Genomic DNA, 72,089 nt, shown 5'->3' with positions numbered 1-72,089 from the left:
ACCATCTGCACGAAAAATTCGACGACGTTTGCAGCAGCATGGACTATCAGCTCGGAGACAATAGCTAGTGTTACCCTTGACGCTGCATCACAGACAGGAGCGCCTGCGATGGTGTACTCAACGACGAACCTGGGTGCACGAATGGCAAAACGTCAGTTTTTCCGGTGAATCCAGGTTCTGTTTACAGCATCGTGATGGTAGCATCCGCATTTGGCGATATCGCGCTGAACGCTCATTGGAAGCGTGTATTCGTCTCGCCATACTGGCGTATCACCCGGCGTGATGGTATGGGATGCTATTGGTTACACGTCTCGGTCGCATTGACGGCAGTTTGAGCATTGGACGTTACATTTCAGATGTGTTACGACCCGTGGCTCTACCCTTCATTCGATACCTGCGAAATCTTACATTTCAGCAGGATAATGCACGACCGCATGTTGCAGGTCCTGTACGGGCCTTTCTGGATACAAAAAATGTTCGACTGCTGCCCTGGCCAGCACATTCTCCAGATCTCTCAACAATTGAAAAGTCTGGCCGAGCAACTGGCTCATCACAATACGCCAGTCACTATTCTTGATGAACTGTGGTATCGTGTTGAAGCTGCGTGGGTAGCTGTACCTGTACACGCCATCCAAGCTCTGTTTGACTCAATGCCCAGGCGTATCAAGGCCGTTATTACGGCCAGAGGTGGTTATTCTGGTTACTGATTTCTCAGGATCTATGCACCCAAATTGCGTGAAAATGTAATCAGATGTCAGGCCCCAAAAACTGCGCATATGTCATTGCAAAATTGCATAATGAAAACATGTGCATTGCATATTATGTCATATATTAGAATTTATCTCCTACTATTGTAACAACTAATTAGTAACACACAGTAATTCTGTACTACATATAATGTTTGTAATCTTATTTGTATGTAATTTTATTTATTCCGTTTTAGATTAATTTCATACAACAGCAAAGAGATATTTTACTGTACCCATATCGACTATACAGCATCTGTAAGTGGACATCGTTATGACTGTAAGCTCTTTACAAATATTGTTCTCGTTTGTAATGTGAAGCTGGGCCACGTTTTTTAAACGTTATTCGTGTGTGCTGCGTGTGTAATTAAGATGATGAGGTTGGAAGTGACGTCCATTGACTGGAATAGCACTCACATAGTGCATATTGAAAAGTGTATTAAGCTTGCGTTCGAAAACATAAACGCACGAATATTTCGTCAGGCAGAACAACACAGCTCGTAAGTACACTAACCTGCAAGTTTACTAATGTTTATAAAAACCATCTCATGAGCAATTAGATTTTGTAAAAGAAGTAAATCTTTCGTAAAAATACCATTACCGATATGACAACAAAAATATTTCTTTTCTTTCCCAGTGCAGCAAACGAATAACACAAACAAAACTAGGTCCAACTAAGAATGCTTGTAATCTGCCATCTGAAGATGGATTTGTAAAGAAAAATCCGAAACCGGTCATGGTCTGAAGATAATAAACCTTTTTTAAACCATACATGTGGCTGGTAGCTGTTTTTTATATAAATTATAAACCTTAAGTACAACAGCCACGTTTCTCAACATGTCGACTTTCGACAAAATAGCGAGAATCAGATGTCAGTTCTAGTATAATATATTTGTCCAATGAATACCCGTTTATCATCTGCGTTTCTTCTTGGTGTAGCAATTTTAATGGCCAGTAGTGTATTTACTTACAGGACTAGGCGCGTGCGCTACTTTGTACACGAGCAATGATCTTCCAACAGAGTCACGGAAGCATAGGCACATAGAAAACGAGAGAGCGAAAGTAAATATAACAGTTGGTAGCCGAGACGACAATAGAGGAATAGGTAGTGTGCCAGTTATCTCTGACAAAAAGCAGTGTTGCCACTAGCAAAAAACTAAACGTGGCGTACTATATACCCCAGCTCGCCTGGCATAAGAGTTATGGATAGTCCGGCAGCGTCGAACCTCGGACCCCAAGAAATGAGGCGGGCAATTGTCTAGGGCGCGCTGGATGACCCGGTACACAGTCTGCTGAGCTCCGTCGCTGAATTCCTTCCTGCCGTTAGGTCACTGGGTGTGCCTATATTTAGCTTCTCCCTCGCCGAGTTCTTTTGTCGGCTGGCGGCGGCAGGCGTGCACTGGCTATTGGTGCAATGCTGCAACAGTGTCTGGTTACTGGAATCACGACACACTTTGGCGTAACGCCACGAACAGTTAACAGGCAGCATGTGTCGTCAACTCCGTGCCTCCGGGTACAGTTTGTGTACCGCTGTGCCCCCACATTCCTCTGCTTGGCTCTACATCGTCTGAGCCACGACAATGTCCTCCCCTTCGTAGACTTCACACAGTTCTGTTTCCGTCTTGATGCTGAGAAATTCTCAACATTAAAGAATTTTGATGTTTCCAGTCTAACAATATAGTTAAAGCATTACTGACAAGGATAACACGGAAGTGCCATAAGCCGATTTTCCAGAAAAAAAACGGTGTCTCTCGTTACCCGTAGATACTCTACCGTTTCTGAGAAAACGACTGTCAAAGTTTTCGAGATAATTTGGATGGCTTTTAGTGCGCGGTCTGCTCACACCTGCTGGTGGCATAGCGACTAGCTTCTCGTATTTTTCATTTTTGCGTCGAGCCTTTGAACCCCGATTTTTGGTAAATTTTTTAATTAGTTTTTTTTTATTTATCTGCCAATGTCCGCAGAAGGTTACTACTCGATGGTTTCTCTATTTAACTTTACTGTTGTTTCATCCCCACCGCTCTTATGGACAGGTTTTGGGCTGCCAGTGGTACAGATCTCCTCTCTCCAGCGACAAAATTTTGTGCTGATTTCTACTTTAAATTAAAAATCAAGGACAGACTTGAAAAACAGCAATAGACGTATCAAAAAAGGTTTTGCATCACCTCAGTTCCCAGAACTGCTGAAGATAGACGTCGCATGTGCATGTTGTATCACAGACACACTGCCTTTGACTGTTCAGAGACGTCACTAAACCAGCCCAAAGATGTAAACGACCATGCATGAGCATCGCCTATTAGACGGATGGGGTCCGACAACCGATCAGTTCCAATCATTCCACCAGGAAGGAGGTACACGGCTCCTGTTGTCTGTCGTTCAACCATGCCTAGATGGTTAATACCGCGTTTCGATCGCGTCGGCATTGTTACTTTGTACCAGGAAGGACTCTCAACAAGAGAAGTGTCCAAAGCGATGTTGTTCGGACATGGATGAGCTACAGAGAGACAGGAACTCTCGATGACATGCCTCTCTCAGGCCGCCTAAGGGCTACTACTGCAATGGATGATCGCTACCTACGGATTACGGCTCGGAGGAACCGTGACAGCAACGCCACCATGTTGAATAATGCGTTTCGTGCAGCCACAGGAGGGTCTATTACGACTCAAACTGTGAGCAATAGACTGCATGATGCACAATATCACTTCCGACGTGCATGGCGAGGTCCGTTTTTGGAACCACGACTCCATGCAGCGCGGTAGAGATGGGCCCAACGACACGCCGAATGGACTTCTCAGGCTTGGCATCACGCTATCTTCAACGATGAGCGTCTCATATACCACACAATCGTCGGAGACGTGTTTGGAGGCAATCCGGTCAGGCTGAATGCCTTAGACACACTGTCCAGCGAGTGCAGCAAGGTGGAGGTTCCCTGCTTGCTGGCATTTGGTGCAGCCGACGTACGCCGCTGGTGGTCATGGGAAGCGCCGTAACGGCTGTACGATACGTGAGTGCCATCCTCCGACCGATAGTGCAACAATTTTTTTTTTTTTGGTCATCAGTCTACTGACTGGTTTGATGCGGCCCGCCACGAATTCCTTTCCTGTGCTAACCTCTTCATCTCAGAGTAGCACTTGCAACCTACGTCCTCAATTATTTGCTTGACGTATTCCAATCTCTGTCTCCCTCTACAGTTTTTGCTCTCTACAGCTCCCTCTAGTACCATGGAAGTCATTCCCTCATTTCTTAGCAGATGTCCTATCATCCTGTCCCTTCTCCTTATCAGTGTTTTCCATATATTCCTTTCCTCTCCGATTCTGCGTAGAACCTCCTCATTCCTTACCTTATCAGTCCACCTAATTTTCAACATTCGTCTATAGCACCACATCTCAAATGCTTCGATTCTCTTCTGTTGCAGTTTTCCCACAGTCCATGTTTCACTACCATACATATTGTATATGACCCGTCTCTCCCTATAGCTTACCCCTACTTTTTTCGGAATCTCCAGACGTACATCCTCAAAAATTTCTTCCTCAAATTAAGGCCGGTATTTGATATTAGTAGACTTCGCTTGGCCAGAAATGCCTTTTTTGCCATAGCGAGTCTGCTTTTGATGTCCTCCTTGCTCCGTCCGTCATTGGTTATTTTACTGCCTAGCTAGCAGAATTCCTTAACTTCATTGACTTCGTGACCATCAATCCTCATGTTTAAGTTTCTCGTTGTTCTCATTTCTACTACTTCTCATTACCTTCGTCTTTCTCCGATTTACTCTCAAACCGTACTGTGTACTCATTAGACTGTTCATTCCGTTCAGCAGATCATTTAATTCTTCTTCACTTTCACTCAGGATAGCAATGTCATCAACGAAACGTATCATTGATATCGTTTCACCTTGTATTTTAATTCCACTCCCGAACCTTTGTTTTATTTCCATCATTGCTTCCTCGATGTACAGATTGAAGAGTAGGGGCGAAAGGCTACAGCCTTGTCTTACACCCTTCTTAATACGAGCACTTCGTTCTTGATCGTCCACTCTTATTATTCCCTCTTGGTTGTTGTACATATTGTATATGACCCGTCTCTCCCTATAGCTTACCCCTACTTTTTTCGGAATCTCGAACAGCTTGCGCCATTTTATATTGTCGAACGCTTTTTCCAGGTCGACAAATCCTATGAAAGTGTCTTGATTTTTCTTTAGCCTTGCTTCCATTATTAGCCGTAACGTCAGAATTGCCTCTCTCGTCCCTTTACTTTTCCTAATGCCAAACTGATCGTCACCTAGCGCGTTCTCAATTTTCTTTTCCATTCTTCTGTATATTATTCTTGTAAGGAGCTTCGATGCATGAGCTGTTAAGCTGATTGTGCGATAATTCTCGCACTTGTCAGCTCTTGCCGTCTTCGGAATTGTGTGGATGATGCTTTTCCGAAAGTCAGATGGTATATCGCCAGACTCATATATTCTACACACCAACGTGAATAGTCGTTTTTTGCCACTTCCCCCAATGATTTTAGAAATTCTGATGGAATGTTATCTATCCCTTCTGCCTTGTTTGACCGTAAGTCCTCCAAAGCTCTTTTAAATTCCGATTCTAATACTGGATCCCCTATCTCTTCTAAATCGACTCCTGTTTCTTCTTCTACCACATCAGACAAATCTTCACCCTCATAGAGGCTTTCAATGTTTTCTTTCCACCTATCTGCTCTCTCCTCTGCATTTAACAGTGGAATTCCCGTTGCACTGTTAATGTTACCACCGTTGCTTTTAATGTTACCAAAGGTTGTTTTGACTTTCCTGTATGCTGAGTCTGTCCTTCCGACAATCATATCTTTTTCGATGTCTTCACATTTTTCCTGCAGCCATTTCGTCTTAGCTTCGCTGCACTTCCTATTTACTTCATTCCTCAGCGACTTGTATTTCTGTATTCCTGATTTTCCCGGAACATGTTTGTACTTCCTTCTTTCATCAATCAACTGAAGTATTTCTTCTGTTACCCATGGTTTCTTCGCAGCTACCTTCTATGTACCTATGTTTTCCTTCCCAACTTCTGTGATGGCCCTTTTTAGAGATGTCCATTCTTCTTCAACTGTACTGCCTACTGTGCTATTCCTTATTGCTGTATCTATAGCGTTAGAGAACTTCAAACGTATCTCGTCATTCCTTAGTACTTCCGTATCCCACTTCTTTGCGTATTGATTCTTCCTGACTAATGTCTTGAACTTCAGCCTACACTTCATCACTACTATATTGTGATCTGAGTCTATATCTGCTCCTGGGTACGCCTTACAATCCAGTATCTGATTTCGGAATCTCTGTCTGACCATGATGTAATCTAATTGAAATCTTCCCGTATCTCCCGGCCTTTTCCAAGTATACCTCCTCCTCTTGTGATTCTTGAACAGGGTGTTCGCTATTACTAGCTGAAACTTGTTACAGAACTCAATTAGTCTTTCTCCTCTTTCATTCCTAGTCCCAAGACCATATTCTCCTGTAACCTTTTCTTCAACTCCTTCCCCTACAACTGTATTCCAGTCGCCCATGACTATTAGATTTTCGTCCCCCTTTACATACTGCATTACCCTTTCAATATCCTCATACACTTTCTCTATCTGTTCACCTTCAGCTTGCAACGTCGTCATGTATACCTGAACTATCGTTGTCGGTGTTGGTCTGCTGTCGATTCTGATTAGAACAACCCTGTCACTGAACTGTTCACAGTAACACACCCTCTGCCCTACCTTCCTATTCATAACGAATCCTACACTTGTTATACCATTTTCTGCTTCTGTTGATGTTACCCGATACTCATCTGACCAGAAATCCTTGTCTTACTTCCACTTCACTTCACTGACCCCTACTATATCTAGATTGAGGCTTTGCATTTCCCTTTTCAGATTTTCTAGTTTCCCTACCACGTTCAAGCTTCTGACATTCCACGCCCCGACTCGTAGAACGTTATCTTTTCGTTGATTATTCAATCTTTTTCTCATGGTAACCTCCCCCTTGGCAGTCCCCTCCCGGAGATCCGAATGGGGGACTATTCCGGAATCTTTAGCCAATGGAGAGATCATCATGACACTTCTTCAATTACAGGCCACATGTCCTGTGGATACACGTTACGTGTCTTTAATGCAGTGGTCTCCATTGCCTTCTGCATCCTCATGTCGTTGATCATTGCTGATTCTTCCGCCTTTAGGGGCAATTTCCCACCCCTAGGACAAGAGAGTGCCTTGAACCTCTATCCGCTCCTCCGCCCTCTTTGACAAGGCCGTTGGCAGAACGAGGCTGACTTCTTATGCCGGAAGTCTGCGGCCGCCAATGCTGATTATTTATCAAAATTTAGGCAGCATATTGCCCATGCATTCGCCTTCATGGACGACAATTTGCGCCCCCATCGTGTTCATCTTATGGATAACTTCCTCCAAGTTAATGATATCAAATGGTTCAAATGGCTCTAAGCACTGTGGGGCTTAACATCTGAGGTCATCAGTCCCCTAGACTTAAAACTACTCAAACCTAACATCATACACATCCGCGCCCGAGACAGGATACGTACCTGCGACCGTATCAGCCGCGTGGTTCCGGACTGAAGTGCCTAGAACCGCTCGGCCACAGCGCCCGGCGATGTTGATATCGCTCGAGTAGAGTGGCCAGCGTGTCCTCCAGACATGTACCCTATCGAACATGTCTAGGACAGATTGAAAAGGGCTTTTTATAGACGACGTTACCCATCAACCACTCTGAGGGATCTACGCCGAGTGGGACAATTTGGACCAACAGTACCTTGATGAACTTGTGAATAGTGTGCCACGACGAATACCAGCATGCATCAATGCAGAAGGACGTCCTACTGGGTACTAGAGGTACAGGTGCGTACAGCAATCTGGACCACCACCACTGAAGGTCTCGTTGTATGGTGGTACAACATGCAATGTGTGGTTTTCATGAGCAATAAAAAGGGCAGAAATGATATTTATGTTAATCTCTATTCCAGTTTTCTGTACAGGTTCCGGAACTCTCGGAACCAAGGCGATGCAAATTTTTTTTTTTGATGTAAGTATATACATTTTAAAAGCAAATTCCGGGAAGGTGAAATTCTTCTGATAAAAAACACCGAAACACTACACTTTCAGTTAAAATTTGAAGGACCTGCACTAGGATGAGAGGTATTGCCAGTGGTCTGTTAGACAGTAAAAACTACAGAGATGAGAGATAGGAACTGAGGTGGATAGTGGGAAAATCAGTAGGTGGGAAAGACAGAGGGCGAGGGATGGTGTGTTCTCTGAGTAGGGCATTGGTTGCGAGAGGAAAGGGATAGGGATGAATGGAGAGGGAGAGAGGAGCCCTGAGTGTAGTGGGATTGCTGCGGAAAAGGTAAAGTTTGTAGGAGGGATAAATATAGGGGAGGGAGGATCTCATTGTTTCGGAGAGGGCGTTGGTTGATGTTGCATTGTAACAGGATACGGAGTGTGCGTAGGTGTATGGACAGAGGTATGTGTTTGTGAAGGTGCGGCAGTGTACCAGGGTTGGTTATCAGTGGCTACACAATGGGGTGACTGGAAACTAGTTTGCTGGCGGTATAGGAGATGCGGAGGCTTTCGATGTGAGTAAGGAGAGGTGGAAATTTGATGAGATGGTGGAGGATTCAGTTGGGGGAAGGTAAACGGATGCGGAAAGTGGGACGAGGTGCACGGCGTTTGAGGATTTAGTGGGACTTACAGAACTTTGGTCGGGCGAAGATCCATACAGCTTATGCATAGCAGAGAATTGGTCGGATCACCGTTCTGTAGGTGTGGAGAATGCCTAAGTTCGACCTGTTAGTAGTTTTAGTCTATTGTTAGCTTTCTGCTGGATGGTTAGTAGGCGAGGTTTCCAAGTTAGTTGCCAGTCGAGGGCTAAAGTTTCTTATCAAGTCAAGGGGTACAAGAGCGTTATATTAATTGTAAATATTTTTTCCTTATGTTTATTCCTTCAGGAAGATTTGGTACATTGCCTTGAGGGATACTAATCGTAGAAACATCCGAGACATAGAAATTCCGAACACCACGAGCATTGCGCGAAGGCAGGTATTTCTTCCCGGTGGTGGCGCTATGTGCGCATACATTGGGAGGTGCGCTTTCATGACGACCGTGGATGGGCTAGACCGCCACATGGTTCACTGCCAACCTCAGGATACGTTCTGCCTGGTGTGGTACCGAAGCTGTACGACAGCACAATGTAACAGGTGCAGTTAAATTAAAGCACTTAGGCTAGTGGGCTACAAAGGATAACATTATTACATGATTTACTGTGAGCCTGCCAGAGCTCTCATTTTGGCTTATTGTGTGAAGTGGAACATAAAATTAGTAAAGAACGTGAATATACTATTATGTGCAGAAAATGTATCACATTTTTTGGCGTCGCATACAAGATTTACAAATTCATAAATTACAATAATTAAAAACCCCACAAAAGTGTATTATATATACAACATGAAGATTTACGTATGCAAACATTTAAGTAAAAATAATAAAAGGTGCCATACACAGTCATACAATAAAAAGTAGTCCCAAAGTCAGAATGTTATCAGTAATACTTTAATATTCATTAAATGCCACTGATGAAAATACATAAAGAAAAATGTAGAGAAAGAGGCAGATAGGGAGTAAAGACGTAAAACACAGATGCTATATCACGACCTTGAGTTTCCCTGTGGACACTAAAGGACGCTGACCGCAGGTCGCTCCTCTATGTTTCTGTGAAACAGAGTGGTGTTTACTCTGAGCGTTGAGGTTGTGGCTACGGCTGCTCAAATAAACAGTTTCTAAGAATAACTGGTTTGTGATAACAGGCATTTAATTAACGATATCATCGTAAATGTTGCAATATGCATCACGGGAGAACTCATTTTGTCCTTTGAGAATCTTAACTGCTCCTTTAGTTTTCATCAAGTGCAAGGAAGAAATGATTCATTTTCCCACTGAAGCTAAAGTCTAGAACTTTTTGATTGTGCTCAAGGAAATGTGTACCTAATCCGGTTTTATTGTGTCCGTAGGAGTGTTCACATACCTTTTCTTGAATCAGTTTTCCCTATATTCACTCGTGAAGAAGCAGTGCACATAATTTGATAAACGCCTGATTCCCAGTATTTGTTCTTACTTTACAGAACATCATGCTTTACTCGATATTACAAAGCGGCGTTAGTTTTGAAGGCAGTACGTTTACTTTGCTACGACAGTGTTCAATTTCGTCCGAGGCGATAACTAAATGTGTCAAGTTCACATATATTTTATTGCTTTGTATTTTCCTTTTACCGTTGTTCTGTTTAAATTTATTAGTTGTGCTACACGACTCAATGCTATGCCCACTTCTTTCATCTACTTGTTCCAAAATTTTAAGTTGTCAAATAGAGGTTCCATACATTTGTGTCACATGGAGATATAATATTGTATTGTCATCAATTTAATACTTTTATAATACAAGACTAGTACATACTGATGAGAAATGTTGGAGCTACAATCCCACTTGCAAACAATAGTCATTAATAAAACATTGTCAAGTAAAAGAAAACTAGAGGTTGCTATTAGAAAATTTCGTGTGCATATGTAACGTGTGCATAAGCAACGTTGCGAGAAAATGCTGTATGTATAGGAAACATCGATAAAGTACGTAGGGAATCTGATAAGGTCTGTGACCTGGTGAGATGCGATGAGATGTAAACACTTAGTTCCCCAGACCATCTTTAAAGCAAGCATCAGTAATGCAGCCCCCCCATGAACCATGGACCTTGCCGTTGGTGGGGAGGCTTGCATGCCTCAGCGATAGAGATGGCCGTACCGTAGGTGCAACCACAACGGAGGGGTATCTGTTGAGAGGCCAGACAAACATGTGGTTCCTGAAGAGGGGCAGCAGCCTTTTTCAGTAGTTGCAGGGCCAACAGTCTGGATGATTGACTGATCTAGCCTTGTAACATTAACCAAAACGGCCTTGCTGTGCTGGTACTGCGAACGGCTGAAAGCAAGGGGAAACTACAGCCGTAGTTTTTCCCGAGGACATGCAGCTTTACTGTATGATTAAATGATGATGGCGTCCTCTTGGGTAAAATATTCCGGAGGTAAAATAGTCCCCCATTCGGATCTCCGGGCGGGGACTACTCAAGAGGACGTTGTTATCAGGAGAGAGAAAACTGGCGTTCTACAGATCGTGGCGTGGAATGTCAGATCCCTTAATCGGGTAGGTAGGTTAGAAAATTTAAAAAGGGAAATGGATAGGTTAAAGTTAGATATAGTGGGAATTAGTGAAGTTCGGTGGCAGGAGGAACAAGACTTTTGGTCAGGTGATTACAGGGTTATAAATACAAAATCAAATAGGGTAATGCAGGAGTAGGTTTAATAACGAATAAACAAAAGGAGTGCGGGTTAGCTACTACAAACAGCATAGTGAACGCATTATTGTGGCCAAGATAGACACAAAGCCCATGCCTACTACAGTAGTACAAGTTTATATGCCAACTAGCTCTGCAGATGATGAAGAGATAGATGAAATGTATGACGAGATAAAAGAAATTATTCAGGTAGTGAAAGGAGACGAAAATTTAGTAGTCATGGGTGACTGGAATTCGTCAGTAGGAAAAGGGAGAGAAGGGAACATAGTAGGTGAATATGGATTGGGGGCAAGAAATGAAAGAGGAAACCGCCTTGTAGAATTTTGCACAGAGCATAACTTAATCATAGCTAACACTTGGTTCAAGAATCATAAAAGAAGGTTGTATACCTGGAAGAATCCTGGAGATACTAAAAGGTATCAGATAGATTATATAATGGTAAGACAGAGATTTAGGAACCAGGTTTTAAATTTCCAGGGGCAGATGTGGATTCTGACCACAATCTATTGGTTATGAACTGCAGATTGAAACTGAAGAAACTGCAAAAAGATGGGAATTTAAGGAGATGGGACCTGGATAAACTGAAAGAACCAAGGGTTGTAGAGAGTTTCAGGGAGAGCATAAGGGAACAATTGACAGGAATGTGGGAAAGAAATACAGTAGAAGAAGAATGGGTAGCTCTGAGGGATGAAGTAGTAAAGGCAGCGGACGATCGAGTAGGTAAAAAGACAAGGGCTAATAGAAATCCTTGGGTAACAGAAGAAGTATTGAATTTAATTGATGAAAGGAGAAAATATAAAAATGCAGTAAATGAAGCAGACAAAAAGGAATACAAACGTCTCAGAAATGAGATCGACAGGAAGTGCAAAAGGGCTAAGCAGAGATGGCTAGAGGACAAATGTAAGGATGTAGAGGCTTGTCTCACTAGGGGTAAGATAGATACTGCCAACAGAGAAATTAAAGAGACCTTTGGAGAGAAGAGAACCACTTTTATGAATATCAAGAGCTCAGATGGCAACCCAGTTCTAAGCAAAGAAGGGAAGGCAGAAAGGTGGAAGGAGTATATAGAGGGTTTATACATGGGCGATGTACTTGAGGACAATATTATGGAAATGGAATAGGATGTAGATGAAGACGAAATGGGAGATAAGATACTGCGTGAAGAGTTTGGCAGAGCACGGAAGGACCTGAGTCGAAACAAGGCCCCCGGAGTGGACAACATTCCATTAGAACTACTGACAGCCTTGGGAGAGCCAGTCCTGACAAAACTCTACCATCTGGTGAGCAAGATGTATGAGACAGGCGAAATACCCTCAGACTTCAAGAAGAATATAATAATTCCAATCCCAAAGAAAGCAGGTGTTGACAGATGTGAAAATTACCAAACTATCAGTTTAATAAGTCACAGCTGCAAAATACTAACGCGAATTCTTTACAGACGAATGGAAAAACTGATAGAAGCCGACCTCAGGGAAGATCAGTTTGGATTCCGTAGAAATGTTGGAACACGTGAGGCAATACTGAGCCTACGACTTATCTTAGAGGAAAGATTAAGGAAAGGCAAAACTACGTTTCTAGCATTTGTAGACTTAGAGAAAGCTTTTGACAATGTTGATTGGAATACCCTCTTTCAAATTCTAAAGGTGGCAGGGGTAAAATACAGGGAGCGAAAGGCTATTTACAATTACTACAGAAACCAGATGGCAGTTATAAGAGTCGAGGAGCATGAACGGGAAGCAGTGGTTGGGAATGGAGTGAGACAGGGTTGTAGCCTCTCCCCGATGTTATTCAATCTGTATATTGAGCAAGCAGTAAAGGAAACAAAAGAAAAATTCGGAGTAGGTATTAAAATTCATGGAGAAGAAGTAAAAACTTTGAGGTTCGCCGATGGCATTGTAATTCTGTCAGAGACAGCAAAGGACTTGGAAGAGCAATTGAACGGAATGGACAGTGTTTTGAAAGGAGGATATAAGATGAACATCAACAAAAACAAAACGAGGATAATGGAATGTAGTCAAATTAAATCTGGTGATGCTGAGGGAATCAGATTACGAAATGAGACACTTAAAGTAATAAAGGAGTTTTGCTATTTAGGGAGTAAATTAACTGATGATGGTCGAAGTAGAGAGGATATAAAATGTAGACTGGCAATGGCAAGGAAATCGTTTCTGAAGAAGAGAAATTTGTTAATATCGAGTATAGATTTAAGTGTCAGGAAGTCGTTTCTGAAAGTATTTGTATGGAGTGTAGCCATGTATGGAAGTGAAACATGGACGATAACTAGTTTGGACAAGAAGAGAATAGAAGCTTTCGAAATGTGGTGCTACAGAAGAATGCTGAAGATAATGTGGGTAGGTCACGTAACTAATGAGGAGGTATTGAATAGGATTGGGGAGAAGAGAAGTTTGTGGCACAACTTGACTAGAAGAAGGGATCGGTTGGTAGGACATGTTTTGAGGCATCAAGGGATCACAAATTTAGCGTTGGAGGGCAGCGTGGAGGGTAAAAATCGTAGAGGGAGACCAAGATATGAATACACTAAGCAGATTCAGAAGGATGTAGGTTGCAGTAGGTACTGGGCGATGAAGAAGCTTGCACGGGATAGAGTAGCATGGAGAGCTGCGTCAAACCAGTCTCAGGACTGAAAACCACAACATCAACAACAACAGTAATGCAGTGACTTGGTCAAGCACGTAACCACGTGGCGAAGCCACAGTATCTATCTAGGCCAGTCCCCACCGCAACGGAAGTGAGGGTAATAAAATTAAACATTTCTGATGACAGACTCGAACTACCAGTAATATTCCGAGTAAATTGATGCCTTCTCAGACCGGCCAGTTAATTAACTGACAAGTCGTCAATCTTGATTACACATTTAATGCTATTAAATTAATTTTCTCAACTCCACATACACTACCGAGGTATTGTCTACCTAGAGGATCAACTGTTGGAGGGAGAGGGAAAATTTTGCCACTTCGTGTTTATTTACTGTAGAAAACGCTCAAGATGGCTAAATGAAGCTTGGTTTCCTGGCCGCTATTTCGATCCGTCGTTGAAGCCCCGCGGTGGCGGAGATAAACAAAGTCTCCCTCATTCTGGGAATCCGCATCAGTTCGGCCCAAACAACTTTGAGGATCCTGGACGCTCCAGTCGGCCAGAAGAGCGGTAACGGCTACATCTCCATCGTCTGTCACGTTGGCTGCAAGTACCTTTTCGTATACCGCGGATGTGCACTGTAGTTCATCCACCGAGTCTTTAAGTAGTCCGGAGAGCTGTTCGCCAGTCATTGTGTTGCACTTACTAAATGGGTCGCCATCGGGAGATTCATGACGTAGCAGTTACCGCCTTCTTGTGGCATGTGCTGCTATCCATACCTTGGAAGCAGCCTTGTGGTAGCCATCTGCGAGTTGCTCGTGATGTCTAGAATTACGAAACCCACCGCAACTACGATGGTTGCTTCGGTGCTGTCGCTACGTCTGCGCTGCGAGATACTGGCGCTACAAGCCGACATGTCACGTGGTAAGCTCTGCTGTTCGTTATTTAGTTAGCTAGTTACGTGTTCCATTGATCAATAGCTTGGAAAAACCATTATGATGTGTAACGTGTGAATTGAACAAGAAATGCGCACAGGAAACAAGTTTTTTTTACATTATTGTGTTATACCTAAATATTTCTACTATCTATCTCATTCCCTTAAATGGCACAAAATGCATATATTATATCTCCAGATTTATTTACTCATATTCAAGAATTCATCTATGGTATAGAAGGAGTTGTCAAGGTGGTATGATTTCAATTTGTTTTTGAAACTATTACTGCTGCCTGTCAAACATTTTATTTCATCTGGTAATTTACCAAAAAGTTTTATAGCAGCGTATTTTACCCCTTTCTGTTCTAAAGATAGGTTAAGTAAAGTATAGTGTAGGTCTTTCTTTTTTCTGGTATTGTAATCGTGAATGTCGATGTTGATTTTAAACTGGTCCATGTTGTTGAGAAAAAATTTCATTACTGACTACATGTACTGTGAAGCAGTTGTAAGAATTCCTAACCTTTTAAACAACTGCCTACAAGATATGCGACAATGAACCCCACACATTATTCTAACTACTTTCTTTTGAGCAGTGAATACCTTTTGCCAAAGTGTTGAGTTGCCCCAGAATATTATTCTGTATGACATCAGAGAGTGGAAGTATGCAAAGTATGTTAGCTTTCTAATTTCTACATCCTCAAATTTGGTAATTATTCTGATTGCAAAAGTTGCTGAACCTAGTCGCTTTAGGAGATCCAAAATATGACTTTTCCAATTGAGATTCTCATCTATATGTACACCAAAAAACTTAGTATGCTCTACCATGTCTACTGACTTCTTTTGATGTGTTATATTTATTGAAGGAATTATACTTTTTGAGGCAGAAAATTGGATCTACTGTGTTTTTTCAAAGTTCAGAGCAAACCCATTTGCAGAAAACCAATTAATAACTTTTCCAAAGATCTTATTTGTATCATTTTCTATCGGACTTTCTTTTAGTGGATTAATAATTATGCTTGTATCATCAGCAAACAGTGTCAGTCCAGCATCTTGATTCACATAAGATGGGAGGTCATTCACATATATCAAGAACAGGAGGGCACCCATGATCGAACATTGTGGAACACCTAATGTAATTTCACCCCTTACAGCTACCGTATTCGTGACCCGTGGCTAGCCTCTTTCGTTACAGTAATTCATGTTAATTCATTTCTGCGCTACCTCTAGGGACTGGTCCTTATTCGGAAGACGTTATTGTTTGTGTGGTCTTTTGTGCTTTTGTCTTGCCTACACCAACTGCAACTGCATCGCTCGCCCAGCGGTTGCGCTAATGTGAGTGATAGCTTAGGAAACTTGTGGCTGGGCTATTTTTCATTTACGTATCCATATGTATTGCAATATTATTCTGACTTTCATTAGTCTGTAGCTACAGAAGATCAGCATGTGAGTGATCCGATAGGGAACAATGGTAGCTGGTACATCTCCAGAGTCCATTTCTTCCATGTTTCGGTAATATGTATCAATTCAAACTCTTAGCAGGGAGATGACACCCCAGCCATAGCTGCAGCTATGCACCCAACAACCAACGCAGTCTACACGCCGACGTATTTATGTGAATCCAGGTTGCGGAATACCTTAACGTCTTTGGTACGTCGTGGTTAGTAATTTACTAATCCCGTTTATAGTCTGTTCCAGAATACAATGTGGAATAGTAACACTATCGCAGTGTTTTCCAATTAACGAATCCAATTAACTTTGTGGCTTTCGGACTCACCACAGTACTACCATTAGCGGTTATTGACTGCGCGGCGGATAAATACGACGCCGGTTACTAGAATGTTATTTTCAACAAATAACCACGAATGTATTTAATTTCACCACGTGATTCACCAAATCTACGTGGTAGCTGGCGGAATTAATTACGCAGCGCATACTCAGCTCATAATCTGCAACCGGTACTGCCTTGCGTCACTGTCGTAAGCGTTTTTACCCTAAAAGCTACGCACAGAATAAATCATACTGAATATCGTAGAAAACCTATCCATCAAAATATCTGCCGGCCGGAGTGGCCGTGCTGTTATGGACGCTACAGTCTGGAGCCGAGCGACCGCTACGGTTGCGGGTTCGAATCCTGCCTCGGGCATGGATGTGTGTGATGTCCTTAGGTTAGTTAGGTTTAATTAGTTCTAAGTTCTAGGCAACTGATGACCTCAGAAGTTAAGTCGCATAGTGCTCAGAGCCATTTGAACCATCAAAATATCTTGTATTAACAAACACTGCCGCTACGCGAGTGATGTAATTGATAAGTCGCATGCATTTCAGTATCAAATAAAAAACTAAATTTAAGACTAAACAGGTCTTGAAGGCCCAGCGGCACCAACCGACCACCGTGTCATCCTGCGGCCACAGGCGTGACTGGATGCGGACATGGAGGAGCATGTGGTCGGCACATCGCTCATACGGCAGTTGTCAGTTTTCGAAACCGGAGCCGCTACTCCTCAATGAATTAGCTCCTCAAGCGGCCTCACAAGGTCTGAGTTTACTTTGTTTGCCAACGCGTTCGGCAGATCCGAACGGTTGCCCATCCAAGTGCTAGTCAAGCCCGACAGCGCTTAACTTCGGTAATCTGACGGGAACTGTTGTTACCACTGCGACATAGCCGTTGTAAAAATATTCAATAACCTATAAAAAAATTTTGGCCTTAAAAATGTTTAGGTGCCTAGTAACATATTTGTCATTTAGTATATGCAGCAACACAATCTGGCAAAGTTACGTAATAAGGTTTTTTCATTTAAGTAATCACGTATTTAGTATAACAGCTACTTAAGTTATTACTTTGAAGTGTTCAACTTTGAATAATCACTTGAAGCAGAAACGTAGGTACCTGTTCAAAGATAATCACAGAGTTTCTCCTCTTACTAGGCTAACAACACGACAAAACGTTCAGAACACATCACTAGCATGTTAGTCAAACATTAATTTTTTTGCATCATAGATTCCATCGTCGCATTTCAAAATACTTGAGGTTTCATTTAATATGAGTAGTTTAATGAGCTTTGCGAATCATATTTTTACTAGCCGAAGCGATTCTAGGTAAATCCAGTGCCGCCAGAAAAACATACAGATGCAGTATAATTTCCTTGCATAACACTATTTACTGTGAACTAACTGCACCAATGAAATGAAACGGAGATCATATACATTAATACGAACATAATGTTTGTCCCGTTATTCAAATGGGCACATAACAAAATTGCAGTTGCCAGCGCAAGTTATATTTGCGGTAATAGGAATAACCACGTTACGATACCCACAGTTGTCCATCTGTAGTTCATATACGAAATATAAATTTTACGATATGCAACTTACTTTGAATAGTACTGATGATTATTTAGATCAATCCAGGTGCTACGTTGGTCATTAAATAACACTGCAAGAATAAATCATATGATCTTAATTACTACTATGTCTTTGCCTACTGCTGTGCATCTGCAGACGTCCAAGGTATGCATCAGTTCAAGATTTCTCTCTGCCTGTGATACAGGCCCGTAGCTAGTCATTCCAGGATCTTTCAAGAAAACTACTCGATGTACTAAAAAATGGCTCTGAGCACTGTGGGACTTAAATTCTGAGGTCATCAGTCCCCTAGAACTTAGGACAACTGGAACCTAACTTACCTAAGGACATCACACACATCCATGCCAGACGCAGGATTCGAACCTGCGACCGCAGTGGTTGCGCGGTTCCAGACTGTAGCACCTAGAACCGCTCGGCCACCCCGGCCGGCACTCGATGAGCGTTATCACTCCTACTCCACTGTCTTTAGTAAGCATATATCCTTTTCTTCAGTTAGAGCTTTTGTGGATTTGATACGTGGTGTTCAAGAGTGCTAGTTCGTGACATCTTATGCATTATCCTGGCTGCTATATCATCTACATGTAACAATGAAATTGTAGACCAGATGCGACTTGAATTCAAAGAAGTAGTATCAACAGCAATTGAGAGATTTATATCAAATAAATTAACAAACGACGCAGCTTTTCTCCCGTGGTATACAAAACAGGTCCTAACACTGTTGCAGAAACAAATGCCAAATTCAAACGAACGCAAAATCCCCAAGATTGGCATTCTTCCTTGTCTCGAAACCTGACAGAAAATCTAAAGAGACTCTGGTCGTGTGCAAATTATGCTAGCGGCAAGGCACAATCAGTACCTTCTCTGCACGATAACAATTGAAATACTATCGGTGACAGTGCTACTAAAGCAGAGTTACTAAACATAGCCTCCCGAAATTCTTTCACCAAAGAAGACGAAGTAAATATTCCAGAATTCGACTCACGAACAGCTTCCAACACCTATAACTTAGAAGTAGATGTTCTAGGAGTAATGAAGCAACTTAAATCACTTAATAAAAGCAAATCTTCTGGTCGAGAATGTATACAAATTAGGTTCCTTTCAGAGTATGTGGTGATGCAACAGCTTCATACTTCAAAATTCTATATAACCGCTCGATCGACGAAAGATCCGTATTGGTAAGTTGCACAGGACACACCAATATTCAAGGAAGAAAATAGGAAAAGTAAACAAGAACACACTGAAGAAGGTCGCTTGCAACAGAGACCGAAACGTCGGTAGTTTTATATATATATTGACAATGCGGTCACAAACCCAGAAAAATTTTATTGGATGTGACAATGGCGGCGGAAGCCTACGTTTATATATAGGAAGAATACACTAAGAGGCCTACCAGCGAGGTTAGCCGAGAGTCTTAATGGGCTACTTCCTGGAATCGGGTAGGCGCACCAGCCCCGGATTACCGACTTCGGCCGGTGTGTCGGCCAGCCTGGATGTGGTTTTTAGGCGATTTTCCACATCCCACTAGGTGAATACCGGGCTGGTCCCCACGTTACGCCTCATTTACACGATTCGCAGACATCTGATCACGTTCGCACTATTCCATGGATTACACTAGACGCAGACAGTTGGGGTACACTGATTCTGTCCCGGGGGGGTACGGGGTGGCGGTAGGAAGGGTATCCGGCCACCCCTTAAAACTAACCTCGCCAACTCCGTTCCTAACCGTACCGACCCTGCGTAACTGCGGGACAAGGCACCAGCAAAAGAAAGAAAGAAAGAACACTAAGTTAGAGGCCTATATAATTAACATCGGTATGCAGCAGGATTTTGGAACATATATTCTGTTCGAACATTATAAATTATCTCGAAGCGAACGGTATATTAACACAAAGTCAACACGGATTTAGAAAACATCGTTCGTATGAAACACAACTAGTTCTTTACTCACATGAAGTGTTGAGTGGTATTGACTAGGGATTTAAAATTGATTCTGTATTTCTAGATGTCCAGAAAGCTTCTGATACCGTACCTCACAAGCGACTAATAAAAAAATTTCGTGCTTATGGAATACCATTTCAGTTATGCGACTGGATTTGTGATTTACTGTCAGAGAGGTCACAGTTCGTAGTGAATGACGGAAAGTCATCGAGTAAAAAAGTGATCTCTGTTATTCCCCACAGTAGTGTTATAGGTTATCTATATAAACGATTTTGGAGACAATCTGAGCAGCCGTCTTGGGTTGTTTGCGCTGGCGTTTATAGACTAATAAAGTCATCAGAATATACAAAGAAATTGCAAAACGATTTAGAAAAGATATCTGTATTGTGCGAAAATTGACAGTTGACCCTCCATAATAAAAAATGTGAGGTCATCCACAGGAGTGGTAAAGAGAATCCGTTAAACTTCGGTTACACGTTAAATCAATCAAATGTAAAGGCCATAAATTCGACTAAATACTCAGGAATTAGCATCACCATAAACTTAAACGCCAAAGAACATACAGAAAACGTTGTGGGGGAGGCAAACCAAAGACTGCGTTTTATTGGTAGAACACGTAAAAAACGCAACAGGTCTACTAAAGAGCCTATCCACATTACACTTGTCCGAGGTCTCTTGGGGCACTGCTGCGTGATGTGGGATCCTTACCAGATACGATTAACGGAGTTCATCGAAAAACTTCAGAGAAGGGCAGCACGTTTTGTATTATAGATAAATCGGAGAGAGAATGTCACGGACATGATATAGGATTTGGAGTGGACATAATTAAATTAAAGGCGTCTCTCGTTACGGCGAGATCTTCTCACGAAATTTGTCACCGACTTTTTCCTCCTAATGCGAAAATATCTTGTTGATGCCGACCTACGTAGTGAGAGACGATCGTAGGTAATAAGGGAAATCAAAGATCGCGCGGAAAGACTTAGGTGTCCGTTTTTCCCCGCGCTGTTCCAGAGAGGAATGATAGAGAATTATTGTGAAGGTTGTTCTATGAACCCTCTGCGAGGCACTTTAACATGATTTGCAGAGTAGCAATGTAGAGGTACATGACTGAAGAAGCTAAGGTTGTTGTTCTGACACAAACAGATGACTTCTAGTTTATTTCTTTACTACAAATTCTATTCGCAAGACGATATGAAGAAGTCTCCACATATAGCAACTCATTGTACCTGCAGTATCGCCCCATAATTTGGACGGTCAATGCAGTTGTTAAGCCTGAATACTGATAAGGAGAAGGGACACGATGGTAGGACATCTGTTCAGACCTCAGGGAATGACATCCATGGTACTAGAGGGAGTTTGGAATACATAGTGCAAATACTTGACGACTTAGGTTGCAAGTGCTACTCTGAAGTGGAGAGGTTGGCACAGGTGAGGAATTCGTGGCGGGCCGGCCGGAGCTGCCGAGCGGTTCTAGGCGGTACAGTCTGCGATTGCTACGGTCACTGGTTCGAATACTGCCTCGGGCACGGATGTGTGTGATGTCCTTAGGTTAGTTAGGTTTAAGTAGTTCTAAGTTCTAGGGGACTGATGACCTCAGAAGTTAAGTCCCATAGTGCTCAGAGCCAGCCAATTCGTGACGGGCCGCATCAAACGAGTCAGAAGACTGACGACTCACAAAAAGAGGCACCACATCTTCTATAAAATGAGGACTGTTATGCAGAAGAGGCTAAATGCTATAAACAAGCTGTTATACCATTAATGTCGAGAGTTCATTTTAAATAATGTTGTACGACTAGTAATCAGTAAGACTTCGTAATAGCAGATTTCGGTAGCAGATGCAGTTCCCGTTAGTACGTACACACTTAGTTGGGGATTTCGTGGCGAGCCGCATTAAACCGTGATAAGAGTGAGGACCTAAAAAAAACTTCCACGCAACATTATGCCTCCAATCATCACTTGGACCACCAAAAACGTCATGTTCGACAATGTTCCTAGGTCTGTTCCTATATTTTGCCATACGAGGGTACGGGCAGAATCATTACTCCGAATTTGTTCATCTGAAAAAAAAAATTGAAAAAAAAAAATATCAACAGCCGTAATTTTTTTTAATTATTTTTTTTTGACTGCAAGTTTCGGCGCCTTATTGGCGTCATCTGCACACCCCTACAGACGAACCTGGATATATTATCTAAACGTCTGTACTATTAAAGGGTGACTAATTTCAACTGACTACACCAGATTTCTGAAACCTCTCTGTAGACATGAACACTTCACACCCTAACGGCAAAATCGAACTAAAGAGACCGCTCTCATCCGAGAAGTGCACACGGTCCCACTCCTCGTCGGACAGTCCCTCGGCTTTTGGCACCATCCCAAAGGGTGCCGCCGATGTACGGGTGTCAACGGAACAAAACGTACTGGTCATCGGGCAAGGACACCACGCACAAGTAGTCTCCACGCCACTGTGCAGCGTGACGTTGCGAGCCTTGCCATTCTGTCACGTGGGCTCGCAATTCCATCGGCTGTTTAACGTGGGTCCCTTGTCATCTGTTGCACAATGTAGCAATCACGTGCTGATGCAGTTGACCATGATCGACCACTTCACCTTCTTCGGGTAACGGTGCATGTGGCCAGAATGAGATTTTCAGTCTGCAGCGGAGTGTGCGCTGATATGAAACTTCCTGGCAGATTAAAACTGTGTGCCGGACCGAGACTCGAACTCGGGACCTTTGCCCTTCGCGGGCAAGTGCTCTACCAAGCTGTGAGGACTGGGCGTGAGTCGTGCTTGGGTAGCTCAGATGGTAGATCACTTCCCCCAGGCTGTGGATAAGCCATGTCTCCGCCATATCCTTTCTTCCAGGAGTGCTAGTTCTGCTAGGTTCGCAAGGGAGCTTCTGTAAAGTTTGGAAGGTAGGAGACGAGGTACTGGCAGAAGTAAAGCTGTGAGGACGGGGAGTGAGTCGTTCTTGGGTAGCGAAAGGCAAAGGCCCCGAGTTCGAGTCTCGGTCCGGCACACAGTTTTAATCTGCCAGCAAGCTTCAACACTGCATATGGTTCCGAAAGCTCCCCATGCCCATGAAAGAACGCTGTGAGAAATACCAAACAACTGCGCTACATTCGTCATATTTCCGTCCTTCTTCTACAAGTGGCGTTCAATAAGTAATGCAACACATTTTTTCCGAAAGCAGCTCTTCATTTTACATTGGACCTTACGCCAAGTTGTCACGCTGATGAAGACCGGCACGTTATAAAAGGTTTGTCATAATTTGTTGCTTTTAATCCACATGACAACATGGCGTGAGATCCAACGGAAAATGAGCACGTTTGATAACAAAAAGATTTTTTGAGACGTGAAGATAACAGCGAGGTCTGTCGAAACCGGCTGTTTCAAATAAAGAGCTATTGTGTGATCTCGGCTCTTGAAATTTTTTGGTAAGTACGAAGGTCACTCCAAAAGAAATGCACACTATTTTTTTTAAATCCATCTTTTATTCTACATGTTTGAAAGTCTGACGGTGTGTAGATACATCCTTTAGGAACAATATTTTCACTTCTCCACATAATTTCCATCCCTATCAACTGCCTTACACCATCTTGGAACCAGCGTCTGTATATCCACACGGTAAAATTCTGGGCCAACCTGTTGGAGCCACTGTTTGGCAGCGTGCACAAGGGAGTCATCATCTTCAAACCTTGTTCCACAGTCTTTCCGCTTCCCAAGGAGATGATAGGCACATGGAGCCAGGTCAGGACTGTAAGGCGGGTGTTTCAGTGTTGTCCATCCGAGTTTTGTGATCGCTTCCATGGTTTTTTGACTGACATGTGGACGTGCGTTGTCGTGCAACAGCAAAACAGCCTGCTTTTCCCGATTTGGTCGAACACGACTCAGTCGAGCTTGAAGTTTCTTCCGTGTCGTCACATATGCATCAGAATTTGTCTTGGTACTACTTGGCATGATGTCCACAAGAAAGAGTCCATCGGAATCGAAAAACACCATAGCCATAACTTTTCCAGCAGAAGATGTGGTTTTGAATTTTTTTCCTTGAGTGAATTTGCATGATGCTACTCCATTGACTGCCTCTTCGTCTCTGGTGAAAAATGATGGAGCCATGTTTCATCACCTGTCACAATTCCACCAAGAAATTCATCTCCACCATTCTTGTACTGTTCCAAAAGTTCGCTGCATACCATTTTTCTCGTTTCTTTGTGAGTCGTTGTCAACATCCTGGGAACCTACCTGCCCGAAACCTTTTTTAACGCCAACACTTTCAATATTCTGCAAACACTTCTTTTTCCTATCCCAACGTAGCGCGACAATTCGTTGACTGTGATGCGTCTGTCAGCAGTCACCAATTCGTTAACTCTCTGCACACTGTCTGGAGTGTGTGCAGTTCGAGGCCTGCCGCAGCCAGAACAATCCTCAATATTGCCGTGCCCGCTTTCATCACGTAACCTGCTTGCCCACCGCCTGACTGTACTGCGCTCGACAGCAGCATCTCCATACACCTTTTCCAACCTCTTGTGGATGTTTCCCACTGTCTCGTTTACACAGCACAGGAATTTTATGACAGCACGTTGCATCTTGAAGACATGCTGTGACGGCGCCACTAACGGGATCAGGCTGAAGCGGGAAGGATGTATCTACACACTGTAAAACGTTCACACTTGCAAAATAAAAACTGTATTTTTACAAAAATAGTGTGCATTTCTTTTGGAGTGACCCTCGTTGAACAGATCGCTCATACGGTCTGCCCAAAATGGGTAAATTCGGCCAGGTCGATTTATTCAGGGTTTACTACACTGTATTATTCCCCATTCTTTGGCTAAAAAAACCTCATTTTTTTGCATAATCTCTGTACAATGCGACGGCCTTAGGCCACCTTACAGGGAGGGCGGGCATGCCCGTATGGTACCACTCTTCTGGTCGACGGAAGAGCAGTTGCCTTGCTGCATCAATAACCTCATCATCATCCACGCACCGCTTCCTGGGGTGTTCATCCTTCATTGTACCAAACAGAAGAACGCCGCAATGTGCGGGATGCAGGTTCTATGGCGGATGAGGAAGAACAGTCCAACGAAATTTTTTGAGCTCCTCTTGGGTGCACAGACTTGTGTGAGGTATTGCGTTGTCATGGAGAAAGAGAAGTTCGTTTGCATTCTTGTGGCGACGAACACGCTGAAATCATTTCTTCAATTTCCCGGGGGTAGCACAATAAACCTCCTAGATGATCGTTGCACTATGACGGGGGACATCAAACAGAGTAAGCTCTTCAAAGTCCTACGAGACCGTCGCCAGGAGTTTACCGGCTGAAGGTGACACTTTGGAGGAGCGCAGGCGTGGACACACTCGATGGTTTGCCGTTTTGTTTCCAGTTCGAACAATGGACCCACATTTCATAGCCTGTGACGGTGTTAGACAAAAGATTGTTACGATCAGCCTCGTAACACGCAATTAATTCCGTTGCTGTTTATGGTCTTTCGATAGGCGGACACACATCTTTGAGCACACGACCTGTTGGACGAGTACGTCTAGTTGAGCAGCGAGGTGTTTGATTGGGATCTGTCCATCACCTCGAATGGGAGTGTCGACGCGTTCCAACGTCTCAGGAGCCACGGCTGCGTGCGTGATGTTCTTGCAGTCGTGACAGTCGTTCCGCCGAAGGACTCGCCGTGCCTTTGTTCACTGCCTTGTCTCCGCAGACATTCTGCAAGCGCCTATGAAGATCTGTGATGGTCTGGTTTTCCGCCAAAAGAGACTCAATGACAACTCTCTGCTAGGGCCGCACCTGTGTTACAGATGCCGTTTTGAAGATACACAAACATGGCTCTGAGCACTATGGGACTTAACATCTGAGGTCATCAGTCCCCTAGAACTACTTAAACCTAACCAACCTAAGGGCATCACACACATCTATGCCCGAGGCAGGATTCGAACCTGCGATCGTAGCGGTCGCGCGGTTCCAGACTGTAGCGCCTAGAACCGCTCGGCCATTGAAGATACACTATGTTATCAAAAGTATCCGGACACCTGGGTTAAAGTAACTTACAAGTTACATCGAAGATATTCACGCGCCGTTTTGTTAACCTTCGTGGCAAACTATCCTGGGCACACATTTAAACAAGATAATGCCCGCTCGCATACGGTAACAGTTTCTGCTATTTGCCTTCACGCTTGCCAAATCCTACCTTGGCCAGCGAAGTCGCCGGATATCCCTCCAACTGAGAACGTCTAGAGCATTATTATCAGGGCCTTCCGCCTAGCACGGGATTTTGACGATCTAACGCGCCAAGTGGATAGAATTTGGCATGATACCCCTCAGGGGGAATCCTACAGCTCCGTCAGTCAGAGCGAAGCCGAATAACTTTTTGCGTAGGAAGCTACTGGTGGACCAAAGCATTACTTAATTGCTCAATTTGTGATGTTCTTTCGCTTGAATAAGTCATCCGATTTTTCTGAAATTGTAATTAGTTGTTTGTATGTACATGTACATCACATCTAACTATTTCTTTCCCATTCGGATAGCTGCTACGTGTTGAGTCGTTTTTTGTCTTAGGATGTACGTAAGATAGCTTCAGAGGGTGTTCTTTACTTTATCATGATAGTTTTTCATATGACATAAAAATATAGTCGGGCAGTGTTCTCATATCGAGCTTTGCAAGATTAGTTGATCGATGGCAGCTACCCCACACAAATCTATTATGTCACTGCGAGTAGGAGTTAGTTGTGGCATGCAGTAGGCCTACCTGGTAATAAAATTAGGATAGTTTCTGGAAAACAAACCAAACAATAAAACTTGACCCACACAATAAAACCTAATTAAGGGACAAATAATTTCAAGCAGTTTCATGTAGTGGTCGGAAGTCTGTTATGTTACATCAGATCCAACATCCAACTATTATTAGATGTAATTTAAGTTGTAAAGAACAAAGCATTCATCTAAAGCAATCTTTTTGGAATAGGTATATTGTTCACAATCTGTCTCGGATTTCTGAAAAGCGTGGCGAGTTGAATTATGTCAGAATAGTTCCCATACATTCTGCAAATCTTCCAGCCTGTTCTCTCAAAGAATTCCGAAGTGATCAGGTGGCTATGTAGGATTTCGTCACGTACGTAGTGCTAAGGATCCTGTAGCGTACACGCGCAATCAGTATTTATGTTAATCTCCAGGAATACTAAACGTCTCCACAGCAAGAGATCTGAAGGATTAAGGTCAAGTGAACGTGTGGTTTAGGGGAGAGGCAGGTAGGGAAGTGAGGGCCATGCTAGCTGACCTTCTCAACGTCGTGCCGGTCGTGCATAAACCGCATCAGTTGTCTTTCTGCACGATATGTCGTTCTCATTGCGCGAGTAACTTGTTGCAGAGAAACCACAGATAAACACCACCCGTTAAGATGTCCTGTAAAGTGTAATACTCTACGAGTCAGCCACGTACAATTCCCATTCTCACACTGATACAAATGCGATAGTGATGTCTAGCTCCAACGATCGAAAAAGAGCTGCATTTCTACATCTACATCTACATTTATACTCCGCAAGCCACCCAACGGTGTGTGGCGGAGGGCACTTTACGTGCCACCGTCATTACCTCCCTTTCCTGTTCCAGTCGCGTATGGTTCGCGGGAAGAACGACTGTCTGAAAGCCTCCGTGCGCGCTCTAATCTCTCTAATTTTACATTCGTGATCTCCTCGGGAGGTATAAGTAGGGGGTAGCAATATATTCGATACCTCATCCAGAAAAGCACCCTCTCGAAACCTGGCGAGCAAGCTACACCGCGATACAGAGCGCCTCTCTTGCAGAGTCTGCCACTTGAGTTTATTAAAAATCTCCGTAACGCTGTCACGGTTACCAAATAACCCTGTGACGGAACGCGCCGCTCTTCTTTGGATCTTCTCTATCTCCTCCGTCAAACCGATCTGGTACGGATCCCACACTGATGAGCAATACTCAACTATAGGTCGAACGAGTGTTTTGTAAGCCACCTCCTTTGTTGATGGACTACATTTTCTAAGGACTCTCCCAATGAATCTCAACCTGGTACCCGCCTTACCAACAGTTAATTTTATATGATCATTCCACTTCAAATCGTTCCGCACGCATACTCCCAGATATTTTACAGAAGTAACTGCTACCAGTGTTTGTTCCGCTATCATATAATCATACAGTAAGGGATCCTTCTTTCTATGTATTCGCAATTCATTACATTTGTCTATGTTAAGGGTCAGTTGCCACTCCCTGCACCAAGTGCCTATCCGCTGCAGATCTTCCTGCATTTCGCTACAATTTTCTAATGCTGCAACTTCTCTGTATACTACAGCATCATCCGCGAAAAGCCGCATGGAACTTCCGACACTATCTACTAGGTCATTTATATATATTGTGAGAAGCAATGGTCCCATAACACTCCCCTGTGGCACGCCAGAGGTTACTTTAACGGCTGTAGACGTCTCTCCATTGATAACAACATGCTGTGTTCTGTTTGCTAAAAACTCTTCAATCCAGCCACACAGCTGGTCTGATATTCCGTAGGCTCTTACTTTGTTTATCAGGCGACAGTGCGGAACTGTATCGAACGCCTTCCGGAAGTCAAGAAAAATAGCATCTACCTGGGAGCCTGTATCTAATATTTTCTGGGTCTCATGAACAAATAAAGCGAGTTGGGTCTCACACGATCGCTGTTTCCGGAATCCATGTTGATTCCTACATAGTAGATTCTGAGTTTCCAAAAACGACATGATACTCGAGCAAGCAAGTAGCTACTTGGTAATTTATCATTACACTGTTTGTGATCCTTCTCTCTTCCGTGAGTAAAATATAAATTGTGAAGCACGGATCTTCAGCGTGGAATTCTTTACATACACAATGGCTGATATAGGAAACAGCTGTAACTACGAGGGGCGTTGAATAAGTAAAGCAATACATTTTTTGCTGAAAGCAAGCTGGTTTCATTTAGGATTCCAATGCACCATATTGTTCCTCACTCTTTTCGCTACATAATACTATTTTTCAGAGTAATCTTCGTTCAATGCGACGTCCTTACGCCACCTTATTGGGAGGGCCTCTATGCCCGCATGGCACCATCTCTACTGGTCGACGTTGGAGACAACGTCATACTGCGTCATCCATGTAATGGTTCCCGTGGAGTGAAGCCTTCATGGGGCCAAACAGATGAAGCCGGAAGGTGCGAGGTCCGGGCTGTGGGATAGATGAGGAAGGAAACTGGAATGACGGTTTGTGAGCTCCTCTCGGGCGAGCAACCTCGTATCGCGAAAGCAGTTCCGCACAAACGGTCCTTTGTTGCTCTCTGTAGTCTTCTCTAAGGCGGTAAGGAACCCAGAGGGCACAGAATTCTGAGTTCATCAACTGGTGGACGAGTTTGTCAGCACAGCCAATAGAAACGTCCAGTTGTATAGCGAGGTGTTTCATTTTGACCTACCGATCACTTCGACTGATTGTCCGCAGTTCCAACACTGCACACTGCAGGAGTCACAGTTCTGTGCCGCCGGCTGCCAACGAACGAGATCGCTCATGTTCGCGCGACCTTGTTACGGATGATAGATGCCTCTCCCAACGACTCACCGTGTTTTTGTTCACTGCTAGGTCTCCGTACACATTTTGCAATGCTCTGGTTTTCCACCAAAAGAAACTCAACGACAGCTCTCTGCTTGGAATGCAACTCCGTTACAGACGCCACTTTCAAGGTGCTGCCACCTACCGGAATTCCATTAAACCATAGGGGCTCAAACAGGAATATTCCACGCTGTCCTACAACACATTTCGCATTTTTCAACCGAAACTGGCCGAGAAAAAAATGTGTTGCATTAGTTATTGAATGCCGTCGTTGTGTACTAGAATCCCTACCACCGATAGTTGAACCATAAAAACACGTCCAATGAGAAATGACCGTTGAATTTCAACACTAGAGAACAGCTATGCGGAACATACGCCATTTCATTTTAATCTTTTTTATCATTTTACGGTGATAGAGATGTATGTCTCAAGAATGAAATGGCTGCAAGAAAGGAACCATGTTATTTTATTATTTTTATTGCTCTTGCTTATGTTTTGTATTGACCGCTCTTAATGGTTCTTAGAAAGAAAGTCGGAAGACGAAGGACTGATCTTCGAAATGGGTAAACTTTAAAGTTTTTGTCACTGTAAATGGGTAGTTGAGCCGACATTTTCAAACTGTTATTGTACGTAGCAAAAGATTTTAATAGGTGACCTGAACGACGAAAATAGACTGTAGGAACTAAGTAAGCTTAATCTGCGAATTCAAGAAATTACCACTGTCGTCAGTTTCGGTCAAATTGTTAAAAATATTTGACCCCAGAGCGGAAAATAATAAATTCGAATATTCGACCGACGGTGACGCACAGGCTTCATCAATAAGAATAACGAAACTCAGAGATTGGGGTTTTGCTTTATGTCATGCCGTAGCGACACGCATTTATTGAGATTAAGCTGGGGTTGTGAAAGAGAGCGATTTCCGACGTCTAAAATTCAACCGAGCTGCCTCAGTGACTGCCGAAATCGATGTTGTGGCTGAGTATGAGCTCCCGGCATGCAACGCGAGCCTTTGCGTGTCGGCAGTGACGCTGCTCTCCGAGAATGGGACTGCATTACTTGTTATGGATCATAAAATTCGGAGGGCATCTCAATGACTGCCGTTTTGTACTCTCAGAAGGCTGTTGTAAATCAGTTTAGAACAGTCGGGCGGTTCCAGAAATGTGACCAGCGCGACCTCTGTTTCCAGTATACGGATTCCTTACCGAAAGTTACTTACAAAGAAATAACGTTCGTTCTGTTACGTGAACTACCGAAAAACTTCTAGGGAAGTTTCTTCTTGTGTTATTATAAACATTAGTTCCTCTGAAAACGGAAAAGAGAACTGAAGTTAGGGTATAACTTCTGTAGATGACGACGTTTTCTTGGAGACTGAAAAATAGGGCAGCTTTATCTCAAGTTAATAAATGAGGAACCAGCCAGGTAAGGTACGTGTGGACACTGCTGACTAAAAGAAGAGACTAGGTGTTAGGACGACTTTGTCACAAATCTGCGCAGTGATACTTGTGCGGACATAGGACGTGCTAACACTTCCGCGGAGCCCAAGAAACTTTAGGTAGTTTTGTGCTTCCGTATTGGTCCCTTTCGCCAACTTACAAACCAACCGTGACATTCTAAAGTAACATAGAACTCGTGTGACGACAGGCAAAACAAATCTTCGTTTGCCTGCAGCCCGTAGAGATCACAGGATGCGTGTATAGAGGGGCACACCTCTCTCCCGGCCGTTCTCAGGTTTCGTGACCAGAGACGTTAATTCCCTGTGAAGCAGTACTTCAATTGGAATCACAAGGCGCTCTGCACACCCTGATGGTCAACAACCCAAGTACTAGCCAAGCTCAAAAGCGCTTAACTTCGGTCATCTGACGGGAACTGGTGTAACCACTGTAACGAGGCCGTTGGTTTGAAGACAAGCAAACCAGCCGGAACCTGACAAGGGCAAATCAACTTATCACAAAAAATGACTGGTCATTGAGCCGCGATAAAATTTGCTGTTTTGAAGAGCGCCCCGCAGCGCGTAATCTGAAGCAGTCGCCCTCCGTTTCTGGCGGTGGCGCCGCTGTGGCAATCGCAGCTTTGGTGTCTCCCTCTGGTGGGAAAGGGGAAAGGTTGTCTATTCATGTGCATTTAAGGGGCGCTATGAGCTCGCCAGTGAGTCAGTCTGGGTCAGCCTCTCGTCCCCAGCTTGCTAGTCTGTCTCTCGTCCGCATTTGTTAGGCAGTTAGTGTCTGTCTGTCGTTCGGAGTGCTAGTTTGTCTGTCGTTCGGATCAATCTTTAAAGCCAGCAAAATGAGAGTCTTTCCACTCCTCCAGTAAGAGAACTCGCCCGGTCGGGACTTAGTTCCTGCATCTGAGTCTGCGCATTAGGCCGCCAGTCTGCTCGAATTTGCCGAGGCAATGGTCATTGGCGGTTGGGTCGATCGGTTGGTCGGTTGCGCACTGAGACACAAGATGACTTGTCTGTCTTGAGCGTCGGCGCATGTGAGGTCAGCACGTGAGTCCAGTGGGCCGCGGCGTATAGCGAAGGATAGTGACTTCGCAGTCGACACGAGAGTAACAGGAGTCAACCCACGACATCAGTCTGGCCGGTGCGAGCTGCGACGCCGTGAGACAGGAGATCGGTGCGCCTTCCTGCGTCCGTTGAAGCGGCTGGCAGCGGACGGTTCGGGAGAACGATTTGGGGGTGCTGCGCCAGGGCTTCTCGAGAAATCGCAGTTTATTAGAATTTAAGTGATTGGTGATATGTTGTTTGATTTACTCTTGATAAATTCTACTTGTTTTCTTGGTGAGGTCACCAGCCGTTTTGCTTTGAGGTCGTCCCACCATTCTTCTCCGTTTGCCCACCCACTGGAAGGTGGTTGTTTATAAATTGGGTGGTCCGTTTCTCCCTTGTGGAGTAGGGGCGGGTTAGAGCAACCTGCGGTTCGGGTTGTTCGGTAATCTCCCTATCAATCTACTGTTAGTGGCTACCTCTGTCATGTTTGTCGGATTTGGTGTGTTAACGAATTTATTGCTTCGAATGTAACGGCCTAATACCTGAAATACGTTTTGATCTTAAGAAACTTTGAAATTATTGCCTATGATCTTGAGAGGCGCTATCTGTGTACTGTAGAGCATCTTAACTATTGTTTGGCCAACCTTGTGGAATTTTATATAAGATTGCATTTCAGCGGCTTTTATTTAAATGATCATTTTAACATATAAAGTTGCCACCCTTTCACCGTAAGACTTTTCTTAGAAGTTAAAATCAAGTTGCACCTTCGGTGGCAAGGTTAAAATTGTAATTGTTAGTCTTTTGTACCGTTTCCATCCCTCCTACGGTGGGTGCATCATTTGTGTGCTTGTGTAAATTGTTAAAACTCTCAGTTTAAAGTTATCTGGTGTGTTGCGGATTTGCACCAGTGTAGTCTTTCGGAGGCTGTTGTGAGCGGTCGTAACTACGGCCGTGTCAAAAGAGAGTGGCAAGGTTTTCTGCCCGAAAGCTCATCCAGTCAAAACTTGTTTCTTTCTGCCTCTGAATAAATTGTAACTTTGATATTCAGAGGGTGCTTTCTGATTATAATTTTAAATCTGTTTCTTTTAAAAAATGCTTTTAGGCACTATTAAAGTGAATAAAATTCCCATTTGTTAAAAGGAATTTGGTTATGATTTCATCAGTTACTCTCCCTGCAACTACTTCCACGCTTACAAAGTGTGATTAAATGTGATAATGTTCTTTATGAATTGCTAGTAAATAAAATAAATTCTTAAGAATATTCTTTGAAAATAAATCACGGTTCAGTCATAGTTTTCTCGACCTTTCAACATGTATTAAAACTAATTCCTAGTAACACGTGTTGCAGACGGCACCACATTGTGCCACACAACTAGACAGGAACCTAATTCTTAGCGTGCCTGTACGCCACCTGCGAAAAACCACTTATCGCAGCGAGAACCCAAGACACCACAAACATGTCTCTCTGTAAATGTGTCACACCAACCCCTTCGCCCTATTTGTTAAAACATCAGGGAATAACTTCCACGGTTCTAGAGGGCGCCAGGTTCCCAGAACCGATCGCGGTCCTTTGGTTTGGAGCCGAGTGGAAGGATAAACCAGAGGCTCAGACGATTCTGCGGATATCTGGGGTGCAAATTTCTCGACCTCCGCTATCGGGTGGAGAAATGTAGGGTCTCCCTGAATAGGTCAGGCGTGCACTACACGCAGGAAGCGGCTACAAGGGTAGCGGAGTACGTATGGAGTGCACATGTGGGTTTTTTAGGTTAGCGAATTCCCTCACCAGGCCCGACAAGACGCCTCGTGAGACGCGACAAGGTAGGAGTAGGCAAGACGCAACAGGGAATAACAATATTAATGTGGTAATATTAGCTGCAGGAGCGTCTATAGAAAGGTCCCAGAACTGCTCCCATTAATAAATGGTCACAATGCCCACATAGTACTAGGGACAGAGAGTTGGCTGAAACCAGATGTAAACAGGAATGAAATTCTAAACTCAGATTGGAATGTATACCGCAGAGACAGGCTGGACAGTGGAGGGAAGGGAGTGTAGTATATAGAGATAAAAAATGCAATAGTATCGAAGGAAATTGACGGAGATCTGAAATGTGAAATAATTTCGATGAAGGTCACGGTTAAAGCAGGCTCAAACATGGTCATTTGATGTTTCTATGGGCCCCCTGGCTCAGCAGCTGTTGTGTCAGAGCACCTGAAGGAAAATTTGGAAAATATTTCGAGTAGATTTCCCGACCATGTTATAGTTCTGGGTGGAGATTTTAATTTGCCGGATATAAACTGGTTGGATGCTGCTTGAATACTGCTCACCGGTGTGGGATCCGTACCAGATAGGGTTGACAGAAGAGATAGAGAAGATCCAACAGAGAGCAGCAAGCTTCGTTACAGGATCATTTAGTAATCACGAAAGCGTTACGGAGATGATAGATAAACTCCAGTGGAAGACTGCAGGAGAGGCGCTCAGTAGCTCGGTACGGGCTTTTGTTGAAAATTCGAGAACATACCTTCACCGGGGTGTCAAGCAGTATATTGCTCCCTCCTACGTATATCTCGCGAAGAGACCATGAGGATAAAATCAGAGAGATTAGAGCCCACACAGAGGCATACCGACAGTCTTTCTTTCCACGAACAATACAAGACTGGAATAGAAGGGAGAACCGATAGACGTTCCCAAAGTACCCTCCTCCACACACCGTCTGGTGGCTTGCGAAGTATGGGTGTAGATGTAGATAGTGGGCAAAAAATGTAAGGGAAAACAAAGACTCAACGCATTCGACAAATAATTCAAAGCATAGGATGTAAGTGCTATGCTGAAATGAAGAGAATAGTCCAGGAGAGAAAGTAGTGGCAGACTGCATCAAGCCACTCAAGGTGCTAAAAAAGTAATGCAAAGACATTCGCCTAAAGTAGCGTAGAAAGCCTAAATGGTGAAGGATATAAAGGGAAGGTGGGGCTGCTTCGAATTTTCGCAGTCTAGAATACGAGTGCAGTGCCTTCAGAGTTACTTCACGTCACACTGTAGCAGGATTGTAACGGCATACAAAGACGGATTTCTTAATGTTATACGCCACGTATATTGACTGATTCAAAAAATGGAATATCACTATACGCCTGTTGTTGCTATCACGCCAACCCACCTCTTGGTTGGCTAACGAAATTGAGACCTACATACAAGGATAAGTCAATTATTATCTGCAAAGTGGTTACAAAATTTTACTATAATCAAGTTGGTGAATTGTGTAAGTGAGGTTGGACGTGGGTGCTGGCCAGGTATTCACCTAGTTGTCTGTGGAAACAGCGGCTCCAAAATCCATTTTTAATCTGCAAACAGCAGAAGTTAGAAACGTACTATGTCTATTGTATTTACAGAAACAGTGCGGATGGTGCTTTGAAAATATAAGAGAAGAGCATGTGCTGTAAAACAATGTTAAATTGCAGTAGGCTTCAATCGAAAAAAGTAATAGTTGGTATTTGAAAGATGAAAATCAGGTAACCAATCGCTAGTATAGACCTTTATTAACAACCCTTGAGCGTGGTTTAAAAAATTGTAAAACTGTCTTTTTCAGAAGTAAATAGATCTATTGTGAAAAGTTTTGCATCATCGTTAAAAAGAACTATCAACGTGCGGAGGATGTACAAAACCACTGGCTAAAAATACAATAAACAAAATTTACTCACTCTTAAAGTCACATACTGGCGAAGACAAATTTCAGATCTGAGAAGCTCATATTAAGTAACATAGAATGTGTGACCATCATTAAAACCATATAAAATCCATTACAAAACGTTCCCACTGGAGCTAGGCTAAGTGCAAAGGTCCTCTCATTAGAATGAACATGGAAGGTCTTAAGCTGGTACTTCAGACCGGTTAATGTAGTTTCAGTTCGCCGGTGGCCTCCACTTGTCATTAGTTCTGATCAAATTTCTGTTTGTTCTCGTAAAATATTTTGTTTCTTTCCAGTTCTCGTCTATTTTAGTGTTATAATTCGTTTATAAGGTTCCTCCTCTTCCCCCCCTGTCGCCAATCCTCCATAATTTTTCCACCTAAAACTTCTATATCTGTTTGGATAAAGCGTGGCAGTTGGTAGTTTACTTTTTATCTTGTAGCTACGCTCATATGTTTTCGCGAAGGTACGCCAACTACTGATGTCCCCTATTTCGTGTGCTTCGACAACATTGTCAGTCGCCGCATTCGGATGGAACCATCCACGTATGGCCCGTTTCACTGCTTTTTGATCTCTGTACATTTTAATCTGGAGTCTTTTACGCCTAGCCCAGTTCCGGTGAGAATGTTTTTAATGGTCGTTATTTGATTTTAATTATGGTCACACATACTACCCTACTTGACATGAACTTCTGTACTCCGAAATTTGTCGCCGCTAGTATGTGATTTTGCACGTCAGTAAATTTTCTTTATTATATTTTTAACCAGTGGTTTTGTACATTCTTTACACCTTGATTACACTTTTTAAATATGCTATAAAAATTTTCCTCAAAGGGTCCGTGTATTTCTGAAGAAGGCAACATTACAATTGTTGATACCATGGTCACGGGTTGTGAATAAACTTTTATACTTTCAGCTGGTTGGCTGATTTTCTCAAATCATTTGTTTACATCCACCGTTGCTGAATAGCAGCTGTGTTCCAAAGTTTAGCTGGTATTTATTTATGCGTGTAGCTGAGAAAAGTCGAGGAACTGCTCGAGATGTACAGTATACCTATGTTACGGTCGGTCGCTTGCGACGTGAATGAGACAGCGTGTTCTTTGAAATAAGTTTTATATGCTTAAAACAGGAGTTTCCCTCTTCGTTAAAGGTGCAGGGACAGCGGTGTGACTCACAAAGTGAGCTGTTTTCCATCCATGCGGCGCTGCAGTAATCGGCTGAGGCGGGTCGTTTACACTCCACACGTCAGCTGTTAGCCCGGAGGGAAGTGTTTTACGTGAGCTGGCAGCGCCGTGCGTCAACAGAGGCTGCGGTTTGCCTGCGGGGAGCGGCCGCCACCGCAGCTGTTAGGGGACGAGGAAACGCTTTTAGTGGCGGCTGGAACGGCGGTGAAGTCGCGACACTCATGTTTGCGAATTACGGCGTCTCAACCTGATTCCGCCTCGGGAGCTAGAAGAGGAGAAATATTGAGTTACACGAGTAAAATATTTTGACAGGCGTGCAGAATCTCTGACAAAGTCAGCGAGTGTAACACTGCTGAGTTCGTAATCACCCCACTGTAGTTCCTGCTATCGTAAAAATCCTGACGAACACCATGGAGCCATGAAAGCTAAGACGATAAAGACGAAAATACCAATAAAACTGAGTTAAGCCTTGTACTAACACGGTCGTAAAATTAGCGAATCGGTAGAATATTTTATGGTTGTACAGTATTTCGCCTTTGTAATATTTTTAAATTACATGAAAATAATTTGGTTTTACGTATACGTCTACACCTTGTTGACTACTCTACAATTCACATTTAAGTGCTTGGCAATGGAAATTTTCTCCACCGTTTTTCTCTCTAATAGCATGCGGAAGAAGTGAACACCTGAATCTTTACTTGTGAACACTGATTACTCTTGTTTTGTTACGATTGTCATTACTGCTTATGCAGGTCAGAGTCGATAAACTTACAGATGGTCACCTTATTACAGGCCACTGAAGGAGACAATAAAACTGCCGATACACAGAGGATAAAAATCAGAATAAGACCTCCCTTGGTTATATACAGATACCACTTAATCGTCCTCCGTGGAATAATCTACAGTTGTCGCTGCCACTGGTTATCTTGGCATTGTAGATCTCCACTCCCATCTAATGCATTTACTACACAGCAAGTCTTAAAGCCGTTCGCAACTGCTGTGCTGGATATGCGCGTCCAAGCAATTTGGATCCATTCTACAATTAGAGACAAGGAAGGCTTTTCAGCTTTCCGGTAGCGATCAGAGTGTGACAACCTTGAAGTAACCAGTAGCTGTACAGATGTTTCAGATGGATGATCTATAAATGACTTATTCACCTCCACATCTAACACTTGTAGTTTTGTAGTTGAGAAGTGATACCGCCTGGAATAATGACAAGATACTCGTTTAATTTCAGGATTTCCGCCTTCACTAATGGCTTCAGATGCCCCTTGCAAGCACCAAGGGTCAACATTGGTTCAAATGGCTCTGAGCACTATGGGACTCAACTTCTGAGGTCATCAGTCCCCTAGAACTTAGTACTACTTAAACCCAACTAACCTAAGGACAACACACACATCCATGCCCGAGGAAGGATTCGAACCTCCGACCGTAGCGGTCGCGCGGTTCCAAACTATAGAGCCTAGAACCGCTCGGTCACCACGGCCGGCGTGGCAGTTTTTCCTTTGGCATAGTTTCACGATTGTTCCATCTGCAAACACACAAAACATCAGTGATACGCGATTTCTCACTGTCCGTAGTCCGAGCCAATAAAAGTTTTGGCACCTTTCTTTTCGAATGTTGTTCAGTATCGCACGTCGAAGTAGACATGAACCTCGTCCGCTTTTCCGATTTGCCGTAAGAGGTAATCATATTTCGTTCTCAGTCTTAATAACGTGTCGCTGATAATCCACCAGTTTGTCCACAGACGAGACTGGAAGAGGCTGGGCGATGGATATCCGACGTCAGAGCATCAGACTACCGCGTCGAGTCATCCTTGTACACCACCCCAGCTGACTTTAAACATCGTTTTCCCCGGTCAGTTCATTTCGTATGATATCGCAGTAAATTTCCTCTGTTTAAAGTTTCTCTCGCACAAATGTCACTGCTTATATTGCAATATTTTCGAAAAGTCCACTTTGTGGGCCACAGAAAGCTTTCCTACTCGACCTAGGATTTTTCAGACGTCCTTCTGTCCTTTCGAGATCCCCGAATATTGGCTTCTGTTGGCTTCCGTGGCTTCATACCTCCTCGAAGCCGCAAGACAGTTTGTTGCTTCTGCATGCCGAACATACGAGGCCCGTTCAGAAAGTAAGCTCCGATTGATTGCCAAATTGAAACCACAGTGAACATCAGAAATGTTTTACTTGTAACAATTAGCTACACCTTTCAGCTACTTCTCTACGTAGTCGCCGTTCTGACTTAGACTTTTGTCATAGCGTTGTACCAACTTTTCAATACCCTCATCATAGAAGGCAGCCGCCAGTGCTTTCCGCCAATTCTCCACGCTGGCCTACACCTCGTTGTCTGTGTCAAAATGTTGTCTTCAGAGACAGCGGTTCATGTGACCAGAGATGAAACTCAGGGGGAGACAATTGCGGACTGTATTGTGGGTAATCTCACATTTCCATTTGAAAACGATGCAGGAGCATCTTCATTGCCCCTGCAGAATGCGGCTGAGAATTGTCTTGAAGAAGAAACAGCACGACAGTTATGTAATGTTAGCTGCATAGCTTCAGGCGAAATTTCTCACCAGGCCCTCGTACTTGACAGCAGACACTATTTTCTAGACATCTTTACGCACTCACTGCGAGCTCAGAAATGAGAAGAGCGACGTGATGCTAACTGGGGTTATACTAGAGACACTACCCAACACATCTGTGCAAAGCTTTATCGGATTTTCATAGTCGTTTCCATTTCGCGACCGATCGGAGCTTACTTTCTGAACGCCCCTCGTACATGATTTTGAAATTTGCGTCATGATAACTCCTGCATACTGTTGAAAAGTTCGATGTTGAACCACGTTGTAGCACACTATAATCCATTACACACCTTACAACGCTATTTACAAGTGAGGTCTCCAAAGTAGAAAATGTTTCCTGTTATCGTACGACAATGTCAAAGCATATACGTACGTTCAAGGTTAAAGAGGTAGGAATATTGGCGGAGAGTATAGATAGAGCTTAATAGAAGCACTGCTCGGTAAACAAAAAGAAAACTCTACAACATATGCTGTGAATGCAGCACGATCCCCTACTTCAGGCACGAAATTTCGCAGAAGAAAAACTCGTCTTGCATTCGGAGATACGCGTTATATTAGCATTTGGAGGAGGTATTTTGTTTTTAAGTATTTCGAGAAAAGATCGCGCTATAAAGAAAAAGGCTAGTGATCTAATGTTCGCCACCCCAACAAGGGTATGGTATCCATGACAAACCGTGCCGTATTCCACGACAATGCAAAACGAGCTGTACTCAGTGTCTGAATAACAATAGAACTTTTTCGATGTCTTCTGTTAATCCTATCTGGCACGGGACCTACACCCTGTAGCAAAACTCAAGAACTTACAACTTGATTTGTTGCATCTACTAATAATAAGTATACTGTTTTTCAGGTATCTTTCCATGAAATACAGCGTGCTACACGAACATAGTAATGAGATCCAAGATAGGAGGAAGAGTAGCATCGGTCGCGAATTTTTAATCGGTTTATTGCAGATGGATTTCAGCTACTGTGTTAGCTGTCTTCTGTGTAGTTATGTCCAAATAATGATGGCTCATCGTAAATAAAATCGCAGGTACTACCACACTGACATTACAGATAAGTATCAATTCAATTCTGTTTGTTATCTGTAATATCAGTGTGGTACCATGTGCTATTTTGTTTACGATGAATCGTCATGACTTGGACATAATTGCAATGAAGATAGCTGCATAGCACCTACGATAGCTCTGCAATAAACAGATTAAAAATTTACGATTGATGCTGCCTTTCCTCGCATCTTGAATAACCCTATGGCCAATGAAAGCAGTCTGGCTCACCTTCTCTCAGTTTTTTCCATAAGATGGTTCCAATTTAAGTTGTTCGTTATTGTAATCCATAGGCATTTATTTGAAAGGACAATCTTTAGATCAGTGTGATTTTTCGTTTAACTGAAATGTAACGCATTTTTTTATACTCATGAGGAGAATCTCATACTTTTCATTATTTATGCTCACATACCCCTTTTCGCAGTACACACACATCATGTCTAAACCATTTTGGAATTCATTTTGATCTTCTGATGACTTTTCTGGACGCTGAACGACACCACCGTGTGTAAAGAATCTAAAAGACTGCTCAAATCGTTTCCTAAATCGTTCATGTAGAGTAAGAACAGCGGAGGGCCTATAACACTTCCTTGGGGAACCCCTGTTGTTTCTGACAGGAAATCACGAAACCAGTAACGCAGGTGAGGCGATACCCCATAGGTACGGAATCTGATTAGAAGCCGCTTGTGAAGAAAGGTGTCAGAAACTTTCCTCATCGTTGTCGTCATTATCACCATCATCATCATCATCATCATCATCATCATCATCATTATCAGCAGCAGTAGCAGCAGTCTGAAGTACACTGTTGGATAAAATCCGTCTCTAGACTTTAACATTCGCTAGTCAAACGATACACATCCATGCTGCTGCTTCATGTTTTATAATGTCAAGTACCCAGCTTCCCTTAGCTCATCATCTTGGTTTTTTTCCCTCTTGGAGTCAGTCAACATCTGGACTGTTGACTACATTTCTCGACTATGTTCATTCAATTTTCATTGGTGTCAAAACTACGTCATCTACTCCATTCCGTCCTTGAGACATATGCTAGTTTCTTCACTATCTTTGGGTAGGTCCGAAACCTATTTTCCATAGCTCGTTCACCAGCTCTGTGATTTAGAATGTTTTTTTTTTTATTGAAGCTCTATGTCTCTCTGTGATTAGTTAAAGTTGGTAATATAGATTCATTTTCAACTGCTATAATCCACAGGCAATAAATAAAGCCTTTATAGCAGTTACAGTATTTACTAGGCATCAATCAGCAATTTAATACAATATCTGGCTCCTGATATGCTGGATGAACACCTAAATTTAAAGTTAACAAGAATAGAAAAACTGGCACTTGAAGTTACAGAAAATAGATGTCTCGACAGAATGCAACTAATTACACTTGACAATGACGTGAAGAAGTTCAGAGATTTCTCACAAGACGCAGGCGACAACAGCACATATCTTCTGACGAAATCAAAATTTCAATATGCAGATGACCTGGCAATTTCATATCAGAGTGAAGACCTTTCTGAATGTGAAGAACACCTAACGAACAGCTTTACAAAACATTATGAGTATTTTGAGACATGGCGACTGATACCAAATGTTTCTAAAACCGAGGTAAGCCTGTTCCACCTCTCTAATCGCCTTTCGTCAGCAAAGATCAGTCCACAGTTCGGCCCTCTTGGCACGGTCAGACACAACGAAAGCCCAAAATACCTGGGAGTCACTCTGGACAGAACTTTAACATACAAAAAACACCTTTCCAACTTGGCCAAGAAGATACAAACACGAGTGAACCTTGTGAGAAAGCTGGCAGGCAGTAAATGTGGAGCAATCACATCAGTCCTCCGAGGAGCATCCCTTGCACTGGTATACTCTGCAGCAAAATACTGTGCACCAGTTTGGCTCCGAATCGCCCACGTAGTAAAAGCAGACGTCCAACTGAACTCAGTTATGAGAGTAGTTAGTGGTACAGTCCGGTGTACACCTACTTGCTGGCTACCAGTGCTTTCAAACATGTCCACCAGATCTCCGTCGAAAGGCTACTCGTTACAACCTCTGTCAGCAAGTTTCTGAAAACAACTCGATCCCTCTTCATGACGATTTGCTATCACTGCCCAGGAAACGCCTCAAATCTAGAAGACCAGCATATGAAATGGGAGTCCAAATGCTATCCACAGGCTTCCACCAACCAAAGGAAGTGTGGGTGCAGTTAAACAGGTATCGGACTGAAGAGGGTAGGTGCAAATACAACATGCACAAGTGGTGCTTTTCAAGTGACAGTGTGTTTGGCTGTGGTGCCACCCAAACAATGAACCACATTGTGAATGAATGTCCAGTCAGACGCTTCCCTGGTGGCATTAAGAAGCTCCATCAAGCATCCCACGAGGCACTCCGCTGGATCCAGTCCATCAACATCCGAGTGTAGTCTGATCCGTTTTAAAACTTCTGTACTGTATATACACTCCTGGAAATGGAAAAAAGAACACATTGACACCGGTGTGTCAGACCCACCATACTTGCTCCGGACACTGCGAGAGGGCTGTACAAGCAATGATCACACGCACGGCACAGCGGACACACCAGGAACCGCGGTGTTGGCCGTCGAATGGCGCTAGCTGCGCAGCATTTGTGCACCGCCGCTGTCAGTGTCAGACAGTTTGCCGTGGCATACGGAGCTCCATCGCAGTCTTTAACACTGGTAGCATGCCGCGACAGCGTGGACGTGAACCGTATGTGCAGTTGACGGACTTTGAGCGAGGGCGTATAGCGGGCATGCGGGAGGCCGGGTGGACGTACCGCCGAATTGCTCAACCCGTGGGGCGTGAGGTCTCCACAGTACATCGATGTTGTCGCCAGTGGTCGGCGGAAGGTGCACGTGCCTGTCGACCTGGGACCGGACTGCAGCGACGCACGGATGCACGCCAAGACCGTAGGATCCTACGCAGTGCCGTAGGGGACCGCACCGCCACTTCCCAGCAAATTAGGGACACTGTTGCTCCTGGGGTATCGGCGAGGACCATTCGCAACCGTCTCCATGAAGCTGGGCTACGGTCCCGCACACCGTTAGGCCGTCTTCCGCTCACGCCCCAACATCGTGCAGCCCGCCTCCAGTGGTGTCGCGACAGGCGTGAATGGAGGGACGAATGGAGACGTGTCGCCTTCAGCGATGAGAGTCGCTTCTGCCTTGGTGCCAATGATCGTCGTATGCGTGTTTGACGCCGTGCAGGTGAGCGCCACAATCAGGACTGCATACGACCGAGGCACACAGGGCCAACACCCGGCATCATGGTGTGGGGAGCGATCTCCTACACTGGCCGTACACCACTGGTGATCGTCGAGGGGACACTGAATAGTGCACGGTACATCCAAACCGTCATCGAACCCATCGTTCTACCATTCCTAGACCGGCAAGGGAACTTGCTGTTCCAACAGGACAATGCACATCCGCATGTATCCCGTGCCACCCAACGTGCTCTAGAAGGTGTAAGTCAACTACCCTGGCCAGCAAGATCTCCGGATCTGTCCCCCATTGAGCATGTTTGGGACTGGATGAAGCGTCGTCTCACGCGGTCTGCACGTCCAGCACGAACGCTGGTCCAACTGAGGCGCCAGGTGGAAATGGCATCGCAAGCCGTTCCACAGGACTACATCCAGCATCTCTACGATCGTCTCCATGGGAGAATAGCAGCCTGCATTGCTGCAAAAGGTGGATATACACTGTACTAGTGCCGACATTGTGCATGCTCTGTTGCCTGTGTCTATGTGCCTGTGGTTCTGTCAGTGTGATCATGTGATGTATCTGACCCCAGGAATGTGTCAATAAAGTTTCCCCTTCCTGGGACAATGAATTCACGGTGTTCTTATTTCAATTTCCAGGAGTGTAATTTCACATGTTCACTTTTATATGTATTTCTTTGTTTTGCTAAATGTGTATTACTGTAACTGATGCATACGATAAGAATAATAACCTTTTGTCGAGCACTGCTAACAGAGACGAGGTCCTGTGACAGTACAGCACCGAGAGACGACGGATTCTGGAGAGTGCAGCTGAGTGAAGCCATGTCGTAAACAGAGTGCAGCGACAATAGAGCTGAAAAAAAAAAACCAGTGGTATAGCGTAGCCGTTACCACCTACGTGAGGTAACTGTCCCAAGAGAACTGATCACCTTCTGCTCTGTGACTGGTCGTATCGCCATGTTCGTGGTTGCGCGTGTGGCAGGTCTATGCGGCCCCGGCAGTCACACAGTGTGGTTACTGCCATTCAACCTACGATGTACGTAGTCTCTACCGTCAGTGGGTCTTTGTTCACGACCAACAATCAAGAAAAAGTTTTCGTTTCACATTGGAAGATTAGTTTTAAAAGCTCTAAAGTGGTTCAAATGGCTCTGAGCACAATGGGATTTAATATCTGAGGTCATCAGTCTCCTAGAACTGAGAACTACTTAAACCTAACTAACCTAAAGACATCACACACATCCATGCCCGAGGGAGGATTCGAACCTGCGACCGTAGCGTTAGCGCGGTTCCAGACTGAAGCCCCTATAACGGCTCGGCCACACCGGCCGGCCTAAAAGCTCTATTTAGTTTCATTTCTGGCCATTTCTGTTCTACTGCTGTTCAGTTTTCTGTTGTTGTCCAGACACGGAGTACAACTGTCTAAAATAGAAACGTCATTAACCGGCTCTAAGGTTTCATTGTTATTTTTACCTTTATACGAAGCCATCAGCAAAAAGAAAGTGGTTCGTTCGTGTTCGATTGACGTGCTTTCCTTCGTCGTTTAGGTAAATGGACTTGAAAACGGCGTCTGGAGTTACTCGGGATAGTTATAATGAGGCAGAATTCCTTGTCTGACTCCCAGGTCTGAATTTTTCTCTATTCTCACGAAATATAATGGAAAAACCGATATTCTTTCTGTCATCAGTGTGTGACATGTTTCTATAACTGTATAACTGCAGTAGGCAGACGTTTATTGAAGACTAGCATACTTCACAAAGAGCTCCGCCCTTTTCAGTCATGACATACTGGTGATATGGCTGTTTCCCCCTATTACTGACATTCCTGATTTGTGTATACTCAGCGTCGCCCGCTGTTTAGTAAACAGATCACGACAATAGGATTCGCAGTTTCAGTATACTCCATTCGCTCAAACTGGACTCCATGTAGTCGACTGGTCATTTTCCTCAGCAAAGGACCCGCGACGAATACAACGGTGTCGACAGGACGCAGGGGTGACTGAAGGCTCTTTGGGTGGTCAGGGTTTGATTAACCTTGTCGCAACGCACGTCCACACAGTGTTAATAAGGCCCTGTTAGGAATCCAGTGTTCTCAAACATTCTGTGACAGCACATGCGTCACCCTTGAATATGAATCCAATGTACTTTCCCTTTGATCCGCCTTAGAAGCGCTGTGTGTTTACAGGGACCTGGTATGTGTGACTTGGGCAACAAACTTAGTTTTGAAATCCCTCTGCGATATCGTACATCGCAGGAAGTCTATTTACTGGGGGTTCGTTTTGAGAACTGCCCATAATTTTTCTTTTCATCACATGAATGTTATATGTTCTAGGGGAAGTGATTGAATAGTAATTCAAATGTCTTGAATCCAGGGTTCAACCCAGTCACCACTTAGAGTTTTAATAAAAACCGTCACCGCTGCGGAAGACTTCTGGTGTAGTCATCTCTCGTTCTGCCAATGACCTTGTCAAAGAGACTGAAGAGGTGACAAAGGTTTGGGCCATCCTCTTACCCTTAGGATGGAAAACTACCCATCAACGGCGGGGTAGTTAGCAACGATCTACATATAAATCTACAAACTTACACCGCAAGCCACCGTGTGGTGTGTAGCGGAGGGAACCCTATACGACTAATAGTCATTTTCTTTCCTGTTACACTCGCAAAACAGACCGAGGTCAAAACCGGTTGTCTACGTGACTCTGTATACCACGATACCTAACAGTTACTGCTAGTGTGGCTGCTCTTCCAAACAGCATCCAATATGAGCAAATCAGCTTCGTTTTTACCTGCAGCTACTCGTACTTTCAGCACTTGGGCTGTGCGTGGTTCTGGTTAAAAGGAGCAACTCGATGTAGTCGTAGGGACGGGCCGCGCACGTCTACTTTCATGCTCCACAGCTAATCCGTTGCAAATAATAATCTGTAAGCTGTGATCCTGCAGTCAAATTGCCTATGCATTGGCTAGAATTGCAAGTTATTAAAATACAAAACAAAAGTGAAATGGATAATTTAGTAACAAGGATTCTATTCTAACGTTTGTAGTTGATGAATATGTCAGAGACACATTCAAACCTCTCACAATACAAAATTTCTTCTCAAGTTAAAGTATGGTGGCAGTCATTCACCGCCCAGAATTAAATACTTCCACGAGTGAATGCCACTCGTTAACACAGGCAGGTCTGCCTTATTCCAGAATGGTCATCCAAGTGTCCTCGATCTTCGAGACGTAACGTAGTTAAACTCTCGTAGTGGCCGTTCACGGCCCAGAATACATCGCCCACGTGACAGAATAAAACATTATATCACAGTCAGGTCCGCCTTCTTCAAGATCATATTAAAAGTGTCCAGAAACGCTCCCTCGAGCTCTTCACTAGATAAAGACCCACTCTTCTCTTGATGTGGTGTCACCGCCAGACACCACACTTGCTAGGTGGTAGCCTTTAAATCGGCCACGGTCCGCTACTATACGTCGGACCCGCGTGTCGCCACTGTCAGTGATTGCAGACCGAGCGCCGCCACACGGCAGGTCTAGAGAGACGTCCTAGCACTCGCCCCAGTTGTACAGACGACTTTGCTAGCGATGCTACACTGACAAATATGCTCTCATTTGCCGAGACGATAGTTAGCATAGCCTACGTCATTTGTTACGACCTAGCAAGGCGCCATTACCAGTTTATATTGAGATTGCAATTATGTATCATCAAGAGAGATGTTCTCCAATTATGGATTAAAGTTAAGTATTCCAGAAGCTATGTACTATTCTTGGCTACTATAATCACTTTACCTTGTTCCAGACCTCACGCCAGTCTGCGTGAGCTTAAACGCGTGCATTTCGGCTTCCTCTAGCAGCACGGTGTTGGCTCTTCTGCCAACACATCACTTGACTCCCGTAGAGATCAACTCCTGTCTGCTTTTACATTGAATGAAAGCAGTAACCACCAACAATACAAGTTAAGTTCTACGTACGTCAATGGACTCAACTTGACCATTATCTGGGCTAAACTAATATACACTGCCGGTCATTAAAACTGCTACACCACGAAGATGACGTGCTACAGACGCGAAATTTAACCGACAGGAAGAAGATGCTGTGAAATGCAAATGGTTAGCTTTTGAGAGCATTCACACAAGGTTGGCGCCGGTGGCGACGCCTACAGCGTGCTGACATGAGGAAACTTTCCAACCGATTTCTCATACACAAACAGCAGTTGACCGGCGTTGCCTGGTGAAACGTTGTTGTGATGCCTCGTGTAAGGAGGAGAAATGCCTACTGTCACGTTTCCGACTTTGAAAAAGGTCGGATTGTAGCATATCGCGATTGCGGTTTATCGTATCGCGACATTGCTGCTCGCGTTGGTCGAGATCAAATGATTGTTGGCAGAATATGGAATCGGTGGGTTCAGGATGGTAATACGGAACGCCGTGCTGGATCCCAACGGCGTCGTATCACTAGCAGTCGAGATGACAGGCATCTTATCCGCATGGGTGCAGTCACGTCTCGGTCCCTGAGTCAACAGATGGGGACGTTTGCAAGACGACAACCATCTGCACGAACAGTTCGACGACGTTTGCAGCAGCATGGACTATCAGCTCGGAGACCATGGCTGCGGTTACCCTTGACGCTGGATCACAGACAGGAGCGCCTGCGATGGTGTACTCAACGGCGAACCTGGGTGCACGAATGGCAAAAGTCATTTTTTCGGATGAATCCAGGTTCTGTTTACAGCGTTATGATGGTCGCATCCGCGTTTGGCGACATGACGGTGAACGCACATTGGAAGCGTGTATTCGTCATCACCATACTGGCGTATCACCCGGCGTGATGGTATGGGATGCCATTGGTTACACGTCTCGGTCACGTCTTGTTCGCACTGACGGAACGTTGAACAGTGGACGTTACATTTCAGATGTGTTACGACCCGTGGCTCTACCTTTCATTCGATCCCTGCGAACCCTACATTTCAGCAGGATAATGCACGACTGCATGTTGCAGGTCTTGTACGGGCCTTTCTGGATACAGAAAATGTTCGACTGCTACCCTGGCCAGCACATTCTCCAGATCTCTCACCAATTGAAAACGTCTGGTCAATGGTGGCGGAGCAACTGGCTCGTCTCAATACGCGTCACTACTCTTGATGAACTGTGGTATCGTGTTGAAGCTGCATCTGCAGCTGTACCTGTACACGCCATCCGAGTTCTGTTTGATTCAATGCCCAGACGTATCAAGGCCGTTATTACGGCCAGAGGTGGTTGTTCTGGGTACTGATTTCTCAGGATCTATGTTCCCAAATTGCGTGAAAATGTAATCACATGTCAGTTCTAGTATAATATATTTGTCCAATGAATACCCGTTTATCATCTGCATTGCATCTTGGTATAGCAATTTTAATAGCTAATAGTGTATTACAACAATATTTCAATAAAGAAATGTTGCAAACGCTGACAATCAAAGCATTCGCAATAAATATAAATAACTGTTTGGCCTTAATTAAATAAGCCTGTATTCTTGCGCAAGTGCACTCATGATAAATGATAACATATTGTTTAAACAAGTATTTAAGCCTGCCTGTCAATAACGTCTTTTCACAGTATTTTACAATGGTTACGTCAGCTAACACATGCGATTAACCGCTTCTTAAATCACCATGAATCTGTATTCTTAATTATAATTAATATTTAAATAAAGTTACTGGCAAAATAGTAAAGTATTCATTAAATAAATACGTAAATATAACCAAACATCGGGTATTCATGTATTGCTGTACAACTGTGGATGATACGATGTTCTGAAAAACATTTTCATAATGACAAGATATTAAAAAAAAAAAAATAGGTTAAGGTATGCAGGGTTAAGAGATGATAGCTAAAGCAAAATGATATATCGTATGAGATAACAAATATTGAAATTACATGAAGCATTTAAAAGTTGTTAATTCAGAGGATCGTTCTGAAAATTTTTACGCATTGTGAAATATTAACCTCTACTGTTTTAAAGAGCTTGAAAATATTGTTGTGCAATTAGAAGCACCTCATTTTTCTGAGATCGCAGATGTATTCTGATTTGCTTTAATACTTGACTGTGAATTATTACAGATTTTCAAAGAGCTGTAAGAAGCCATCTCTCAGCTTATCTGACACTCCGCCATTTCTTGGAGCATTGTCGGTCCTCTTAAGCGACATTCCACTGTTAAGCTTCTCCGTACTGCGATTAACCCGTATCTGACGCTATACTGATGCCTTTGCACCTGGCTCGCTTGCAGTAGTGGCCGCTACGTGCTCTCGCTCCTGGGGCCATACAGTTTCCCAAAGAAATTCAATTCGCCTCGTACCAATACTAAGCAGCCGATGAACATACTTACTTACGCATAACGTTATATGTATGAGCCGTAATTTCCCGTTCTTATCTTCGTGGTTCTTTCACGAAATGTATGTTTGTGGCAGAACAATTGTTCTGCAGGCACCTTCAAATGCCGGTTCTCTAAATTTTCTCAATACTGTTCTCCAAAACGAACTTTGTTTTCCCTTCAGGGATTCCCATTTGCATTCCTGAAGCGTCTCTGTAACACCTGGGACTTCTTCGAACCTGTAACAAATCTAGCAGCTGGCATGTGGATGCAGAACACAATGAAAATCACAACATTAAACATCAAGGATGTGTATACGCAAGACATGTGGCTCGGACCTGATATATATGGCAAAAGATTCCAAATCATCAGCCCATCTAGATCTCTGGGAGCGGGTTGCCAAGGGGTAGGTGTGACCATGAAAAAAATGTTGATCAACCAATGAAGTTCAACGAGTAAGGGCACGGATTGTCAGAAGTTTTAGTATGGTAGGGAAACTGGAAAATCTAAAAAGGGAAATGAAAAGGCTCAGTCTACATACAATGGGGCCAGTGATGTGGAATGGAAAGGAGATAAACTCTTCTGGTCAAATAATCACAGGGTAATATCAACAAGAGCAGAAATGGTGTAACTGTAATAGGATTCGTAGTGTATAGGCAGGTAGTGCGAAGAGTGAGTTACTGTGAGAGTTTCAATAACATGAAAGGATTTTTTCGTCTGAAATGACAGGATATCAACGCAAAACCTTTAGTTCACTAAGGCTGTAGACACTGCGATACTTCAGTTGTAAAGGAAAGAACATATCTAAAGAGGGACGTCACATCAATTAGACAGACAAATGTAACTACGAAGAACATGACTGAGAAGAAAGCTTGAGTGACAGAGGAAATACTTCAGTTATCGATGAAAGAAGAAAGTATAGAAATATTCAGGAAATGACAGCTGTATAACACCATGGATCAAACAAATAGGAAGTGCAGGGAAGCAGACGCGACGTGATTGCAGGAAAACTGTGAAGAAACCGAGAAACATACGATCGACAGAAGGACTGTCTCAGATAAAGAAAAACCAAACCAGCCTGGAAGTATAGCGATCAACGTTCAAAGTGCAACAGAAATTTCACTATTAAACGCAAAGAAGAGAGCACGTTCGTGGGGAAAGTACACTGAAGGCCAGTATGAGGAGAAAGAAATGCCTGACAACATGGCAGAAAAGGAAATGATAGACGATTTGCAACACATTGAAACGTCCCCTTAGAAAAATTAATGAATTACTGCTCTGATAAACCTCTTACATTATTTGATTTTCAAACAGCTGAACAGAACTGAACGTACTCAGACATTTCTCTCTTTACTTATTCTGATCAACACTAAACTGACACACAATATTTTTAGCGCAACGAAATCTGACTTTCAATAATCCTTACAAAAGAATGGCCCTGACTAACATTAACCTATACCTTTCACAAATCACTTACCTCACAAAAATCTTCGTTACTCAAGCTACTGCAATACAGCGAGCGCCACTACTGCCAGCTAAATAAAAGATTCTAACTACTGAAGGCACTAACTACTGATAGGCATAGTTAGCAAATGAAAGATTTCGATAGAGAACAAACAATGTATTTACCTTAACAGTGTTCAAAAGTCATAATATATATATCAGTTCATGATATCCAGTCTTACAAATTTACTGTCTCTGTCCAGATCATCCGTCTCAAAACTCCGCCATCTCACTCCCCACATCCACCACTGCTGGTGGCTCACCTCCAACTGATCAACGCTACGTGATGTTAACATCCAACTGCCCAGCACTACAATAGCCAACAACAATGCAAACCAGCCACAGACTGCACACAGCACAGCCAGTGATTTTCATACAGAGCGCTACGTGGCGTTACCAATATAACAACCTAAACAGCCTACTTACATAGCCCCCATGCTCCCCACAAAAAATGTTTACAAACTGTTTTGGGCACTCGCCAATACATATTTGCTAAAAATTTTCACAATGACAATAACAAAGAAATCAAATGCACACACTTATTGATACACTGTTGGTCAAAAGCTAAAATTTTCTCACAGTCCATAAAGACAGTCCTGATCGTTCATCATAGTAAAATTGCAGTGTTTTTCTCAAAGTCTGAGCAGTAAAAGAAAATGCACACGGAAGTAGTGGATTTCCATACAGTCTTGAAGAAGTAGTGTTGTCCTTCCAACGGAAAGACAGTGCTGACTCTTGGTATGCAGACACGTAATGGGCCATAACAGAGCAAGCCCACAGCAAAGTCAGTCGAAGTTTTGAAGAATATTGGTAGGTAGGTCATCACAGAGCAGACCACTGTAGTCTTGTTAGAGATTACGGTATTGGTGGGCCACCAGAGGTGCACACCCACTGCAGTCCTTGTAGAAATAACGGTATTGGTGGGCCATCTAAGATGCAGACCCACTGTAGTCCATGTACGAGGGGCATTCAGAAAGTAAGCTCCGATCGGTCGCGAAATGGAAACGACTATGAAAATTCGATAAAGCTTTGCACAGATGTGTTGGGTAGTGTCTCTAGTATAACCCCAGTTAGCATCACGTCGCTCTTCTCATTTCTGAGCTCGCAGTGAGTGCGTAAAGATGTCTAGAAAATAGTGTCTGCCGCCAAGTACGAGGGCCTGGTGAGAAATTTCGCCTGAAGCTATGCAGCTAACATTACATAACTGTCGTGCTGTTTCGTCTTCACGACAATTCTCAGCCGCATTCTGCAGGGGCAATGAAGATGCTCCTGCATCGTTTTCAAATGGAAATGTTAGATTACCCACAATACAGTCCGCAATTGTCACCCCCTGAGTTTCATCTCTGGTCACGTGAACCGCTGTCTCTGAAGACAACATTTTGACACAGACAACGAGGTGTAGGCCAGCGTGGAGAATTGGCGGAAAGCACTGGCGGCTGCCTTCTATGATGAGGCTATTAAAAAGTTGGTACAACGCTATGACAAAAGTCTAAGTCAGAACGGCGACTACGTAGAGAAGTAGCTGAAAGGTGTAGCTAATTGTTACAAGTAAAACATTTCTGATGTTCACTGTGGTTTCAATTTGGCAATCAATCGGAGCTTACTTTCTGAACAGGCCTCGTAGAACGACCAGCAGCCATCTATTGCGATTGTGCAGGTGCACAATCACCATCGAAGACTCTTGCAGAGAATATAGCAACTCTATAAACCAACACTTGTTCACTCACAGAATTTTTGGAATTGTCCTTAGAACCAGCAATGCTGTTGACCGGTCCCTTGCTGAATTATCAGCACACGTACAAATGCTACCAGTCCCTTTTTTTTCTCGCATATTCTGCTTGTACTATGACCAACAAAAACGTGTGCAGTGAAATGAACCTTAACTTTAAGAACTGGTGTCTAATTATAAATTTACAACATAAGAATACAATTACAAAGATACAAAATGCATCATTAAAGAACATAACAATACAGATAACATTTGTAGTAGTACAAGCTTTACAAAAGAATAGAAGTAAACAGATACATCAGTGTTACAGGAATTATGACATAAGTACATACATAAAATATCAGAATAACTTTCGAAACATCAACTTCACACATGAGCATTAAAACAAAACAGAATAAATAATGTCTAAACATCTTTACAAAGTAAATAACATAGTATTAATGCAAATTATATTTGAGGAAACAGTATTCCTAATCAGAGTTAATGTAGCTTAGTATTAGAAGAGAAGAAAGTTCTATGAAACAGTACACAGAGACAGGAAGAACACAAAGACACAAGGGTACACAAACACATAGAGGAATAATACAAAAGGAAAGACAGGGTTCGTTTTCAGTGTAACATTCGGTACTGCAGTCCAACCCAAAACTTCATTCCATAGATCTTTTCTCTTATTTGAACATTTGCTCCTGCGAAAAAAAAAAAAAATCCTATCTAACCCTTTTAAATAAATATTTCTCATTGTACAATACTCATTTTTTCCCAAATCTTCTTCATATAACTTCGCAATGCATTTCTTCCCTATTCTTCATAGTCAGTTTCTTATATAGTCTAGCCCCTCTTAAGTTAACTTACATCTACTGAGCTCAGATATACATACTAAGGGATGAGGCAGTGCAGCAACACACAACAAATTAACACAATCAGGAATGACAAAAAATGCAAATTGGCAAAGCAAGCAGCATTATATCAAAATTAGCAGAGCAAATGCAACATTATCACTAATATGAGCCAATGTGCAGCAAAAAGAAAAATAAATCAGTAGTAAAACTGGCTTAACAGAGTAATAAAAGTGAAATTTAATAGCACTATGCCTGGCAAGCAGCAGCAGCAAATGCAATAACTTATACCTAAGCATGACAAAGCTCAAGCAGAAAAAATATTACAGTAAAATGGCCATGTTTAATACCTATGTCATATCTTAACACTAGAGTGATGCATCACAAGAACTTACTCTAGCAGACAAGTTACCAAATCGTAAAAAAATTATTTTTGCAATTCCTGTGAAGGGAAATGTCTATTTATGTTCCCTCGTTTTCTTGGAAGTAGATCATAAAATTATTATTTACTGGATCTGTAGGCATAAAATAACTATATTAGTACATCTATTAAATTTTATTTTAACCAATGATGCAGTGCAGCTAGGAACTAGATATTAAACAAAATGAGCAATCTCTCAACTAGAAAGACAATAGATGTAAAATGTTTCTCATCATTTCATTAGGCATTTTAGTAAATATCATAAATTAAGAGCTCCACAATGTAATCATATGTTTTTAAGTTTGAGTGTGTCGTATTTGCGATGCTTTCTGCAAAGGAATGTCAACAGCGAGGTTAATGGTCTCCTTTTTTCTCCACCTGTGCCACTGAAAGGCACACACTAATGGATTTTTTTCCAGGCGACTGTGGCACAGCTGGGTGCTTACAGTGCATTATGTCAAGGTGACCTACCTTCCTTACCAAAACATTTACGACATCAGTTTCCGCTACAGTCACAGTTTGATACAAATAAAATTTCACAGGTGAAAATATTTGTATTACAAATCTGTAGAAACAAAATCCTATAAATATAACAGTGTCCAAAACATTTTCGGCGGCATTGTGATACATTCACACATGTACACACATTTCATAACTCTTAAAGTACGATTCTTGGTTTCCAACATCCTTTTCCCATATCAGAGTCCCTAACCACTATTATTACTCCTTACCTTATTACACATATACATATTCGTCGACATTTCAATGTTTCAACATAATAAATATGTAGCATAATCAAATTTCTCATATAGCATCAACTTATTGATCATAAACATACCTCAACAGCTTAATACACATCGTCATCGTAATAATAACATCATAAAAACTCAGCCAAATCTCAAAAACGTCGTATCTTTCTGCAATAATTTCAAAACCTACAAAAAATTCTCTGCTCATTTCAATAGTGTCATCTACCTCAAATGTACATTAAAAATCATGATCCCATATCAAATACGTCATTCAAAGCTCTCATAATGTCACAATGGTTCCAAAAAAATATGAACAGTTCACAAAGTACAGACAAAATACAATTTCATAAGTGTGAAGTTATCCAGCTGTGTAATTACGTAAACATCTGTCACTGATGCAGTAAAAAAAATGTTTGTCTCTCTCAGTTAAATGATCAGATAGCTGTGTAATTCTGTGTTACAGAAATATGGTACCGATGTGTAAAGTTGTATAAGCAAATACCATATTAGCTAGGGCTCCTTGTGCTTGCCAAACACATGATACACAAAGTAAGCGTGTATCCCCCTGAGGATTAATGTAATTATACCCTCAAGTGTTACAGATTACGGCAATGGAATGAAATGTATCACGGAAAACCTTTGTATCATTGTACTTCAAAAATCTTTAAAATAAATGTTTTAAGTACAAAATTAATCACTCAAATGCCTGTGCTGTAGCGCTAAACTATGTGTCTTGTTGTAAGACAATCTCTGTCATTAGATAAGGGTAAAAAATGCGCCAAGTGTCGTAATTATCGTCGTCTACAAGCGAAGTTATGTAGAAGTCAATGTACTTACCTCGTAATAAACAAAAGGGATATGCTATGTGCATAGGTATCGCAGTTATTACGTACAGTACCGTGATCAAGAAAGTACTATACTGTAATGTATTTTTGTGCTACGAAAAAGCCTGTCTCATTGTAGCTACACCACAAAAGTTACTACTAAAACATGTTTTACTTTCCAGAAGAATTCAGAAAAACTGTGTAGATATAAAACAGATACAGCGCAAAAGCAATAATATAAATTGGGTCACTCATTAGTAGCGTCATGATATAATCGTGTAACTAATCACTGTGTCATCTGGTATCTCTCAGAAAGTACCTTAAATCCGGAATGTATTTTCAAGTAAACCAAAATGTTGCATTAAAATCTCATTAGCAGTACCCATATATGTTCTAAGTATGTAAGCCTTATAGTCATTACGTAATCGTGCAACTAATAAGCAAGAATGTACACACACAATAACACTGTGTTGTCTGTTCACTGTAACAATGCAATCGTAATTACTGTCTAAATATGTTCCCTAGGTTCTAGACTGGATAGTTAACTTCAAAACATTGTTGCATGTTAACAGTTTCTCAGTGTGCCAATTGTACTAGTAGCGTGAAGTGAAAAATTTTATGGCAAAGACTAAGTTAAAAAGCAGATTATCTTTCAATAAACGGTTTTACATGTGAAATGTGGTGCAATCTATTACCCTTTATAGTGCGCAGACTTTCAACTTCAAAGCAATTATCATGTTGTATACGTCGGTAAGGAATGCTAAAATTTTTCTCAAGGTTAGCGTGTATGTTATTTTCCCTTAGCCAGCTGGCGCATGTGGCTGCCTGTGGTGCGAGTCATTGTCTGTTTCTTTGTTGGCGCACGTCGTTATTGGGATTTGGAGACCTAACTTCTACAAATTCACCTTGTCGAGAGGGCCCTGTCCTGTTTAAATCCCGCCAGTTCTGATGCAATCCAGGTCTGTCGTTACGATTATATCGTCTGTCGTCATGTCGGTAGATTCCATAATTTCTTTCTTGTCGGTCATGTAGTGGAGAATTTCTCCCTGAATCGTAACTGTGCGCTGAACTGTTGCATCTGAATTTATTCAGTCTCTCTTGATAATAATTGTTTTGGTTCCCATATTGTCTGTTTCTATGGTTGTCTCTGTCACATTCATTACTATGGAAATGCGATCTTTCTCTGTAGTTATTACTACTCTGCCAACGGTTGTCATACGGGTGGTGTCTGTTTTGGTCACGATTTACGTTGTAAGAATAGCCTTGTCGTGTCCATTTATTATTTCTGTCATCGCGGAATTATGACGGATGTGACCTGTAATTTTTGTGCTCCTGTTTTCGCGTTCCGCGATTGTCAGTGTCACTTTCCAATTCTTGTAACAGTCCCTGAAAAGCTTCAATGGTGTCTTTGCAACGTCCTGCCAATATAGTATGTCGTAAATGTTCAGGTAATTTGATTAAGCAAATGCGGATGAGTTCTGAGGGGCTGTAAGGGTTTGACAAGTACTAATTCTTTTGCAACATGTCTTCAAAATATTTCACAAGACTGGAAAATTCAGATTGTTCGAAATGTTTCATAATTATGATGCTATGTTTTACTCGGTCTTGTGTGGCTTGAGACCAACATATTTAGAGGAAGGCATGATAAAATTCTCCTTCACTGTGACAATCGTGAATGACCGATTGCATTCTCTCAGCTGGTTCATTCTCTAAGTAGCCACACATAAATTCTAATATGTGCTCTAATGACTACTTGGGAGGAAGACAATGAGAGAATTGATGAAGCCACGCTTGTGGATGAATGTCGTTGCCAGAATTCTTAAATGTTTTGAATTTACGTGTAGTAATGAACAGCTTATAGTCAAAATCATCGTGTCGGCGAGTCGCATATCGGTCATTGTTACGTCGTGTCGGCGGTCCCATTCAAAATTCGGTGCACCTTGCCAATTTCTTTCATAATTTCCGAAATGCCCTGTGTTATTATTTTGTGGCTTTTCCGTATTTCTAAGTCCCTCTTCCCGTGTTGGATCGCGAGTGTCCTCTGAAATATGTAATTTTTGTATTACTTGTGCCAACTGATCTTGTACTTCCCGGATTTCTCTTTTGTGTTGCGTATTAATTTGATTCTGATTTTGTTTGAATTTCTTAATTTGTTCATACTCTTCTATGTCAGTGATGGCTACAGGTCTTGTGTCATTCAGATCATCATCCACCTTTGTAGATAAGTTAGTGAACTGATCCGAAAGTTCGGCTACTTTCTCCAATAGTGAACTTATTTTCTCAGTGTGTTTTTCTGGACCAAGTTGCAGAGTGTCCATTTGTGTTGAAATCGTATCTACTGTGTCCTTTAAGTTTTCCTGAGTTTTTGCAAGTTGCGTTATCGAATCGGTAGATGCAACTGAGTCAATTTTAGCTTGCAAGGTGTCGTGATTTTGATGAACAACAGTTTGCAGTTCCTTTATGGCTGCTTCGTGGTTCTGAAATGCATTTTCATGACGCGAAAAAATAGGTTGGAAATGCTCACAAATTTGTGTTTTTACGTCTTTACAGACTTTTTGACATTTCGATTCGATTTTATGTAACTCAGTAGTTAAATCTTCGCGTGTTTGTTCAAGCGTGGTGTCTAACGTTTGAAGATTTTGTTCCATTGTGTCCAACTTTTGTAGCCTTTGTCACATTTGTTGCATTAACTGTAATAACAATGCTCTGGTGTCTGAAACATGTTCCTCAGTGCTATTCGGCAGTGCATTTGAACTGGGAATATTCGCATTTTGAAAAGCAGAAAATGTGTCTTGACTTATTTGAGAAAACGGTGAGGACGCAAAACCTGAATCTACAGTATTTGCAAGATTGTGTCCTGTCATTTCGGATTCCGGAAGCGAGCTGTTGCCGATCGATCGATCGATAATGCTTCCCTGTTCACTAATTGTTTCACTGCCTACACCATTATTTGCAGCCCGCTCCATTCCCCTATGCACAATTACCAAATTACTACTTTGAACATTAGTTAATTCATTACTCGGCGGCGCTAACACACTGCTGTTGTCTTCACTGTCATTTCTCAGTTTACTTTGAAGCCTAGTATAACGTTTTTCACACACCATTGCTGTCACAATATCTCACACGACAACACAGAAAAGCACAATTTGAAGAGTAAAATAAGAAAACACATTAACATAGCATTGAAAATAATACCTCGTTAATTGCTAGTGCAGCTACGAAATACTTTGTGCAAATCTACCTGCATGCCACTACTGTTTTACTGTAAACAATGAAAGACTGCAATTACAAAGGAGATTCTCTCTACAATTACGCGCTAGCAATAAACAAAAGCTACACTAATTACACAAACTACAAGAAAAAAATCAGAAGATTCCAGTGAGGTATCCCCTTAGAAAAATTAATGAATTACTGTGCTGATAAACCTCTTATATTATTTGATTTTCAAACAGCTGAACAGAACTGAATGTACTCAGACATTTCTCTCTTTACTTATTCTGATCAACACTATACTGACACACAATATTTTTAGTGCAACGGAATCTGACTTTCAATAATCCCTACAAAAGAATGGCGCTGACTAACATTAACCTGTACCTTTCACAAATCACTTACCTCACAAAAATCTTCGTTACTCAAGCTACTGCAATACAGCGAGCGCCACTACTGCCAGCTAAATAAAAGATTCTAACTACTGAAGGCACTAACTACTGATAGGCATAGTTAGCAAATGAAAGATTTTGATAGAGAACAACCAATGTAGTTACCTTAATTGTGTTCAAAGTCATAATATATATATCAGTTCGTGACATCCAGTCTTACAGATTTACTGACTCTGTCCAGATCATCCGCTCTCAAAACTCCGCCATCTCACTCCCCACATCCACCACTGCTGGCGGCTCACCTCCAACTGCGCAACGATACGCGCTGTTAACAGCCAACTGATCAACACTATAATAGCCAACAACAATGCAAACCAGCCACAGACTGCACACAGCACAGCCAGTGATTTTCATACAGAGCGCTACGTGGCGTTACCAATATAAAAACCTAAACAGCCTACTTACAACATAGGTGTTCCAGTATTAGAATTGACGTTCCCACAGGTGTTTGGAAGATCTGAGCTCAAATAACGTCGAAGACATAGGTAATATTGCTTCAGAATTTCAACAATCATTGAGGCAATGGTCAACCAATAAACTATTCAAGCTGGTCTGTGTAATCAGTAGGCTGCACAAATACCATCAGACTTTGAAATATCCACACAATCAAAAAGATAACATGGGTAGATAACGGACAAAATTATGGCAAAAACAACTTAGAGGCTCCTACATCCAAGCTGATGTCAAGAACAGTACACGCAACAATGGAAAAGAGTCGGGAGCCCAGAATGAGATTTTCACTCTGCAGCGGAGTGTGCGCTGATATGAAACATCCTGGCAGATTAAAACTGTGTGCCCGACCGAGACTCGAACTCGGGACATTTGCCTTTCGCGGGCAAGTGATCTACCAACTGAGCTACCGAAGCACGACTCACGCCCGGTACTCACAGCTTTACTTCTGCCAGTATCTCGTCTCCTACCTTCCAAACTTTACAGAAGCTCTCCTGCGAACCTTGCAGAACTAGCACTCCTGAAAGAAAGGATATAGCGGAGACATGGCTTGGCCACAGCCTGGGGGATGTTTCCAGAATGAGATTTTCACTCTGCAGCGGAGTGTGCGCTGATATGAAAATTCCTGGCAGATTAAAACTGTGTGCCCGCCCGAGACTCGAACTTGGGACCTTTGCCTTTCGCGGGCAAGTCCTCTACCAACTGAGCTACCGATGCACGACTCACGCCCGGTACTCACAGCTTTACTTCTGCCAGTATCTCGTCTCCTACCTTCCAAACTTTACAGAAGCTCTCCTGCGAACCTTGCAGAACTAGCACTCCTGAAAGAAAGGATATAGCGGAGACATGGCTTAGCCACAGCCTGGGGGAAGTTTCCAGAATGAGATTTTCACTCTGCAACGGAGTGTGCGCTGATATGAAACTTCCTGGCAGATTAAAACTGTGCGCCCGACAGAGACTCGAACTCGGGACTTATGCCTTTCGCGGGCAAGTGCTCTACCAACTGAGAAGCAATTCAGAGGCGGGCTGCTGGATTTGTTACTGGTAGGTTTGATCATCAGGCGAGTGTTACGGAAATGCTTCAGGAACTAGGGTGGGAGTCTGTGGAGGAAAGGAGTCGTTCTTTTCGTGAATCTGAGGAAATTTAGAGAACCAACAGTTGAGGCTGACTGCAGTACAATTTTACTACCGCCAACTTACAGTTCGCGGAAAGACCACAAAGATAACATAAGAGAGATTAGGGGTCGTACATAGGCATACAAGCAGTCATTTTTCCCTCGTTCTGTTTGGGAGAGGAACAGGGAGAGAAGATGCTAGTTGCGCTACGACGCACCCTCCACCACGCACCGTATGGTCGTTTGCGGAGTATGTATGTAGATGTAGTAAAGTCGGCTGGTGCCTGAAGTATTGAATCGCGACGCAATTTGTATGTTCCATCGACATTTCGAGGGTGTCAGATTTAGAATTAACTGTCAGTGGTGCGTCGCAGACAAGAAACTTGACTCCCAGGAGAACATACATCCGGTGCTTGTAGGCGCATTAGTCGCTTGGAGAAAAGATGGCTGGAGACTGAAATATTGCTTCGCGACTCAATTTGTGTGTTCCATCGTCATTACAAGGGTGCGAGGGTTACAATTAACTGTCAGTGGAGTGTGGGAAACAAGCAGGTTTACTTCCAGGAGAACGTCAATTCGGTGACAGTGGGGCTTCTATTGATTGGAGACAAGTCTGCTGGGAACGGAGGTATAGATACAATACGCAGTTTGAGCGACCTATGGTCTTTACAAGGGTGGGAGTGTAACAATTAACTGTCATAGGTACGACTGGAACTAGACACTTTCCTCCCAGGGGAACGAAAATCAGGTGACCGTCGCTGCGTTAGTCGCTTTTAGAGAATTCGCCTAGAGACTGATGTATTGAATCGCGACGCAGTTTGTGTGTTACATCGTCATTACAAGGGTGCCAGCTTTACAATAAACTATCAGTCGTGTATAGGAACAAGGAACTTTACTCCGCGGCGAAAGTAAATCCGGCAACTGTATCCGCGTAAGTCGGATGGACGAAGGACGGCTGGAGATGCAAATATTGAAACGAGACGTAATTTATGCGTTCCATCGTCATTAAGAGGGTGCGATGGATTACCATTAACGGTTGCGTTGGAGACATGAAATTTGGATAACCATAGCACCTAAATCGGGTGACAGTAGGCACGTTAATCGTATGGAGGAAAGTCAGCTGGCGATATAGGTATTGAATGGCGACGCAATTTGTGTTATCCATCGTCATCACGACGGTGTGAGGATTACAATTAAGTGTTAGTGGAGAGTCGGAAACAAGGAACTTGAAACCCAGGAGTTCGTCGATCCAGTGACTGTGGGTGTGTAAGTCACTAGGGGAAAAGTCGCCTGGAGACTGAAGTATTGATTCGCGACGCTATTTGTGTGTTCCATCGTCATTACGAGGTTGCGAGGGTTACAATTAACAGCCCGTGGTGCGTCGGAAACATGAAACTTGACTAAAAAGAGACTCTAAATCGGGTTACTGAAGCTATGTTACTCTCTTGGAGAGACGTCAGCTGAAGCCTGAAGTATTGTTTCGCGACGCAATTTGTGTGTTCCATCGCCATTACGAGGGTGCGAGGGTTACAATTAACAGCCCATGGTGCGTCGGAAACTTGAAACTAGACTAACAGGAGAATATAAATCGGGTTACCAAAGCCACGGTACTCTCTTGGAGAGAATTCGGCTGGAGCCTGAAGTATTGACTCACAACGCAATTAGAGTGTTCCATCGTCAATACGAGGGTGCGAGGGTTACAATTAACAGCCCGTGGTGCATCGGAAACTAGAAACTAGACTAACAGGAGAATCTAAGTGGGGTTACAGAAACCACGTTACTCTCCTGGAGAGAAGTCGGCTGGAGACTGAAATATTGATTCGCGACGCAATTTGAGTGTTCCATCGCCTTTACGAGGGTGCGAGGGTTACAATTAACAGCCCGTGGTGCGTCGGAAACAAGAAACTAGACTAACAGGAGAATTTAAATGGGGTTACTGAAACCACGTTACTCTCTTGGACAGAAATCGTCTGGAGACTGAAGTATTGATTCGCGACGCAATTGGTGTTCCATCGTCATTGCGAGGGTGCGAGGGTTACAATTAACAACCCGTGGTGCGTCGGAAACTAGAAACTAGACTAACAAGAGAATCTAAATCGGGTTGCCGAAGCCACATTTCTCTCTTGGTGAGAAGTCGGTTGAAGACTGAAGTATTGATATGCGACGTAATTTGTGTGTTCCATCATCGTTATAAAGATGCGAGGGTTACAATTAACAGCCCATGGTGCGTCGGAATCTTGTAAAACAGGAGAATCTAAATCGGGTTACTGAAGCCACGTTACTCTCTTGGAGAGAAGTCGGCTGGAGACTGAAGAATTGATTCGCGACGCAATTTGTGTGTTCCATCGTCATTACGAGGGTTACAATTAACAGCCCGTGGTGCGTCAGAAACTTGAAACTCGACGAACAGGAGAATCTAAATCGGGTTACCGAAGCCATATTTCTCTCTTGGAGAGAAGTCGGTTGGAGACTGAAGAATTGATTCGTGACACAATTTGTGTGTTCCATCGTTATTACGATGGTGTGAGGGTTACAGTTAACAGCCCGTGGTGCGTCAGAAACTAGAAACTTGTCTAACACGAGAATCTAAATCGCGTTACTGAATCCACGTTTCTCTCCTGGAGAGAAGTCGGCTGGAGACTGAAGTATTGACTCACGACGCAGTTTGTGTATTCCATCGTCATTACAATGGTGCAAGGGTTACAGTTAACAGCCCGTGGTGCGTCGGAAACTTGAAACTTGTCTAACAGGAGAATCTAAATCGGGTTACCGAAGCCACGTTACTCTCTTAGAGAGAAGTCGGCTGGAGTCTGAAGTATTGATTCGCGACGCATTTTGTGTGTTGCACCGTCATTACGAGGGTGCGAGGGTTACAGTTAAAAGCCTGTGCTGCATCGGAAACTTGAAACTTGTGTAACAAGAGAAGCTAAATCGGGTTACCGAAGCTGCGCTACTCTCTTGGAGAGAAATCGGCTGGAGATTGAAGTATTGATTCGCGACGCAAAATGTGCGTTCCATCGTCGTTACGAGGGTGCGAGGGTTACAATTAACAGCCCGTGGTGCGTCAGAAACTTGAAACTTGAGTAACAGGAGAATCTAAATCGGGTTACCGAAGCAACGTTACTCTCCTGGAGAGAAGTCGGTTGGAGACTGAAGTATTGACTCACGACGCAGAATGTGTATTCCATCGTCATTACAATGGTGCAAGGGTTACAGTTAACAGCCCGTGGTGCGTCGGAAACTTGAAACTTGTCTAACAGGAGAATCTAAATCGGATTACTGAAGCCACGTTACTCTCCTGGAGAGAGGTCGTCTGGAGACTGAAGTATTGACGCGCGACGCAATATGTCTGTTCCACCGTCATTAGGATGGGGCGAGGGTTACAGTTAGCAGCCCGTGGTGCGTCGGAAATTTGAAACTTAGCTAACAGGAGAATCTAAATCGGGATACCGAAGCCACGTAACTGTCTTCGAGAGAAGTCGGCTGGAGACTGAGGTATTGACTAGTGACGCAATTTGTGTGTTCCATTGACTTTACGATGGTGTGTGGAATACAGTTAACAGCCTGTGGTGCGTCGGAAACTTGAAATTTGACTAACAGGAGAATCTAAATCGGGTTACCGAAGCCACGTTTCTCTCTTGGAGGGATATCAGCTGGCGACTGTTGATTCGCGACGCAATTTGTGTGTTCCATCGTCATTACAAGGGTGTGAGGATTACCATTCGCAGCCCGTGGTGAGTTGGAAACTTGAAACTTGACTAACAGGAGAATCTATATCAGGTTACCGAAGCCACGTAACTCTCTTGGAGAGAAGGCGGTTGGAGACTGAAGTTTTGATTCGCGATGCAATTTGTGTGTTCCATCGTCGTTACGAGGATGCGAGGGTACAAATAACAGCCCGTGGAGCGTCGGAATCTTGAAAGACATGCGAATCCAAATCGGGTTACCTAAGCCACGTTACTCTCTTGGAGAGAAATCGGCTGGAGAGTGAAACATCGATTCGCGACGCATTTTGTGTGTTGCATCGTCTTTACGAGGGTGCGAGGTTTACAATTAACAGCCCGTGGTGCGTCGGAAACTTGAAACTTGACGGACAGGAGAATCTAAATCGGGTTACCAAAGCCACGTTTCTCTGTTTGAGAGAAGTTGTCTGGCGACTGTTGATTCGCGTCGCAATTTGTGTATTCCATCGTCATTACGAGGGTGCGAGGGTTACAATTAACAGCCGTGGTGCATCAGAAACTTGACACTTGACTAACAGGAGAATCTAAATCGGGTTACCCAAGCCATATTTCTCTCTTGGAGACAAGTCGGTTGGAGACTGAAGTATTGATGTGTGACACAATTTGTGTGTTCCATCGTCATTACGATGGTGCGACGGTTACAATTAACAGCCCATTTTGTGTTGGAAACGTGAAACTTGTCGAACAGGATAATCTGAAGCGCGTTACCGAAGCCACGTTACTCCCTTGGAGAGAAGTCAGCTGGCGACTGTTGATTCGCGACGCAATTTGTGTGTTCCATCGTCATCACAAGGGTGTGAGGATTACCATTCGCAGCCCGTGGTGAGTTGGAAACCTGAAACTTGACTAACAGGAGAATCTAAATCGGGTTACCGAAGCCACAATTCTCTCTTGGAGAGATATCAGCTGGCGACTGTTGATTCGCGACGCAATTTGTGTGTTCCATCGTCATTACAAGGGTGTGAGGATTACCATTCGCAGCCCGTGGTGAGTTGGAAACTTGGAACTTGACTAACAGGAGGATCTAAATCGGTTTACCGAAGCCACATTTCTCTCTTGGAGATAAGTCGGTTGGAGACTGAAGTATAGATTCGTGACACAATTTGTGTGTTCCATCGTCATTACGTTTGTGCAAGGGTTACAATTAACAGCCCGTGGTGCATCTGAAACTTGAAACTTTGCTTACAGGAGAATCTAAATCAGGTTACCGAAGCCACGTAACTCTCTTGGAGAGAATTCGGCCGGAGTCTGAAGTATTGAGTCGCGACGCAATTTGTGTGTTCCACCGTATTTACGAGGGTGCGAGGGTTACAGTTACCAGCCAGTGGTGCGTCGGCAACCTGAAACTTGTCTAACAGGGGAATCTAAATCGGGTTACAGAAGCCACGTTTCTGTCTTGGAGAGAAATCGGCTGGCGACTGTTGATCTACGACGCAATTTGTGTGTTCCATCTACTTTACGACGATGTGAGGGTACAACTAACAGCCCGTGGTGCGCCGGAAAGTTGAAACTTGACTAGGAGGAGAATCTAAATCGGGTTACCGAAGCCACATTTCTCTCTTGGAGAGAAGTCGGTTGGAGACTGAAGTATTGATTCGCGTTACAATTAGTGCGTTCCATCGTCATTATAATGGTGCATGGGTTACAATTAACAGCCCATGGTGTGTTGGAAACTTGTAACTTGTCTAACAGGAGAATCTAAATCGGGTTACCGAAGCCACGTTACTCCCTTTGAGAGAAGTCGTCTGGAGACTGAAGTATTGACTCGCGACGCAATTTGTGTGTACCACCATCATTACGATGCTGCAAGGGTTACAGTTAACGGCCTGTGGTGCGTCACAAACTTGAAACTTGACTAACAGGAGAATCTAAATCGGGTTACCGAAGCCATGCTACTCTCCTGGAGCGAAGTCGGCTGGAGACTGAAAAATTGATTCACGACGCAGATTGTGTGTTCCATCATCATTACAATGGTGCAAGGGTTACAGTTAACAGCCCGTGGTGCGTCGGAAACTTGAAACTTGTCTAACATGAGAATCTAAATCGGGTTACTGAAGCCACGTTACTCTCTTTGAGAGATGTCGGCTGGAGACTGAAAAATTGATTCACGACGCAGATTGTGTGTTCCATCATCATTACAATGGTGCAAGGGTTACAGTTAACAGCCCGTGGTGCGTCGGAAACTTGAAACTTGTCTAACATGAGAATCTAAATCGGGTTACCGAAGCCACGTTACTCTCGTCTAGAGAAGTCGGCTGGAGACTGAGGCAATGACTCGCGACGCAATTTGAGTGTCCCACCGTCATTACGAGGGTGCGAGGGTTACAATTAACAGCCTGTGGTGCGTCGGAAACATGAAACTTGACGAACAGGAGAGTCTAAATCGGGTTACTGAAGCCACGTTTCTCTCTCGGAGAGCAATCGCCTGGCGACTGTTGATTCGCGACGCAATTTGTGTGTTCCATCGTCATCACGAGGGTGCGAGGGTAACAATTAACAGCCCGTGGTGCGTCAGAAATTTGAACCTTGACGAAAGGGGAGAATCTAAATCGGGTTACCGAATCCCTATTTCACTCTTGGAGACTTAAGTATTGATTCGCGACACAATTTGTGTGTTGCATCATCGTTACGATGGTGCGAGGTTTACAATCGACAGGCCATTGTGTTTTGGAAACTTGAAACTTGTCTAACATGATAATCTGAAGCGGGTTACCGAGGCAACGTTACTCTATTTGAGAGAATTCGGCTGGAGCGTGAAGTGTTGATTCGCGACGCAATTTACGCGCTCCACTGTCATTACGACGGTGCGAGGGTTACAGTTAACAGCCCATGGTGCGTAGGAACCATGAAACTTGTCTAACAGAAGAACCTAAATCAGCTTACCGAAGCCACGTTACTCTCTTGGAGAGAAGTCTGCTGGAGACTCAAATACTGATCCGCGACGCAGTTTGTGTGTTCCATCGTCATTATGATGGTGCGAGTGTTACAGCTAACACCCCGTGGTGCATCGGAAACTTGAAACTTCTCTAACAGGAAAATCCAAAGCGGGTTACCGAAACCACGTTACTCTCTTGGAGAGAAGTCGTCTTGAGTCTGAAGTATTGATTCGAGACGCAATTTTCGTGTTCCACCGTCATTACGACCGTGCAAGGGTTACAGTTAACAGCTCGTGGTGCGTCGGAAACTTGAAACTTATCAAACATTAGGATCTAAATCGGGTAACGGAAGCCATGTTACCCTTTTGGAGAGAAGTCGACTGGAGACTGAAGTATTGACTCGCGACTCTGTTTGTGTGTTCCATTGTCACTACGATGGTGTGAGGGTTACAGTTAACAGCCCATGGTGCGTCGGAACCTTGAAACTTGTCTAGCACGAGAATCTAAATCAGGTTACCGAAGCCACGTTTCTCTCTAGGAGAGAAGTCGGCTGGAGACTGAAGTACTGACTCGCGACGCAATATGTGTGATCCACCGTCATTACGATGGGGCGAGGATTACAGTTAGCAGCATGTGGTGCGTCAGAAACTTGAAACTTGACTAACAGGAGAATCTAAATCGGGTTACCGAAGCCACGCTACTCACCTGGAGCGAAGTCGGCTGGAGACTGATGTATTGTTTCACGATGCAGATTGTGTGTTGCATCATCATTACAATGGTGCAAGAGTTACAGCTAACAGCCCGTGGTGCGTCGGAATCTTGAAACTTGTCTAGCACGAGAATCTATATCGGGTTACCGAAGCCACGTTACTCTCTTAGAGAGAAGTCGGCTGGAGTCTGAAGTACTGATTCGCGACGTATTTTGTGTGTTGCACCGTCATTACGAGGGTGCGAGGGTTACAGTTAAAAGCCTGTATTGCATCAGAAACCTGAAACTTGTCTAACAGGAGAATCTAAATCGGATTACTGAAGCCACGTTACTCTCCTGCAGAGAAGTCGGCTGGAGACTGAAGTATTGACTCACGACGCAGTTTGTGTATTCCATCGTCATTACAACGGTGCAAGGGTTACAGTTAACAGCCCGTGGTGCGTTGGAAACTTGAAACTTGTCTAACAGGAGAATCTAAATCGGATTACTGTAGCCACGTTACTCTCCTGGAGAGAAGTCGGCTGGAGACTGAAGTATTGACTCACGACGCAGTTTGTGTATTCCATCGTCATTACAATGGTGCAAGGGTTACAGTTAACAGCCCATGGTGCGTCAGAAACTTGAAACTTGTCTAACAGGAGAATCTAAATCGGGTTACCGAAGCCACGTTACTCTGTTGGAGGGAAGTCGGCTGGAGTCTGAAGTATTGATTCGCGACGCATTTTGTGTGTTGCACCGTCATTACGAGGGTGCGTGGGTTACAGTTAAAAGCCTGTGGTGCATCAGAAACTTGAAACTTATGGAACAAGAGAATTACAATTACAATTAACAGCCTGTGGTGCGTCGGAAACACGATACTTGACGAACAGGAGAGTCTAAATCGGGTTACTGAAGCCACGTTTCTCTCTTGGAGAGCAATCGCCTGGCGACTGTTGATTCGCTACGCAATTTGTGTGTTCCATCGTCATCACGAGGGTGCGAGGGTAATAATTAACAGCCCGTGGTGCATCAGAAATTTGAACCTTGATGAAAGGGGAGAATCTAAATCGGGTTACCGAATCCATATTTCACTCTTGGAGACTTAAGTATTGATTCGCGACACATTTTGTGTGTTGCATCATCATTACGATGGTGCGAGGTATACAATTGACAGGCCATTGTGTTTTGGAAACTTGAAACTTGTCTAACATGATAATCTGAAGCGGGTTACCGAAGCCACGTTACTCTATTTCAGAGAATTCGGCTGGAGCCTGAAGTATTGATTCGCGACGCAATTTGCGTGTTCCACTGTCATTACGAGGGTGCATGGGTTACAGTTAACACCCCGTGGTGCGTCGGCAACTGGAAACTTTTCTAACAGGAGAATCTAAAGCACGATATCGAAGCCACGTTACTCTCTTGGAGAGAAGTCGGCTGGAGTCTGAAGTATTGATTCGCCACGCAATTTGAGTGTTCCACTGTCATTTTGATGGAGCAACGGGTACAGTTAACAGCCCGTGGTGCGTCGGTAACCTGAAACTTTTCTAACAGGAAAATCTAAATCAAGTTACCGAAGCCACGTTTCTCTCTTGGAGAGAAGTCGTCTGGAGTCTGAAATATTGATTCGCGACGCAATATGTGTGATCCACTGTTATTATGATGGTGCAAGTGTTACAGTTAACAGCCCGTGTAGCGTCGGAAACTTGAAACTTAGCTAACAGGAGAATCTAAATCGGGTTACCGAAGCCACGTTACTCTTTTGGAGAGAAGTCGCCTGGAGTCTGAAGTATAGATTCGCGACGCAATTTGTGTGTTCCACCGTAATTACGACGGTGCGAGGGTTACAGTTAACAGCCCGTGGTGCATCGTGAACTTGAAGGTTTTCTAACAGGAGAATCTAAAGTGGGTTGCCGAAGCCACGTTTGTCTCTTGGAGAGAAGTCGGCTGGAGTCTGAAGTATTGATTCGCCACGCAATTTGTGTGTTTCATTGTCATTACGATGGTGAAAGTGTTACTGTTAACGGCCCGTGGTGCGTCGGATATATGAAACTTTTCTAACAGTCGAATCTAATGAGAGTTACTGAAGCCACGTTACTCTCTTGGAGAGAAGTCGGCTGGAGTGTGAAGTGTTGATTCGCAACGCAATTTTCGTCTTCCACCGTCATTACGACGGTGCAACGGTTACAGTTAACAGCCCGTGGTGCGTCGCAAACTTGATACTTGTCTAACAGGAGAATCTAAATCGGGTTACCGAAGACAAGTTACTGTCTTGGAGAGAAGTCAGCTGGAGACTGAAATATTGATTCGCGACGCAATTGGGGTTCCATCGTCATTACGTGGGTGCGAGGGTTGCAATTAACAACCCGTGGTGCTTCGGAAACTAGAATCTTGACTAACAAGAGAATCGAAAGCGGGTTACAGAAGACAAGTTTCCCTCTTGGAGAGAAATCGGCTGGCGACTGTTGATTCGCGACGCAATTCGTGTGTTCCATCGTCATTACGAGGGTGCGAGGGTTACAATTAACAGCCCAGGGTGCGTCGGAAACTTGAAACTTGACTAACAGGAGAATCTAAATCGGGTTACCGAAGCCACGTTACTCTCTGGGAGAGAAGTCGGCTGGAGTCTGAAGTATTGATTCGCGATGCAATTTGTATGTTCCAGCATCATTACGATGGTGCGAGTGCTACAGTTAACAGCCCGTGGTGAGTCGGAAACTTGAAACTTTTCTAACACGAGAATATAAAGTGGGTTACCAAAGCCACGTTACTCTCTTGGAGAGAAGTCGGCTGGAGTCTGAAGTATTGATCCGCGACGCAATTTGTGTGTTCCACAGTCATTACGAGGGTGCGAGCGTTACGTTTAACAGCCCTTGTTGCGACGGAAATTTGAAACTTGTGTAACAGGAGAATCTAAGTCGGGTTACCGAAGCCACGTTACTCTCTTCGATAGAAGTCGACTGAAGACTGAGGTACTGACTCGCGTCGCCATTTGTGTGTTCCACCATCATTATGATGGTGCGAGGGATACAGTTAACTGCCTTTAGTGCGTCGGAAACTTGAAACTTGACTAACAGGAGAATCTAAAGCGTGTTACCGAAGCCAAGTTTCCCTCTTGGAGAGAAATCGGCTGGCGGCTTTTGATTCACGACACAATTTGTGTGTTCCATCGTCATCACGAGGGTGCGAGGGTAACAATTAACAGCCAGTGGTGCGTCAGATACTTGAACCTTGACGAAAGGGGAGAATCTAAATCGGGTTACCGAATCCATATTTCACTCTTGGATACTTAGGTACTGATTCGCGACACATTTTGTGTGTTGCATCATCATTACGATGGTGCGAGGTTTACAATTGACGGGCCATTGTGTTTTGAAAACTTGAAACTTGTCTAACATGATAATCTGAAGCGGGTTACCGAAGCCACGTTACTGTATTTGAGAGAATTCGG

The sequence above is a fragment of the Schistocerca americana genome, chromosome 5, assembly GCF_021461395.2.
Source record: "Schistocerca americana isolate TAMUIC-IGC-003095 chromosome 5, iqSchAmer2.1, whole genome shotgun sequence".
Taxonomy (NCBI): Eukaryota; Metazoa; Arthropoda; class Insecta; order Orthoptera; family Acrididae; genus Schistocerca; species Schistocerca americana.
This window is presented reverse-complemented; position numbering follows the sequence as displayed.